This window comes from Mangifera indica, chromosome 13 (genome assembly GCF_011075055.1).
Source record: "Mangifera indica cultivar Alphonso chromosome 13, CATAS_Mindica_2.1, whole genome shotgun sequence".
Classification (NCBI taxonomy): Eukaryota; Viridiplantae; Streptophyta; class Magnoliopsida; order Sapindales; family Anacardiaceae; genus Mangifera; species Mangifera indica.
The window spans coordinates 7,717,690-7,785,942 of NC_058149.1; the positions used below are offsets into that span (position 1 = coordinate 7,717,690).

Genomic DNA, 68,253 nt, shown 5'->3' on the forward strand with positions numbered 1-68,253 from the left:
TATAAGGGCAATTTAGTTATTTCCCAAATTAAGAGCATTTTTGCTTAATCCTTAGAGTGTTGAGCAATTTCGCTTAACACCTTTTAGTTTTAGGCATTTATTATAATTTCCCTAAAAAATAATAACACATGCAAGTATTTTAAGAGATAGGAGTAGCATTCCAACAAAAATAATAAAAGTGGTTACAAGCAACATTAACTTGATCGCGGAATTGAACTCCTGACTCCATCTCATGGTTGTTAAATTTATAATGGGAATGAGAGCCCATTATGATGTAAAGAGTCGACATCAATGTTGAATAAGACTTTCTTTCTATAACAAACTAATGATATATCCACTAGATATAAAAGCATGTAAGCTTATGGTAGAATGATTTGATCCATCTTAGTGATTTCATTATTATGGATAGTGTCTCACTTTTTATTGCTTTAAAGTCAATGCTTAAGGGCTACAGGGCTCTTCATGTTGTGACTTGAAGACCTGAAATCTCATATTGTTCACTTACCTAAATACGGTGCAATTTAAATGGGTAAAGATAATTTCTTTGGTTTAAATGGGTCATAGACAGTTAGCATGTGTGTTTTAGGTCAAGAATAAAACCATGAGACCTTGAAGTGCCAAAACAATCATATCTATCTTGTTACCTATTGATATCGCCTTATCAACACAATGCTGGTGTGTCATGTTATCATCTCGATATCAACACGATCGTGATGCAAGGATTCACATTTCTTTTGGCAATGTTTCCTCTACAATTATTGGAATGCTTCATGATGCAAGCAAAACTTGTCTAGATGTTCAAATCCATATTGTGACTTGCATTCTTGAAGTTCATCCCCATGACAATGAATGCAATAATGGTGAAATTTTATTATATAAAAATGGAAGTTGTTAAGTTCGATTTATGCCAATGCCTTTTGTTACAACTGTAGCAACACAATGTTGATGATGATATAGGTAGATCTAAATATTTCGGACTTAACTATGATGGAATATGTGACATTGACAGTTGAGGCCATAATACTAACGAAAGGGTATGGTTTTGGTTGATTGATAGCTCTCACTTTTGTAGGAACTATTTGTATATATCTAATAATGCAATCTTTGGTGACTTATACTTTTTTTACAACAACTTTCTTTGACAATGGTAGAAAAAATTAAAAAGAATTGTGTATTATTCCGACTTAGGGTCATCCTTTATTTAAAGAAGTAGATGATGCCAATAAGATCGTTAGTAAATATTTATGTTTTTGTTGGTGCTCTAATTTTTTATTTACAATATTTTCGTGATCATCTTTTTTTTTTAGTGTTGATAATCACTTCATATATTTATTTTAGAATCTGTTGAAGAGATGCTAACGAGCCCATATCATTATAAAAACAAATTTGATTGATGTATGCTTCTGAGACTTACAAAAGCTTAGTAAATTATTGGTGATTTGCCACTTACTGTATATGTTTTGATAGTTTGGACAAAGTTATAACTTTGTTTGCTTACATCTACCAAACTGTAGTATTTTAGCTTAAAGCTTGCAAATATAGAAGTATCTTTGAAGGTCTTCTTACAGAGGGTTTAAATATCTATGCAACTATAACAACTAATGCAGAAGAAAGTAGTTGGGAATAGCCAAGGGAAGAATCCTAGCCTTATCTCGACTATGAAATCTGTTTGGGTGACTTGTACGATATTGCTTGGACGGACAGGTTTGGCAACAATTTTAATTTAATTTATTTCATCCTAGTATTGAAGTTTGCAATTTAGTCATAAAAGTATCAAAAGTAATCAATTATTTGATTTGTTTAGACATAGACACACAATTGTTAACCATTTTTTTTCTTTATATTACTTTGATTAATTTTTTGCAACTTTGATTGATCTTAGTAACTATAGCAATAAAGTGAATTAAATTTTCAAATTCACTCATTTCAATGAAGGAAAAGGTTGGTTGATCCTTGAAATAGAGGTAAAATATGCAAGTAAAATTAATTAGTATTCAATTGGTTGTAGGTAACAATGTTGAGTTTACTTATTATGTTTGACATTTTTAACTTTGTTCATATTAATTGATATTCACTTTGCATTGCATTAAAATCAATATCCTTTCATGTGATGACCTGAAGTCTTAAAAGTCCCAAATTGCTCACTTGCCTTATTGTGGTGCAATTTAAATGGGTAAATGTTGTATCTATGTCTCTTTGTGTGGTTTAAATGGTTGATAGAAATTTAATTAACTTATGTGTTTTAGGCCAGTAACAAAACCATGAGGTCTTGAAGTGCCAAAACAAAGAATAAAACTATTATGTGTATAAACAAATCATCATGTGATCAAATATTGTTTTATCTCAAATTTAAAATTATTTAATCACATAATGATATATAATTATTTATATATAAAATTATGCATATAAAACTATATCAAAACAAATAATATCTACTTCTATGAGGTTCCACATTGCATTTTTGCTTTGCACTTGGGCAGTCTTCACATGACTAAATTGAGATTTTATCAACATGATTATGATGTGAGGTCATGTTACGTCTTAAAGTCCCATATCAAACCTTTACTCTACCTTTTTGTTACAAACTAGTCATAAACGATTATTTAGATACTTTTTTGTTAATAATTGACGTTGTTGAGTTCAATTAATTAAAGTTTTATCTCAAATAATAGAAGTTTTTGTTAATAAAGTTGGTGAAACTTTATTCTATGAAAAATAGAAGTTTTTAAGTTCAATGCATGCCTCTACCTGGTACATATTCATCCAAACATTCAACAAGAAACCAAAAAATCAAAAACTTTTTCACTATTCATGTAATATGTGCAGTTTTTTTGTTCTTGTAGTTTAACCAACCAAATCAATTTCAAACCCAACCGAATTTATTTTATCATAATCACAATATAATGAACTTTCTTTCAAGCTATGGACGTACACAATTGGTGTAGAATAAGACAATCAAATTACAAGTAGAATGCAGTGGTAGAAATGGTAATTATGCTGCAACTCTCTGCCATATGATTGAAAACCTTTCACATGCATGCAATTTGGATTCTAAGGAACGCACTAATAAAAACCAAGGCATAAAGAAAAGAGATCCACCAACCTTCGGCTCTTCCACCACCAATCTTCCACCAAAATGATTGGATAAAGGAAAATGAGAAAAAAAACTTCAATGCTTTAATTTGAGTTTCATTCAAATGTCAACCAAAAATTACAAATGAAGGCTCACTCCTTTATATAGAACACATGGGTGGCAATTGTATACTTTGGTCAACAAAATTAATATAAAATCAACTAAAGTCCCTAATATATGTCAAGTCATCCATCATAAACTAAACTCATACCCAAATTAATGAATACAAGACAAAATAGTACACATTTTCCTTAAATGTAAAAAACTTGTTTCCTAACTAATGCAACCATCTTCTCTTTTAGTTCAAAACCAACTAAAGGCATACTTTGAGGTCTTTTGACTTCAAAGAGGAGTCTTGGATGTTTCGACGAATAGTGGGCTTCAAAAGTTACACTTTTGGATCAATTGGAGTAAACTATTAACTTAGACCTTGGGTGGATGTAATGAGATTATACCTAAAAGTGGTTTTACGCCAAAAATAAAGAAGGTTGACATCCTTAGGCTAGTGCATTGCTGGAAATTCATGCTCCTTAGCTTTTTGTGTGGTAAGTAGGCTTGAGGTAGGTTTGGAGGCCAAAAGTGAAGAGATAGTTGAATATGCATCACTACCTTTTTGTTATCGTTGAAGCACTACATACATATACATATGGATAAACATATACAAATATATATATGTATGCATATATATATGTATATCTACATGTGTACATATTTGTGTACAGATATATATATTTGTGTGTGTATATATATATATATATATATATATATATATATATATATATATATATATATATATATATAAAGGAAAAAGAGTATATAAATATTGTGGATGATGTCATATGTGACATTGACAGTTCACATAGATAATATATAGAAACGAAATAGTATGGTTTTGGTTGGGCTAACCATTTGTATATATCGAAAAATACAATCTTTGATGACTCGTATGTTTTTACCATAATTTTATTGTATGGTAGTTGAAAATATTAAAAAGAATTTCAAGTGGGTTTGGCTTAGAACCATCATTTATTTAAAGAATTAAACGATATCAATTAGATCCTCTATAGATGTTTATGTTTTTGTTGGTGCTTTTACTTTGACTTACTACGTTGTTATGATCATCCTTTATTTTAGTTTTGACATTGACTTCACATTATTCATTTCATGATGGGATGTTAGCAAACCCATATCATCATGCAAATGATTTGATTGATGTCTTAAAGAGAAAGCATGCTTGTGGGACATCCAAAAGTTTAGTAAATTATTAGTGATCTGCCAATTATTATATGTGTTCTGATAGTTTGGCCAAAGTTATATCTTTGTTGACATACATCTATAAAGTTATAGGTATTTTGTCGTGAAACCTACAAATATGGAAGTATCCTTAGTCAATTAATAGTAGTAACAATTTGACATTAGTTAATTTTTCTAATTAATATTTTGAAAATTAATTATTTCAACCATTTTTTAATTTGCCTATACATAATTTTTTTTATTATACAATTTTAGTAAGAAATGATTAATATATGTTGAAAAGAGGTTTCCAGTGGATTATTTGAGTTATTGGTTGGTTGAAATGGCAAAATCTTTAGTCTTTGGGTTGGTGCTATTAGCAGTGATGTAGACTAACCATGTTTGGGACTCAACCAACCACTGTTTATGTGTAAAAATGGTAGGGTATGTGTGTCTGGGACCCACCTTACCACTGTAGTGTGAACTTGGTAGGTCAGATGCGCTTGAGACTTGATCTACCATTGCTTTTGTGTGAAATTGATAGGTCTAGTACACCTGGGATCTAGTCTACCATTGTTAAGTGTCAAATTGGTAAACTAGACATGCCTAAAACCTAATCTACTACTGTTTAAGGGTGAAAGTGGTAGGTCGAGCACACCAAGACTTGACCAACCCCTTGATAATGCCATTACCATTACCATTATTTAACGTCATTAACAGTTTCTATCAATGAAAGTTTTTATTTAAAATACTATTCATGACACTGTTCACAAGTATAAATTCCAAAAGGCCCACCAATTTCGGGTCCAATTGACTGTTAGAAAGCACAAGAACAAAATTCTAAACATTTGTTTAAAACTAAATATGACACAAAGGGAATTATTCAAGATAACATGTTTTGGGTATTTTTTGGACCTATATGAACATCGGTTTAACATTATACTTATGCACTTGATACTATTTCGTTTAGTAAATCGTGGGGACCCAACAACAGAGTTTTAGTTTAGAATAAATGGTGTTAATGTCTGTTTTAGCCCTATGGAGTTCATGATATTTATAAAGCTAATTTTTAGCAATGATACAAATGCCTCATGTTAAGTAAAATGTCAGGGGCCCCTGATTAAGGTGACGATACTTCTTGATGGCTTCAACAGTAAATTATATCGATCTCAATAGTTACTACATGTTTTAAAAAAGATACTTATTCCAACCTAAATTCATATTTACTAAACTTGACATACAATTGTTTCTCTCTCAATTATTGTAGGACCGGTCTCAAATGTTCTTCATACTCCTCAAGTATACCAAGATGTCATTGAAAAAGACCATGATGAACTTATCTAGACAATCTTAAAACACTTGATTTATTAGATCCATGAAAATGGCTAGAGCATTTGTCAATCTAAAAGACATCACCATGAACTCGTAATGTCTATATATAATCTTAAAGGTTGTTTTGGGTATATCTTTCTTAACAACTTTTATTTGGTGGTAATTAAACCTCAAATCTATCTTAGAGAACACTAGAGCTCCCTTCAATTGATCAAGCAAATAATCAATCCTGAGCAATGGATACTTATTCTTGATAGTCACTTTATTCAACTCTCAATAGTCTATGCACATCCTTAGAAACCTATCTTTCTTCTTGACAAAGAGTATTGGGACTTCTTAGGGAGAATAACCTTGTTAAATGAATCCACTATCCAACAATTCTTGGAGTTGCTTCTTCAATTTTTATAGCTTGATTGGGGTCATTTTGTGCTTAGTTTTCAAAATTGGTGTTGTACTTAGTACAAGTTTTCTGTTGGATTCTATCTCTCTCAAGTGTTTACCTTGACAACTTGTCAAGAAATACATTTGGAACATCTTGGACTACTAACATATCTCTTAATCCAGGGCTCTTGATCTCAGTATTACCCACCCTATAAGCTAGAAATCTTGTACATCCTTTCATCAACATTTTTTTTGAGTTGACGCAGCTTACAATCATGCTAAACAGGTGCCCCTCACCAAAGCTAAACTCACACCCATCTTTAAGGGTGAATATGACTTTCTTCTTTAATAGTTCGTCTCAATTCCATGTCTTTTAAGGAAATCCATTCTTAATATCATGTCAAAATTGGGCATGTAAAAAAACTATAAAATCAACTATTAGTTTTCTACCTTTAATCACTACTATCTACCTATTAATTATCTTATCACTCCTCATAACATCTCTATCAGGTAACTCTACCTTAAATCTTTGAGTTACCCTAATGGTATTAGTCTTAATTTATCTAGTATTCCTTTAACAAGAATTTAATACTCTTAGATACGCTTTAAAGGAATTATTGCCTTTCCCTAGCCTTAGAATTGAATTCAGATCAAATTAGACTGAAATAAAAAATGGGATACTCATTTTGGTCTAATGTACAAACATGCACTCGAAGAGTGCATGCTCGTACATCATGTGAAGGGATGTACGCCTGTATATCCAATGATGTACAACCATACATCGTTAAATAATAAGAATCTCAATTGAGTTAGGATTCCTAACTCAATTGAGGGATTCTTGAAAAGTATATAAAATCCACCAACTTGTGGGAAGGAACCCTAATATCGCCCTCTTTGATCACGAATGAGAAAGAGTGAATCTGGGAAGAGAAGAGATATCTAGCCGCCACTAAACTAAGAAAACCTAACGAGAGTGAAAAATTCTAGTAGCTAGGAAAAGAAGAAAGAATGAATCTAAATTCCTTAAGCTTGGAGTCCAATTAAGCGGGGATATTTTTTCCATCATTTGTGATAATTTTCTTATTGAAAGATACCTTGAATATGCTTGAGTAGATTGAATGTTGATAATTGCATGTTAGAATCAAGAATTGATAGGGATTAGATATACTAGGGGTGAATTGATGCCTTTTGGATGTTGTATCGATGCATATGATTATGAATTGATTTTTAAGATGTTAGAACCATGAATTCAGAAGAGAATCCAACCAAGAATGGCTAGAATTCAACTTTTAGGATGCCATGTATGGTCGAGGCTCATAGATCATGGGTATACATGGGGTGGAATAACAAGATTCTTCAAAGATGTACACCCATGCATGCAAACATGCACACTTGTATGTCCCTTACTAAACTTTTAATTTCATCAGTGGACAAACATGTGGTAAAACATGCACAACCGTTCGTACCTTAGATGAGTTTTCTAGTGTCATGTATGCTTATAAATTGATCATGTACGACTGTGCTTGACCATAAAATTGAATAGAATAGAAAAACCTTTAGGTTGATAAGGATGAATAAGGATTGGGAAACGCACAACATTGCACTCAATAAACACATGCTCATATGTCCCTCTTTAGATGCATGTACACTTGAGAGATCAACTAAGAGTGATCGTAAGTGTTATTTGATAGAGGTATGCCAGTACGCATTAGTGATGTATGCTTATGCCTCAATGGCATTTGAGGAGGTACGCCTAAGATAGCCTTGGGAGTGTTAGTGTTTGTGTGTCCTAAATAACACTACATATGACCATGCAAGGTCAAGCATATGCTTGTACATGAAAGAAAAAGTACGATTGTGACTTGGTTACGTATAAGTCGTATATAGGAAAAATGATAACGGATTTTGATTATCATTTAGGTCCTATTGAGGTTTCAAGATGTGTTCAAGGGACAAATACTTGAGTGGATACCTATATATGATTGAGAATACCCAGGTAAAGATAGATTAGATTAGAGATAAGTCCTAAAGTGTTTTGAGTGATTAGATATCAATAGAGATTCAAGTATTCTGATGAGACATGAGATAAGATAATACTCGTAGGACCTAAATAATGAGATTATAGGTTGACTAAGGGAGTACATGTGACCAAAGCACACCCCGTAGATAATGTGTAGTTCGTTAATTTGTGTCCTTAGATAAAGAGATGATTGTCAATATTGTGTGTCTGTCGATTGACTAAAACTTATTAGAATATAGAGAGTCTGACAATTAAAGTCCATAGATTGATTAGTTAGGATCGTAAGTCTATTAATTGAAAACAAAGTATGACAACTACGACTAGAAAACAGTAGAGATTGGTCATTAAGATGAGTACGTTAATTCCATTAGACACGGTTAAAGCCTATTGGCTTGTGTAATGTATTTTAATAATATCATTTATATGATTAGATGATATTTCATTTATAATTTAAAATCAATCAATTATATCATAATTTATTATTATTTATTTATTCTTAAATTGAAATTTATTATAATTTACAAATAGCTATACGAAAGGTTAATACTATGTGTATTATAGTTTCGTGAATTTTTAATTTAAAATTACACACCCTGAAGTCACCTTTATTTTGAAAAGTATAAACAAAATTTAATTCAATCCTTTCTTGCTTAAAATTATCCAAGCTGGGATAACTTCAAAACGCTGCAATTCCACCTTTTAGTACAGTCCAATGCTGTTTCAACTAAACACAGCCCAGCTCTTCTTATTTAATCTTTCCAAACCGGCAAAAGATTATATCACCCAAAATATATCAGTGTCAGATATTTGATATAAGCGCTTGAATCAAACAAAAGATGATGATTTTTGTCTCTTTGTAGTGCCCTTGTGGTGTACATTTCTGCCGGAAGAGGTTGTGCATCCTCCTTCTTAGGTTGTCCATTTCATTTCTTTTTTCCAGTAATTAAGCAAGAGGGTCCTTAAAATTATTTCTTCTAGTCCATAAATGTTACTCTTTCAACTATTATTTTTGGCTGATTTTGTACGAGGATTAGATTATATATAATCAATTTCATTTTACCGAAAATGGAGTGTGCTTTGGCGGGCAAGTTTTGTAATATATTGTTGGTGAACTCAAGGAGTCTTAGGATTGAGAGAAGAATGGAAATGAGAAGTCACATCACGTTTCACCCCTCCAAGTTCAAGATTACATCAGCGCTTTCTCAAGCAAATCATAATCCTTCTCTGCAGGTCTTATTGTCATATTCTGTTACTTTGCTAAAAGTTTATATTTTCACTTTGTCTCTTGAATTTCTGAACTTCTAGTTTGAACGGAATTTGGTCAATTGAATTGAGAATTTTGGAACAGTTCGATCATATTGTTTGAATTTATAACATGTCTGAGCAAACTTCGATCCTTTGTTGAGTTTTTTGTCTCAGGCAAACCATGAATTGAATGAACTGAGTACACTTTTTTATTTATTTTATTGCAGAAGCAATTTGTATTTATGTTAGTTACTGTGTGAAAAGAACAAATGAAAATTGTGGATGGTACAAAGTTCGTTTTTTTCTCAGTGAGGGTTATACTTTGGCATTCATCCTAGTCTGGGATGAAACAATTCCGATACTGAAATATTGATGGCTCTTAGAAGAACTGACATTGAATTTTTTGTTTTGAACAAGAATTTATCTTAAATTAATTTTGTTGATGTATTTTGTGGTGCTTTGTGATTTATATTACTCTGGTTTGGTTTACGGCAGAATGATCGGTGATATTCGGTTGTGAAACTTTCTCTATGCTATGTCGTTCTTGTGACCATATGTACCACCACCTCAATATTGCAGGTAGCTACTGAAAAGCAGGGAAGTCCTTCTGGTTTTGATCTTGGAAAATTGGTTTGGCCTTCTCATGGGGATGAAATGCCATTTTGGATGAATAAATTTCCCTCTGCAGATGTGAGCCCAGAAGTTCCTGCTGACATAGAGAAGGACTTCAATCTCTTGCATATTATTCATGTTACAGCTGAAATGGCGCCTATAGCAAAAGTTGGTGGTCTTGGTGATGTTGTAACTGGACTGGCCCGTGCATGTTTATCACGCGGGCATACAGTAGATGTAATGCTTCCTTTCTATGAGTGCATTCCAAGACAGGAGATCAATGATTTGGAGTTGATCACAACATATAACTCTTATCATGATGGTGATTGGGTCCCAATAAAAGCCTATCGCGGGTTAGTTTCAGGAATCTCAGTGATATTCATTGAGTCATCAAATCAGTTCTTCAAGGGGCAACATATCTATGGGGGTTCATACAATGAGCTGGAGGCATATTTACTTTTTAGTCGTGCTTGTCTAGAATGGATGAAGGTTTGTGAATCATGGGGTATCATTTTTAGTTCTGTAAATTATTATCTAGACTAAACAATTTTGAATTAGATCAATCTGGTCACTGAATTATGAAACAATGGAAGATCATGTATTAAAGATTTAAGTTTAGTGTGTGTGTGTGTGTGTGTAGACTACGAAAACTGTGAAACAAACTACTTCTTGCTTACTTCTTTTCAAAGTTTATTTGGAGCTTGGTATCATTGGTTAAGGCATTGTGTTCCTCTAATGTCTAACCAGATAATGCTACATTGCAGGTGACTGGGGTTCACCCTGACATCATTCATGTCCACGAGTGGCAGACAGGTGCTTTGCCTCTGATGTACTGGGATATGTATCAGCATCTTTCACTCAAGGTATTTACTTGCTCTCTGTTATTGCTATCTTTACAGAGTTCATTTCTTTAATTTTCTTAATATAAGAATTTTTTTTAAAAGCAATAATTTTTTAGTGTAATATTTATTTTATTTACGTGCTTTGCAGAAACCAAGAATAGTGTTGACAATCCACAACATGGAGCATTATGGGGAATGCAGGTAACTTATTGCAAAAACTGATTACACTGTATAATAACACGGATCCAGTTGTCAAAAGCATGTAAATCTTGCGTGTAAAATATTGTTTGAAAGCCCAAAAAGTGATAAAACAAGTTATTAAAACTTAGAATTGCATAGAAATTTGCAACAAAATCCTTTTCTTATTTCAGATGGCTTAAATTCTTACTTTAATGTTCCATGCAAAGTTACGAGCTTGTTAATGTTGGAGATTGGTGTTGTTGTCTCTTTGTGTATCTTTGGCATTTGATAATATAAATAAAGATGTGTTTTTTCTTATGCTTGTAGAAAAGAGCAACTTAGTAAATGTGGTCTTGATGGATCTGTATATGGAACTGAGGACAAGGTGAGCTTTTTATGTGGATATCATAAACATATTTTTAAATTTCAATATGTCACTGAAATGTATTTTTGTATAATATACATTGAAGTATCAGATTTTGCTAAATAACCAATACTTGTTTGTTATTGTAGCATTTTGTTCTGTTGCTAGTGTGTGGATTGATTTATTGTCATGCTAATGAATTTTTGGAAAGGAATAAAGATTTCTGTATTATCTTATCTATTACTTTCATTTCCTGATGAAAAGATGCATGTGCTTCATTCCGCCATAAGTTTGTTTATTTTAAAAGTTTTAATGCACTACATCTTTGATAACTCAGATTATGATTTGAATTTTCTTTTTTCCACTAAGCTTCACTTACCTATTCCTCCGGTTAAACTCCAATATACTTAATGCAAACAACTAAGGCTTTTATTTTTATTTTTAATCTGTTGCCTTGGCAGGCAGTTGATGATCGAACAATTGGCCACAATCCTGAGAGATTGAGCCTATTGAAGGGTGGAGTTGTGTATAGCAATGCTGTAGTGTGAGTGTTCTTCTGATTTGTGGCTTGTGGATATGTATTTTTACTTAAATTTGCATCTTTCTTTTGTAGCATATTTTATTTTCTCACTACTCACATCACTCTCTTCTTTATCTCTTAACACCCATTGACTGCATCTTGCCTATGTGCATATCTCCTTCTTGTTTTCATTTTTTGATACTTTTGTTTACTGTTTTCTATTGCTAGTACATGTATTCAAATACTTCACAAAACCTTTGCATCTTGCTGAATGAATAAATGAAATTTTGGGTACAAAGCTACTAGAGATTTAACATATTTTGAATTAGCATAAGTCATTTTCATCTTTATTGAGAGCAAAGCTTACAACTTTGAATTTGAATATATAATTTTTGAAAGCTCCGTCAGATCTTGTTGAGTGATTTGTAATTTTTGTATCATTCAAGCTTTGGTTTAGCCTTTCTCAAAAAAATGTTTTTCGCATATTGTTTGGTACTGGATCTTGAGTTAACAGTTGTGTAACTTACTTCCAGTTATATGAAATTTTGGCCACATTTCTAGAAAATCGTTCTAGAACTAATTTTGGATCTTGTAGAAATGCTCTAATTTGTGCAAATTGAAATCTTATTTCAAGTGTATTTATGCCTTATTAAATACTAAACCAGCAAATGAAACCCAAAAACAAAAATTAAACTTGTTGAAGAAAATGAAAGAAACTATTACTTTTGAATTGATGTTTCTTATTTTATTATTTTTTCTCTATCTTAATTTTCCTAAGAACTTATGTCAATTTAAACTAGTGTGATGGGGTAAAACACACTAGTGACCAAATAAAGCTATATGTTATATATAACTTACGTATTCTAGTCATCATTGCCCAATCCCACTGGACTATTTCTCCCTTGTTCTCTATCTAATTCATGATGGAACAAGAGGAAGGCAACATTCATCTCAGTTAAAAGCCTTGAACTGGATAAGATAAAGATACATGGAAATTGGGCAATGTAAAAAGGTGATCATTGCTTTCAATGTTCCTTTTATGCATCATAAGCCATTAAAGGGATAAACTAGGTTTAGGATTTGTTATCATTAATGTTGATCTTTTTGTGAGCCTAAGACTAAGCCATGATTTGGACCTTTCTAGGAACTGATGCTTAAACATATCATTTTATAGTGTCAAATACTTGGACTTCTTGGTCATCAAGTAGTTTGTTGGAATAAGACTTATTTGACAAACTTCTTGGCTTCTTAGCGATTTAAACTTCATGATCTTCCTATATTGTTATTGTCATATCCAAAACCTACATTACATGCATAGTTACATACTCTAATGGAATTTAAGTTGAATTTTAATGTTTGGATTTCCACTATGTATGCAAACTAACCCATGGACATTCTCTATCAATCTTTTTGCCTAATTGAGTATTTAATTCTTCTTCTTCAGTACAGTCTCTCCAACGTATCTTAAAGAGACACTTTGCTCTGGATGGCTTGCTAGCACATTGATAAGAAATCGTGACAAGTGAGTTTCTCTCTCCATTTTTGCTTATATGTAGATATTCTTTTCAGGAGTTAGATGTAAGATCTTAATATTCTTTCCAAGAAGTCATTTTGGCAACATAATACAGTTGTAGCTACTAGAGCCATTAGTCAGAGGATTTCCTTATAGTTAATGGTTGTTATACCTTTGATATTGGTGCTCTTTCCTAGCACATTGAAAGTTATGAAATTGCCTTTTACACCATTTTACTGTCTATGTAATCTATTTTAGACATTTCCTCATTAGGATTGTGAAAATATTAACTTGTTTGTACATAATATTTATGATTGTTTTAAGTGTCTTTGGTAATTTCTACTATTAAATTGGATACTTTTGAGTTACTGGATATTTATCAAATGTTGTCATTACAGTTGGGATATGTTGCTATCTTTGAAAAATCAAAACAGGATTCATGTATAAAGCTAGGGTCAATAATAGGCCTAATAATGAACTAATATATGCATGACTAGATTAGTAGTAGTTTTTGTAAAAGAATATAATTTGCTTCTATTTCAGTAGTTAACCAAATGCCATGGATTCAGTCTTTTGTTCATGCCTTCAGTTAATTTCAACCAAACAGTGGAAGTTATTTCCCTCTTTAGTTTATTCTATTCACAATTTCTTTGTTTGAAGTCCATTATCACTACCAAACTCAACTTTTTTATTGGAAGGTCAAATCTTTCCAGTGGGATGACTTATTAAGAGGTGTCAAAATGGGTCAAATTAGTTGACATGGCATGAGATAATGTGGCTTAATTTGACATGTGTCAAATAGTTTAGTTTTCATAACAACAAAATATTAATACTAAATATGCACAAATTGTGCTCAACATAATTTAATGCTTCCATTAATATTAAATAGGTGACAAAAATAACCCATTTGACATATCCCAAGTACTACACTTCTCAAGCAACTACTCAAGCAATATTGCTCACAGATTGTCATACTATTTGCAAACTAGAAAGGAAAAAGTGCAGGACTAAGTTTTTAGTGCTAAACTGATTCCTATAATTGGATATAGTATATCTCATTATCCAAGCACTTTTCTCCATTACTTTGGATTGTATTCACAAATTAGAAACTATGTGACCGTACAAATCACAATTAGTGCTTTTTACCTTATCAGTCTATATTATATTAGGAATTGATCTAAGCATAAACTTTATTGGAATGTTTAATACATGTCTCAAGTTGTGTTTTGTATTAAAATGAGTAGTCAAACTTCCTTTTCTTGCTCTTTTGCTGATTGCTATATCTAAGTTGTAATATTTTTCATTTTTCTTCTTATATTTGACATTGTAGGTATTTCGGTATTCTAAATGGGATAGACACTGCGATCTGGAACCCTGCTACTGATGTTTTCTTGCCTGCAAAGTTTCATGGTAACAACATTTTTACTATCTTCAGCATTTGCTTGTCTATCTTAACTGAAAGTCATAGCAGATACATCCTCCAAGAAAGTGAAACTATTTTATAGTAGAAGAGTTTGTTTTATGTTTCATCTTCCATAAAGTCTCTTTCTGGTGGACCTGAGTAAAGAGACTTAAAGAGCGTTTAGTTTGGGTAATGTTTTATTATCAAAATAGAAAGATTACCTTGAAGATAGATTACTTAGAAGATTACTGGGTATAAATGATTACTATGTTTGATAAAATTTGGTAGGTATAAATAATTATTGTGTTTGGTTAAAGGTAATAAAAGATTACTAGTAAATTATTTTACTTAAATACCCTTGAATATAATTATTTTTTATATTATTTGTCATATTAATTAAAAATAAATTTATTTTTGTCTCAAAAAATTAATAAATAACAATATAATTATTGAAGAAACTGAAATTCAGAGTATATTTTATTCATCTTCTTACTATTACAGAGATATGTTTATATATACATATTAGGTATTCTAGAGTAGGAAACAAAATATTTGATTCCTATAATTGAGATCCTAAAATCTGCGTCTACCATAATTAATTCCTATAATTAACCTCTATATCTACTAATGCACATATTTACAGATTCTGTAACACTCCCCCTCAAGTTGGAGCATAAATGTTAATCATGCCCAACTTGTTACAAATATAATCAATCCGAACCCCATTTACAGCCTTAGTGAAAATATCCCCTAACTGTTCTCCAGTCTTCACATATCTTGTAGAAATAAAGTTCTGCTGAATCTTCTCTCGAACGAAATGACAATCAATCTCAATATGTTTAGTTCGTTCATGAAACACAGGATTAGAGGCAATATGAAGAGCAGCTTGATTATCACACCATAATTGCGCTGGTAAGGACATCTGAAAACCTACTTCAGTCAAGAGTTGATATACCCATATTATCTCACACACGAACTGAGCCATAGCTCTATATTCTGATTCTGCACTAGATCGGGACACAACACTCTGCTTCTTGCTCTTCCATGATACCAAATTTCCTCCAACAAAAACACAATAACCAGTGGTGGATCTTCTATCTACCTTGGAACCTGCCCAATCTGCATCTGAAAAACATTCAATACCAGTGTGACCATGATTTTCATACAATATACCACGTCTAGGAGCACCTTTCAAGTAACACAAAATTTGCTCCAACGCTGCCCAATGATCGACTGTTGGAGATGACATGAATTGACTTACAACACTGACAGAATATGCAATGTCAGGACGAGTCACTGTAAGATAATTCAACTTTCCCACTAATCTTCTATACTTCTCGGGTTCTTCAAACAAGTCACCATCTTTTGTAAGCTGTAGATTAGGAACCATCGGAGTGCTACATGGTCTGGCTCCCAATTTTCCTGTCTCAGTCAATAAGTCAAGCACATATTTCCTCTGAGATAGGAAGATACCTTTCTTGCTTCTTGTTACTTCAATGCCCAAGAAATACTTCAACCCCCCTAAATCTTTTGTTTGAAACTGCGTGTGAAGAAATGATTTAAGAGAAGAAATTCCCACATTATCGCTTCCAGTAATAATAATATCATCAACATATACAACCAAAAGAATACTACCAGCTTCAGACTGTTTATAGAAAACTGAATGATCACATTTGCTCTTTATCATGCCGAACTTTTGAATTGCCTGACTAAATTTTCCAAACCAAGCACGAGGACTTTGTTTCAAACCATACAAAGATTTGCGAAGCCAACACACCTTTCCATACTCCCCCTGAGCAACAAAACCAGGTGGTTGCTCCATGTAAACTTCCTCTTGAAGGTCACCATGTAAAAATGCATTCTTGATATCCAGCTGGTGTAAAGGCCAATTATAGGTAGCTGCCATAGAAATAAATAAACGAACAGAGGTCAACTTAGCAACAGGAGAGAAAGTGTCAGAATAATCCACCCCATAAGTCTGTGCATATCCTTTAGCAACCAACCGAGCTTTAAGGCGAGCCACTGATCCATCCGGATTAACTTTAACTGTGAACACCCATTTACATCCAATGGCTTTCTTTCCTGCAGGTAGATTGACCAAGTCCCAAGTACCATTATCAGCTAAGGCATTCATTTCCTCTATCATAGCCTCACGCCAACCAGGATGAGATAGAGCTTCATGAGTGGTGTTAGGAATAGAAATAGAATCAAGTGATGCAATAAAGGAACAAGAAATAGGGGATAAGTGACCATAAGAAACAAAAGAAGAGATAGGATAAGTACACTGCCTTTTACCTTTTCGAAGAGCAATTGGTAGATCAATATCATTAGGAACTGGATCAGACGACGAAGAGAATGGTTCAGGACATGTATCCGGAGGTTGTTGTCGTCTAGAATACACTTGCGTAATAGGTGGTCTGGTAGGAGTAGACTCTTCAGATAGAGAAATTTCTGAAGAACTAACAGATGTAGCAGCATCCTCTAAAGGGTGAGATGAGGTAACGGTGTACACCAACAAATCATCATCCTCCCCCTGAATGTTGTAAGTGGGAGAAGCAGAAAAGAAAGGAATGTTTTCCAAAAATGTAACATCAGATGACCCCAGATATTTGTTTAGGGTGACACAAAAACACCTATATCCTTTTTGAAGACGAGAGTAGCCAAGAAACACACATTTCAAAGACTTAGGGTCTAACTTTGTGACACTAGGACGAATATCACGAACAAAACATGTACTACCAAATATTTTGGGTTTAATAGGAAATAAAGGTTTATCTGGAAAAAGAACAGTGTAAGGGATCTGACCTTGGAGAATTGATGATGGCATGCGGTTAATTAAAAAACAGGATGTGGAAACTGCATCAGCCCAAAAATGTTTGGGAACTTGCGTTTGAAATAAGAGTGCTCGAGCTGTTTCAAGCAAGTGTCTATTTTTTCGCTCAGCTACTCCATTTTGAGATGGTGTGGCAGCACAAGAGGACTGATGAAGAATGCCATTTTGAATCAAATATGACTGAAAAGATTCAGAGAAATATTCTTTGGCATTATCACTACGTAAGGTACGAATAGAAACATGGAATTGTGTTTTTATTTCAGCATGAAAGACACAGAAATGAGAAAATACTTCAGAACGATTTTTCATTAAATAAAGCCAAGTCATACGAGAATAATCATCAACGAAAGTAACAAAATATTTAAACCCAGTTTTGGACACACTAGGACAAGGACCCCAAACATCTGAATGAACTAACTCAAAAGGAGAGTTAGCTCGTTTATTGACTCTAAAACCTGAAGACAGACGATGATGTTTGGCAAATTGACATGACTCACAATCTAACGAAGATACATGACGAAATTGTGGACATAGGGTCTTCAACACAGGTAGAGAAGGATGCCCCAACTGACAGTGAGCTTCAAATGGAGTTAAGGCACTGGAACAAGCAATGGACCTTGGCATTTGCATATCTAGTACATAGAGACCCCCAGATTCATGTCCTTTACCAATAATCTGCTTCGTCATAAGATCCTGAAATAAACAATGATCAGGAAAGAATGAGACACAACAGTTAAGCGCACGAGTGAGTTTGCTTACTGAAATTAAATTAAAGGAAAACTGTGGTAAACTCAAAACAGATGACAATGAAATTGATGGGGTTAGATTAACAGTTCCAGAACCAAGAACAGATGATGTTGATCCATCTGCTAACGTAACATTAGAAGGGGATGCAAATGACTGAAAGGTTGAAAAAAGGTTAGGATTACCTGTCATATGATCTGTAGCACCAGAATCAATGACCCACTTGGATGAGGAGGAAATAAGACATGTATTTGGATTACCTGACTCAACACTGGCAGTGATAGGAGTTGATGAAGACTTTAGCGATTCTTGGTACTGGGAGAACTTGGCATACTCATCTGCAGAAATCATAATAGTCTCTTCAGATAATGAATTGGTAGCAATATTGGTCGCTGCAACATGTGCTGATTGGGATTTTGAAGCCCGATTCTGCAACTTCCTACAAGTACGCTTTGTATGGCCTGGCTCGTGACAGTAATAGCACACAATCCCTCCTGACTCATGATTACGATCAATAACTTTGTCACGGTTGCTGCTGCTCCCTCCTCTATTTTTATTATATGAGCGTCCAGTTTCAAATGCACCACTTCGACTAATAAGAGCACTGTTACTCTGAAATGATGGGGTGCTTTCTGTACGAAGTACCCTAGTAAATGTGTCATGCAGAGATGAAATTTCAGGACTAGCAAGTATCTGAGATTTGGCAGTTTCAAACTCAGATGGAAGACCGGCTAGAAAGCTCATGATGGCCATTTGTTCTCGTTGAGTTTGCTGAACCTTCACATCAGGACTAAAAGGTAACAACATATTAAGTTCTTCATAAGTTCTTTTGAAATCCATAAAATAAGATGTGATGGTTCTGTCCTGTTTTTCTGCACGATAAAAAGCTTTGCACACCTCATATATGCGAGAAAGATTACCTCTTCCAGAATACAAAAAATCTAAATATTCCATTAGCTCCTTAACAAATTCACAGTGATTAATTAAACTGACTACCTCACTTTCAATAGAATTTCGGATCTGCAAAAATAATCGAGCATCATCTCGCAGCCATGCTTGTCTAGTACCATCCGTAGGAGGAGCTTGTGTAAGGTGATCATCTTTCTCCAGACTCAACAAGTACAATCGAACCGTTTTACTCCAATCCAGATAATTAGAACCATTAAGCTTGTGTTCAGTGATTTTTGACATTACAGGAACCATCTCAGCCATGGTTATCGGTTTAATATCAGTCATAATAGTACTCAAAATAGCCGAATAAAATAAATGGCCAAACGACTATTTCCCACCCAAGGTATGCTGTAATGACAAGTTTTCCCCCTTTAACTATGGAAATACCAAACACCCACCCATGACCAGTTAAATTTAACAGAACCCTAACGCCTGAAAATTTTATCTCCTTTTGCCCCCCTAAAGTTTGAAAACAAAAATTTCCCCCCAGCCTAAGTTTAAGAAAATGGCAGTTTCACCCTAGGGTTTGGTTTTGAAATCTCCGGCGACCTCTCCGGCTCCGTTGCCGACGGCTTCTCCCTCCCGAAGAATCCTCTCCTTCCGGTGATCGGTTTCCTCCCATTTGGAGGCCCGATCGTCGCCGGAAAAGCGGTGGGAGACGAAGAACTTCGTTGGGGAAGACGAAGTTCTTCGTCTCCCACCGCTTTTCCGGCGACGATCGGGCCTCCAAATGGGAGGAAACCGATCACCGGAAGGAGAGGATTCTTCGGGAGGGAGAAGCCGTCGGCAACGGAGCCGGAGAGGTCGCCGGAGATTTCAAAACCAAACCCTAGGGTGAAACTGCCATTTTCTTAAACTTAGGCTGGGGGGAAATTTTTGTTTTCAAACTTTAGGGGGGCAAAAGGAAATTATATTTTAGTTTATTTTTTAATATTATAGAGAAAATGACAATTTTACCCTTAACCCCGTTACTTTTAACTGGCCATGGGTGGGTGTTTGGTATTTCCATAGTTAAAGGGGGGAAACTTGTCATTACAGCATACCTTGGGTGGGAAATAGTCGTTTGGCCTAAAATAAATAGCGAAAATACCCTGGTCAGAAAGAGGAATTCGTCGACAGCGACTGTTCCGGCGACGGCAACGGCGCGTGCGACGGCGAAATGCGACGGAAGATTGGGGATCTGAACGATCGGCGTCTTCTGAGTCTGACTATGCCGGCGGTGAGAATCAACGCGCCACAGAAAAGGAGATCTGAGTGTTCGTTTTCAGAAGGAACAGGCGGCGCGTGTGGATCACGCGCTGAGCTTCCGGTGGCCGGATTCTGGGAACCTGACGATCGGCGAAGCACACTTCTTTCTAGTGTGGCGGTGAGAACTAATGGCCACTCTACACCGGTGAACTACGAAATTGCTCTTTAGGGCTAGGAAATTTCTGAATTTGCACACTTGGGCAAACCAGGCTCTGATACCATGAAGAAACTGAAATTCAGAGTATATTTTATTCATCTTCTTACTATTACAGAGATATGTTTATATATACATATTAGGTATTCTAGAGTAGGAAACAAAATATTTGATTCCTATAATTGAGATCCTAAAATCTGCGTCTACCATAATTAATTCCTATAATTAACCTCTATATCTACTAATGCACATATTTACAGATTCTGTAATAATAAAATCAAGATTATCTTGGTAATCTTTAAATACCTTAGGTAAAGGTGGTAATCAGATTACCACTTATATTACTTACCACGTCAGCATTGGTAATAGAAGATTACTGTAATATTTTATTACTGACAAACCAAACAAGGGAATAAAAGATAGATTACCAAGGTAATTTTAAAAAGCCTAAACCAAACGCCCCCTTAAGGTTATTTCTAGCCTCCAGTGGCTCTTTCAATGCTAGCTATCACGTGTAATTAGAGCCATTAAGCTTTGTGGTGGCAGTTGCATGCCAGCAAATAAACATGAGGAACAAGAATGTCAGACAATAACAAGGATGTAACTTCTATTAATAAGTTGAAAGTTTATATAGTTAAATTATATCAGTTTCTTATTGAAAGAATATGAACCAATGAATGTAACAAAAATGTATCATTTAACTTTATTGTGAAATGAATATGCGTAAATGACCAGACAAAATAACAATTTTGTCTGATCATTTGCTATTTCAAAATGGGAGATCTTTGAAAGTCTAAGCTCATCAAAATACAATAATACATATAAAACAGTGCCATTTGAAGGGATTACCTGTCTAAAATAATATAAAATTCTGGGTTCAGACTTTAGCCCAATGTAAAATGTAAGAAACCACTATAATTTATAAGTAACCATCTAAACCTGGCCCTGAATATGTGACAATGGTATAAGTAGCACCTGTTCAAAGAAATTTGGGCATATTTCATCATGGTCCTCGTCTAATTGGGAAGTTATGATTTCTTAAGAATTTTTTTTTTATAGACACTTTGGCTCCTAGGGTACATTTGGTATACCATAGATCACTGATTTACATCATCCTAATTTGAAATTTTCATTTTATTTGTAATTTTTTTGTTTCATTTGAGTATGTTTTGCATTGTGTGTGGTTGTTGTGTATCTTCTTGTTTTTGGATGGAAAGGACTGTGCGCTTTGTTGGACAGCGATTATTTCGCAAAATTCTTATGAATTCAATTAATTTCGGCCTGTATATGTATAATAACTAGTCCAGAATAATGTACAATTCATAATTCTAACAATATTATTTTAGACATGTTTCACAATGCTAGTCTCTTGCTTTATCCTATAATTGTGCCATTAATTCTCTATTAGCAGATAGCCATGTGAGAGAAATATTATAATTAAGTCATAAAATCATAAACTTTATCATCTTAAGATGCTTTAGTTTTCTATTCTAACTTCTGTCTGTTCTTTCTGCAGCGCAGAAACCTGAGGGAAAGAATATTTGCAAACATTATGTCCAAAGGGGGCTAGGTTTAGAATGCTCTCTAGCTGATAACCATGTGCTAGAAACAACACGCAGTGGGCCCTTGATTGTTTGTATTACTCGACTAGTTGCTCAAAAAGGTCTTCATTTGATTACTCATGCAATTAAGCGTATCAAAGAACTTGTAAGTATATCAATTTCAAATTATGTATTCCTGTTTTAACAAGAAAGATTTAGCACCACACGCTTCCCTAGTGTCTTGGCCTTTATTCCTTATCCAAAACAAAAGTATTCTTTTACTCAAACAGAACCTGGAATGGCCTTCTTTCCAAACAATAGTAGGATTTTGATGATGTAAGAAGGAAAAATAAGTAATGTGTAGTGGGAGAAAGACCAAATTACATTCCTTTGGGCTTAGGTTTCAAGAGAGTTTCTAGACACATCTTTCTTCATATTTCACTCATTTAAAATAGGGTTTTGGGCTAATATTTTTACTAGTTTTTAGTGCTAAGTTTTTAAGATTTCAAGACTATATAGATCCATGTAAAATGGCTTCTGTTAAGCCAATATTTGTGAACTCATGCACAGTTTTTGCCTTCTGCCCAGAGTGAGGCTTTGTCACTCTGTTAGATACTTGGCCTAGACTTTTATCACATTTATTTCACATTAGTACAATGTTTTCTATTGCCTGGAAATGCACACAAACACACACACACACACACACACACACATATACATACATACAAACACATACTAATTGTCCTTGATTGTGACTAGCCACCTTTAGTTAACCACATTGTTGCAAACCTTAATACCTAAACAAGTTTTTCCTTCATGCACAAAAACGTTTTGATATGAAACGATAATATACATATTATTAGCTGGATTCAAGCCGAGCCAAGCTAAGTCAAGCTTGAACATGGGCTGGCTTGAGTTCGGCTCAAATCCATTATGACCAGCTTGAACCAAATTCGAGTTCATTGTAAATGTTGAAATGTCACTAGTGGGATGAATAGTGCTATTGGCTAAATGAATAGTGTTACTAATAGGACATGTGGTGTTAGCAATTGAATGAATAGTATCACTAGCTGGACGATCGGTATTGCTCGAAGAGGACTTGAGTCAAACTTGACTTGAGCTATTGAACTAAAACTTAAACTTGAATTCGGCTCGAATTGAACCGAACTCAAATTCGAGCCACGTTGGCTTGGCTTGGCTTGAGTCCACTCTTATGTATTGTCTAATTCGTATAAAATGCAAGTTGGCAAAAACTTGCATATTCCATTGATGCTTCTTTTGCAAATGGGTGACATGATTATATTAATTCCATGTTCTCTAACTTTGATTCGCTTACAGGGTGGACAAATGGTTGTGCTTGGAAAAGCTTCCGATGGTCGTGTTCAGCGAGAATTTGAGGATCTAGCAAATTTGGTAATAGACTTGAGGTTCAAGTCTTTGGGATTACAATATAATTCAAGGATTAAATGAAACATGCACCAATTGGCATGAAAGCTAGTTAGTATTTTCATTTGCTTGCTATGTATTATTGTTTATCTATCTTGTCACTAGTCCTTTTGTTGACTTTGGATTAAACAAGGATATTCCTTGAAAATAAATGTAGGATTGTAGAGTATCTTAATGGTGTTAGGCTCCCCTAGTAATTTAGGAATTATCTAGGAATTTATTAAAATTATGAATATTATATTAGGTGTCCAATAAGGATTTAAATTAATTAATAATATACCAATTGGGATTAGAAGTCCAATTTGGGTTAGATTTTTAATTCAATAAATAATAGGGTTTTGGGAGGATGAGTATTTTGAGATTTTAATTTCTGTGTAGCGTTGTATTTCTGGAGGTGCAACAGCACCAGCAATATCTTGGCGGAGCACCAAAGATATTAGATTTTTCTGTTATCATCTTTATTCTTTCCATCGATAAATGTCATTATATTCAATACAAAATTCATGATTGTTCCTTTACATTCAATAAGCGCCAATTGTACAATCTGGGTTTGCAACAGTGTGCAGATCAATGATTCGCTTTTGAAAACTTTGATTGTCATTAGATTGTCATTAGCTTCAGGTCATAGGGAATTAGCACTGGATGGTCGAAACAGTTGACTAGTAAGCAAATTGATGTGGCTTGCTCTTTTGTTTCAACTAGATCATGCTGCACTTTCCCTGTCTGCATATATTAATTTTACTGCAGTTGTCTCTTGTAGCTTTATGCTGGTTTAAGCATTTAAAGTTCAAAAAAATGACAAATAATTAAAATTAAAACTCATCAATGACGTGAGAAATGCATTGAGAAAGAGGCTACTGAGGAAGTTTATCATTGTGGTAAACTTTTATTGATTACATTCAGATTTGGAGAAGTTGCCCACTGCTTATGTTTTTTTATCTGAAAATCAAATAAGGAACTTTTTGTTTCTTCTTTTTGTGTAAAACTTGTCAAACTGATATGACATCTAATATGTCACAAACTAATACTTGACTGCAGTTCTTAAGTTTCTCATGTTGTCACTGAATTTGATACTTCTATGTATGTCATTTATCAAACTTTAATTATTCTTATGAATGCACTGTTCCCTGAGAAAAAAGTCAGTATTCTCTTATATAATTTTCAGGAACCTTTAGGTAAATGAGGGTTTTGCATATCTCCTGCTTTTGGAAAGTAAATCTCATTCTAAAGAGCTAAAACATAATGTCCTTCCCATGTTTTCTTGTTTTGAATTACTTTTAATTTGATAGCCATCTAAATTTTAGAATTTGTATGGCTTGATATGACTATAGTGAATTCATTTATTTCAGTGTTTGCTAAAAACCTTTCACTTGTAGGTCTTTTACTCTGGCAAAACCATGTGTAGTTATTGTTTGGGTTTCTTGCTGTTACTATACTTTTGGATGGTTAAAAAAATGTTTTTGAAAATGCTTGTATTAAGCTGAAGAAGACTCATATGAAACCAAAAGAAAAAAATATATTTGATGATTCATGAAATAAGATATCGCCTTCTACATAACATTTTCTTCTTTTTTGAAACCATTTTTAGTAGGAATCAAATAAAATTAAAGACTGACCAACTTCTGTTTATTGATCTTTTGTAGCATAATCAAGGTTCAAGTATCCGGATCTTACTGATGTATAGGTGATTCTCCTTGTTATCAAATACTATTTGTTACTGTTCCTAAACATGCTCATATTGTTGTTGCAATTACTTCTGTATCCTCAGAGTTTTGAGTTTACTTATCTCTGGGCAGCTTGTAATCCTTATTGGAGCTCTGGTGTCTCAGTTAAAATACCCTTATTTTGTTATTGACGGAGTATCATTTTCCTTGTCTGTGGTTGACTTTTTTATTCAGTGAGGAGCTATCCCACATGCTCTATGCTGCAGCAGACATGGTGTTAATTCCATCCATATATGAACCATGTGGCCTTGCCCAAATGATTGGAATGCGTTATGGAGCGGTATGCAGTGATATGAATGATTAGATTGCACCCCCCCCAAAAAAAAAAGCACAATTTATTTTTAAATATGAACACAACATAATGTACAGTTGCAATTAGCAATTCTATTATGTAGCTTCTTTTCTATGTATTTCAGTTCTTTCTTTTTTTTACTTGTCTTTTCTTGTCACTAAGCCATTTTACAATGCTTGATTTGCTATTTGTATTGAAATTTAGATACAACCTTAATCTCTAAACGAAGCTTTTTGATAAGGGTAGCACTTACCAAAAAAAAAAAAAAAACAAGGGTATACCACTAGTCCTTAACCCTAAATCCAAATATTTTTAAGCTCTAGCAATCTGCATTTCATCAAAACAATATTAAATCTAGAAAAGGTAAATAAATATGTTATCAAGTAATACTATCAATGTGCAGATGGCCTCAGTTTGAATAAAATCATTATTTCAGGTTCCAGTTGTTAGAAAGACTGGTGGTCTTGCAGACACTGTCTTTGACATGGATGACTCATCAAACTATGAAATGGCCAATGGGTATGCTTTCTAATTCTTGTTTAGTTTTCTCTTGATACTGTGGAATTCTTCCTTACAAATGAATTCAACCCTGTGAGTAGTTCTATAAATGTAAACTACTTTGATGCATTGCCAAAAATTAAACTGAGGCTTCAATTTGTTTTCCTTAACACAAAGTGATGGGTGTGTGGATGTCTTTGTGTTTGTTTTAAAAAAAATGCTCAAGGAAAACGATAAAAGACAGTTCTATTTTTTCTGAAATCATTAAGCTGGGCTATATAATAGATTTGTTGCTGGGATGCTTTAAATGAGGCTTATTATAATATAATATTAATGTAATGCATCAATTTATTGTTTATATATACTGTTAATTCAAAAGCAAGGTGATTAATTGCTCACATGTTATGAAATTTTTATAATACAGAGACAATAGAAAATGAGGACCTTTTCTTTTTGGCTTATTCAATTTCTTCTAAAATGAAGAGCAGAAATTGTGAGTAAAATTATTTGTTTCTCTTATTTCAAGAAATGTTGAATGAGAATGTTTTATCATGTAATCGTGGATGCATTTCAAATTAAGTGATCACACAAGCTATATACAAATTAAACTCACATAAAAACTGAAAATCTGCATGGAAAAGGAAAATAAAATATGCGAAACACTTACAATAGGGGAGAACCCCAAACATATTTTTAAGCAACCGAGTTACTGATTTGAATGATGTTAAATCTCTATCTATGAAAGTAAATGTGGGATGATGATTAGGGGCTAGCCAATAGCCCACACATGGAAAAGATTCAAGGCAAGAAGAGTGCATGAGTCCAAACAACTGAAAAAAAAGGCACAGGGTGATGTCAATCAGAAGAAAAAATAATAAATCCTTATTTTGTTAGAATTATTTTCTTTGTTTGGATTACAACTGATTTTGTTTTGAAAGCATACATTATAGAATCCTAGTGCAAGTTAGGTTAGTTTTATCTTAAATAGTATCCTAGTCCTAGTTAGATTAGCTTTCTTTTAAAATTAGGTTAACATTAGTTTTCCTAAAATCTAGTAAAATTATTTTCCTTAGAGATTAAGTTTTCTTAGAGTCCGAGTTCTAGTCAAATTTGAGTTTTCTATCTCTTGTAGATTTAGTTTTCCTTAATAGTTATCCTTGTGGGTTTTAGGAATTAGCTTTCTATTTTAATTAGGTCAATTATCAACCAATAAAAAAGGCTTTGAGTCTTTGAAATATTCTTTATCTATTGATCAATAAAATTCAATCTTTTGAGTTCATTAAAGAATTTCTTTGCCTTCAAATAGTTATGTATTCTTTATTATTGCTTTCATCTTGTTGAAACACCCTGTGTCCTTGTGAACGATATCACAACCCGTTTGGCACTTGTCTTGTATTATGTGGTATTAGAGTCTTGTCTTGAGATGATTGGATAAGGAGAAAATCAAGAAGATAGGTATACTTTGTTCGAAGTGACAAGTGGAACCACTAACCAAAGTTGTGGCTAATTTGAGCAAACTAATAAAGAGAATACAAGTTAACATTCCAGCCGGATACGTGTCGTTGTTGAACAACTCTGTAAAATTCAATAAGCACCATATTCTGACCATTTTGGGAGCATCGAAAACCTCTCCCAAGGCTGGGTTATAGAGTCAACTCTCTCCCTAGAGTTTTCACAACTGATAATGATTTCTATTCTTGTTATACTTTCTAAGCCTTCCTTTTTTATTATTTTCTCCACCAATCCAACAAGGACACATGGACATCTAGATTCTTCTTGGATCTTAGACCCTTTGGTTGCATGATATACATTCTTTGGTGTAGTGATGAGAGTTCTATCAATACCCTGCCTATGCAATTTCCCCTTGTTCTCATGGTGAAAATTGGAGAACCCTCATCAACCATTCGCAATCATTCCATAAACAAGGTAAGTTGACCCTTTCTAATTTCAAGAAAACCCTTATCAATAGTAGGATATCTTTTTTTTTTTTTGGATAACCATTGCTTTTGTCTGTATTTATTGGATGAGTAAACCCGAAATACAATAACTGAACCTATAACTATTGTTCCAAGTAAGTTAATGTTTCATAAGCATGACAGAGGCTCAAATCTAGGTCTTCACCATGGAAGTTCTAATGCTCTACTAATTTTGCTAACCCTTGAGGTCTATATTAGGATATCTTACTCAACCAAAATTATGAACATTGAACTTAAGAAAATTAATGCATTGTGGGTAAGGCTAAATTCAAGTCGAACCGAGCCCGAACAGGGTGAAGCTTGTTTTTAAGAGGGGCTCAACTCAGCTTGTGTTCAGTTTGTTTCATGAATCAAGAGTTTGTGTTTGGTTTGGGTTCGTGTAGACAAGTTGAGCTTAGCTTGGGCTTGCCAAACTTGTTTGCTCGAATTTGGTTCCCTTGTGGTTTGTGTAACATCGTTTAATTTTTTTTAAATATATTTAAGCTTGGGCTCGTATATGTCAAGCTCAGGTTCGAGTTTGTGATGGGATTTTAAAACATATTAATTCAAGTTCGAGCTCGAGTTCGTATATGTCAAAATCGGGTTTAGGTTTGTTTGAGCAAAGCTCTTGTTGAGCTTGAGCAAGCTCACTCTGAATCTACCTTGTGGGCATGTACATTATGGGTATCAATTGGTATCTGAGGCCGTGACAATTATGTCGAGATGGTTATGTATGACTCTTTAAGGCATGAGCCCTTTTGTCATTGTGGGTTGGTTTGTTGAGACTGTCATTTGTGTTTATAGTGACATTTTGGGAACTATTTTGATTGTGGTCAATGAGAAAAAAGTAGATGTTTGTTTGAGTTTGTGGGATGGAAGAGGGGTGATCAATATATGGGATTTTGAGAATTTGAGTGTGAAGTTGATTAAAGTGGTAAAGTGATGTGAGGGGTTGTCTGGGAGATGCAGAGAAAGATTGTTGAGTTGGGGAAGAAGAGAACGAGTTGTATAAAGGAAAATTTGATTTAGAGAGATTTGAAGTGTTGGATTGGTCGGGTTGGAATTATTGGATGATCCTGGGGGTTTGGGTAGGAATTAATTGAGTTGAATGTGAAATATATTTGTAATTGGGTTGGATGTGATTCAAGGAGTAGGTTGGATTTGTTTATGGAATGGGTTTGGGCAGGTTTGTGTGTAAGTTGGGTTGAGTGTGCCTTGTTTAATTGAATTTAGGTTACGCTGCTTCGGTTAGGTGGTTGGGGTTAATTGTAAAATTGGCTAGGTTTGGTTAGGGATAAAAAGGGATGGATTAATATGAGCTTGGGTAGGGTGTATTTGATATATGGGTTAACGTGAGCCAATTGGGTTTTGGTTTAAGCCTTGGGCTTGTATCATTATTGTATGGGTTGGATTGGATTGAATGTGGGTGTTATTGGGTTTAGCTGAATTTGGGTTGGATTGGATATTCGAGAAGGAGTGTGTTGGTGGGTGTTTAGGTGGGTTATAATATCCGGGGTATTGTATTTGGGGTTGGGTTTAATTGCAATGGATTTAGGTTTGAGTCGAATAAATGGTATGTTGGGTTGAGTTAGGTTATAAATTTTTTTTTCCTCCTTCCAAGCATCTTCCATTTTCCATTTTTCATAGTTTCAACATAAACTCAAATGATGGATTGCATCTCCATTGATTTCTCTAGTTCTTGTTCTTTTTGTTTTTCATTTTCTTCAACTTGCATTGCTCATTCTCTCCCCTTCTTTAGTTGAAGTCGATCTCTAGATGAATCAATGAATTCCAACAATGGAAACTCAACAAAATCTGCTATTTCTTCCTTCCAATATTTGTCTTTTACCAATTGTTCCTCAGAAATTGTCGAATCTTCATCTAAAACACTGACATCAACCAACTCAATTTTGTTCCTCTTTGTTTCTTCATTGAATACGATTATGATGTCCTTACCATCCAAATCATCTTCCTCAGACAAAAGGATAACCCATGACTTGTTTTTACAATCATAACTCAAGTCATCCTTGCTTTCACAACAGAGACAAATTTCGTTCTCTTGCAGTTCTTAGATTTTCCATTGTATTAGTCGTCAAACAAGCTTCAATCATCCATTGTTGTCTTTAATGATATTGAGTCTCTCCATCCACAGAATCGAGAGTTTTGATACCAATTTGATGCATACTTTTGCCAACAACTCAATATAACTCAGTAAAATTCAATAAATGCAATATTTTGGTTGTTTCGATAACACTGAAAACCTTTGCCAAGGCTGGATTCGAGAGCTAGCTCTTTCCTAAGAGTTTTTGCAACCAGTGATGATTTTCTACTCCTCCCATACTTTCTACATCTTTTTTTATTATTTTCTCCACTAATCTAAAAAGGACACGTGTACTTTAAATTCTTCTTGGATCACACACCTACTAGTTTCATGATGTACATGCATTTGTGTGGTGATAGGAGTTCTATCACAACCCCTCAAACAACAAAGGTTGTCTTTAATCTACAATGGGCAATCCCTATACTCCCTAGGAATGTGCAAAATCAAAGGGAAAACGGTGCTTCACAACTCTTTCCTAAGTTTGATGAAGAATCTAATAAAAAATATGAGTCAACACCATGACCAAGAGGTAGGAAAACGTACCAACCCCCAATAATCATGCAAGAGAAAGGTGTTTCACAACTCTTTCCTAAGTTTGATGAAAAATCTAATGAAAAATACGAGTTAACACCACAACCAAGAGGTAAGAGAACGTACCAACCTCAATAATCATATAATAGAAAGGCTGACCTTCCTACTTTCAGCAGAGTTGTCAATATTGAGCAATTCTTTGATTAGATTTGTGAGGTAGAGTGTTTTTTTCAAAAATCATGTAAATTGAACATGAATAAAAGGTGAATCTAGTGGCCTACAAATTGAAGAGAGTTGCTAGTGCATGGTGGCAACGTCATCAAGAGCAATGACATTTGATAGGTCAACCAATTGTGAGGGATTAGGCACCCATGAAAGCACTTTTGAAGGCACATTTTTTACCCTTTGACTATGAGCAAACATTGTTCCAACAATTTTAGAATTGTTGTCAAAGTAATAGATTTTTTTTCGTATATATTGAAGAGTTCTTGCGTTTACAAGCACGATGCAACTTTAATAGGTCCGAAGACCAACAAGTAGCTCGTTATGTGAATGGTTTGAATTATAATCTTCAAGGCCAATTAGCTATGCAAAGTATTTGGTCTATAGATCAAACATAGACTTTTTCTTAGAGTGATAGAATTCTCATCACCACACCAAAGCATGGACATAATGCAACCATAGGTGTGTGATCTAAGAAGATCTAAATGTCCATGTGTCTTTTTTGGATTGGTGGGGAAAATTAAAAAAATGGGAAGGTGTGAGAGTGAAAACAAGCATCTCAATCATCTCAAGCAAGTCATTTTAGCTTTAAGGGATATCAAGTTGTTCACGAACCTAAAGAAGTGTGTTCCTAACAAATAAATTGGTGTCTTGGGGCTTTTTTTTTTTTTAAAGTAATGATGGGTTTCCTTGAACTATCTACTTTCTGTAAAAGGTTCGTATAATGGCCCCAATCACCAATTGTTTGAAGAAAGGCCAAATTCAATGGGAAGAAAAGATGGATCAAAGTTATGAGTTGATAAAAGAGAAGTTAACCACAACCCCTGTCTTATCTTTGTCGGATTTCACCAAAGTCTTTGAGTTAGAATGTAATGCTAGTGGAATTTGCATTGGAGTTCTTTCCCAATAAAGGATGTCTATTGCATTCTTTAGTGACAAGTTGATTGAGGCAAGAAAAAGTAGTCCACATATCAACAAGAGCTCTATGTGGTGTCGAAGACATGGGAGGCCTATTTACTTCCCAAGGCGTTCATCATTTTTTCTGATCATCAAACTCTACAACATTTTAGAGCACAAAAGCATGTAGACCGTATGTTAGCAAGGTGGGCGTCATATTTAAAACATTTCAATTTTGTATTGTGCATAAATTAGGTGCAACTAATAAGGTGGCAAATACCTTGAGCCGACATGTTGCATTATTGGTGAAGATTGCTCACGAGGTTCCCAGTTTTGACCAACTCAAAGAGTTGTATGAAAAAGATGAACACCTGCTAGATTTGAGGACAAATCTTTGCCAACAATGGGAGACTGATGCATTCTCGAATTTGGAACAAGTCCAAGATGAGTATTTACTCAAGGGAAGAAGATTATGCATTCAAAGGAGTTCTTAACACGGCAAGTTTATTAGAGAGTAGCATTCTAGTAATTTGAGTGGACTTGTAGGAATGGATAAAACCATTGCAAAATATGGGCATATCCAAGATGTTCAATATGGTGAATTTTTCCTTCTTCTATCCCAAGGTCGATTTGTATGAAGAGACTCTTAAGCAAGTTTTTTTTTTGAAAGAGAATGGAGGACCAAGCCAACAACCCATGCATGGAAAGGAACCAAGGCAAGAAGAGTGCACAACAAAGTCCAAATGGCTGAAAAAAGGCATAGAGTGACGTCAATTAGAAGAAAAAATAGTAAATCCATATTTTGTTTTGAAAGCATATCTCATAAAATTTTAGTCCTAGCTAGATTACTTTTCTTTTAGAATGGAATCCTAGTCATAGTTAGATTAGTTTTCTTTTAACATTCGGTTTAGATTAGTTTTTTAAGTAGTTATCTTATTTCTAGTAAAATTAGTCTCCTTAATGATTAAATTTTCCTGAAGTCGTAGTTCTAGTCAAAGTAGAGTTTTCTATTTCTTGCAGAGTTAGATTTCTTAATAGTTATTCTTGTGTGTTTAGGAATTAGTTTTTTATTTTAATTAGGTCAGTTATCAGCCTATAAAAATGATTTTGTGTCTGTGATTTTCATTCCATTTTATTGATCAATAAAACTCAGTCTTTTGAGTTTATTAAAGAATTGTTTTGCCTTTAAATTGCTTTGCATTCTTTTTTATCCTTTTCATCTTGTCGAGCAATATCAACATTATGTCCTCATGAACAATATCACGATCCACTCAGTACTTGTCCTCCGTCAAATGAGATTGATTGATTGAAATTCGTCTTGATGGAATTTATCATCTTCCGTAATTATTTGTCTAAAACATGTTGATCCTCTAAATTAACATTAGCAGCATGTTTATCTATTTTTATTCATTTATTTTTTTTCAGGTTTGTTTTTGAAGGAATAGATGAAGGATCCTTGGATTCAGCTCTAGACAGAGCATTTAGATACTACAGAGACGGTAAGTTCACTTTCCATAGGACTCAAATTTATTCACATCATGCATCTAACAGATTCTTTATATCAAAATAAATCTGAGCATACCAAATGACACCGCTGTTGATTTTTTATTATTTGCATGTTATTGCTGAGTAATGAGGTAGATGAGCCTAGTGGAATTTGCTTAGTCAAATATAATGGGGTGGATGTAAATATTACTATCTCATGGATCCTGAGAACATTTCCCTTTGTTAACAGATTAATTTAGATGTTTTTATAATCTTGCTTAAGATTTTCTTGAAGTAATAACTGGTTCCGCCTTACTTGCAGTTAGAGCTGGTGCTTCAAAACTGTAAAAAAGGGGTCATTTCTTCGGTCATTCAAGTATTTGTACATTTCTGATTTCTACATATTTTTTCATAGGAAAATGCAAAGATTTTAATCACAAACCAATTTCAGTTTTTAAATACCAACTGAGAGCAACTGGAGAAAGCATTTGTAAACTGGGACTCAGGAGTAGGAATTACATTGTTAAGTTATTTTGCATGTGTTTGTTTTCCTTTTAGTACAAAAATGTTTTCCATTACTATTGAACACATTTTTTTTTCGTTTTTATTTCAAATACTGTTTTCAGAAAATGATAATTAAATTTTTAAAACTCAAAACCATTTGTTTTTCAAATAAAATGCTAAAATGATATTGAACATAATTTAAATTGTTGGTGAAGTAAAAGCAGTTTATGTATCTCATGTGGGGGAGCAAAATATTTTGCTTTGTAAGTTTTAGTAACTTTGTTTTGATGCAGAACCAGATGAATGGAAGAGTCTTGTGCAGAAGGTTATGGAGATAGACAATAGCTGGAACAACACAGCCGGCAAATATGTCAAGATATACAACTCTGTTAGAGCGGTATGCTAATATAAATCTGAAGCGGATATACTATGATCGCTGAGAGACAGGCATCAAACTTTCTAGCTGATGCAAAGTGTAATTTCAACTAAAAGCATCTGATATGCTACCGTCAAGGAAACCTTCATATGAAGCCCTGGTCCAAGTTTGCTGCCCTGGAAATGAAAAAGTTTATCTTTCAGGTATAAAGCAGAATCACATTTCAAAAATGGTGGGAACTTCACCAATATTAGTAACTTTGTGTTATTCCAGGTGTGTATATGTTACTGCACTTTAAATACATGAACATATTATTTATTTTAATATGTATAAACATGCTTTGCTTGACCAAATAAGTTCCTGGATCTTCCAATAAACTAGTGGTGTTGCAATTCTATAAGGCTATTTCTAAAGGAATCATTTGAGGGCATCAGTGGAACCTGCCTAGGCGTGGCAATGGTTGCTTTACATCTCTCTCTCTATCTCTCTCTCTCTCTCTCTCTCTCTCTCTCTATATATATATATATATATATATATATATATATATATATATATATATATATTTATATGTATGTATTATATTATCCAATATCTGCCCACAACCCTATCCCATGTCCAGGTATGGAAGCTTGGCAGGAAAGTGAAAGGCACAATAAGTAGTGTTTATTTCATTTTTCCCTCTGATGCAATGGCTTAGAGTTGAGTTAATCCACTTCCTATTAGTGGCCTTTTCATAATTCAATGAGACTAATATTTTAAGAGTAATATTATGTGTATATATTTTTAATAAATAATTGGGTACACATGAATGTCAACATATAATTTAATCATATAATAACATATTATTTATACACTTAATTGTGTACTTGAAAATGTGTACAGGTAGTTTTATTATTAAATAATATGACAGTTCTATAATGGGTATCATTTAAACTAAAGGGTGAAGAACCTTATTTATAGTCAATGAAATCTCAGTCTACTTAAAGCAGCCGCATAAATTATATTCTTAGAGACTGTTGGAATGAAATAATGGTCTTCAAAGTTCTAAAACACGTCTTGTGGCTAAATTTAAATAACTAAAACCTACTGCTAATGTAGCAATTCTTGTTATACCCTTAACACATAGGTGTACCCTTCCTCAGGCAAATAGTCTATTCTAAGGCTGGATTCGAGCTTGAGTTTGGCTCGAAATGAGCCAGCCCTAAGCCAGCATGAGCCGAGCTCGAGCTTGCTCGTCAAAGTTTGTAAATTAAAATTTTTGATACAAAATGACGTTGTTCTGCCCAATTTGTATTAAAATAACGTCGTTTTAATAACGAATTAATTAAAATTTTGAATTCGAAACAAGTCGAATTGAACTCGAATCGAGTTCGAGCTCAAGCTTAACGAGCTTGAGCTTAAGCTTGAGCTCGAGCTCTATTACTATTAAATCAAGTCGAGTTAAAGTTTGGTTCAGTTCGAATCTTGCCCTAGTCTTAGATTTTACACATTAATATAAATGTGAGACTCATATCTTATGTCTATGACCCAAGATGTTACAGGAGATAAATTAACTTCAATCATAAATATACATAAAGCACAAACATCTGAATTCTTCTTTTCTACCAAGATGGTCATATAGTTTCTCTTCCAATGTTGAAGTTGTCACATTAGAAGTAGACTACCTTCCCATCCGTTTTCCCAGTGCCACCAGTGGGTTACACCAAGCTAGATTTGTGCATAAGGCTTTGATTTAGGCTTGGACTTACACTTGGCTTTAACCTTGCCCTTACCCATTCTAGTGTCAATTAGAACTACATGCACAGACCTCTTAATATCATACTCCGTAGTCTTCAATATTTTTAGAAGCTCAGCTTAAGATTTCTTGTAACACCGTGTAATACCCTCAGGTGCATTTTAGGGGTATTTATATCTTTTAACCCTATTTCGAGATATTTTCAGTTTTAAATATATATATTCACATGCATGTGTGTGTGTTTTTATATATATATCTATATAAATATATAGATATACATAAAGAAATTAAAAAAAAAAGAAAAGAAAAAGAAAATGAGATAAGGATTATATAAAGAGAGAAAAGCAAAAAAATGCAACTTTTACCCTTTTTCCATCATCTTCTCCGCCTCATCCAACAACCAGCCCTCTTCATGTCATTTTCTCTTCATGTCAATTTCTTTTGTTTTGTGAAGATAAAGAAAGGAATTGAAGGAGTTTTGGAAGACAAATAAGAAAAGAAAACAAAGAAGCATGTGTGTGTGTGTTCACATGCATGTGTGTGTGTGTTCACATGCATGTGTGTCTCTGCCTCATCTAGTAGTCAGCCCTCTTTATGCCATTTTTTGTTTGTTTTGTGAGGATAAAGAAAGGAATTGAAGGAGTTTTGAAAGACAAATAAGAAAAGAAAACAAAGAAGCATGTGTGTGTGTTTATATATATATATATATATATATGGCCAAACGACTATTTCCCACCCAAGGTATGCTGTAATGACAAGTTTCCACCATTTAACTATAGAAACACCAAACACCCACCCATGGTTGGTTAAATTTAACAAAACTCTAACGGTGGTAAATTTAATCTCATTTTCCTCCCTTAAAAGTTTAAAAACTAACATTTTTTCCCTAAGCTAAGTTTGAAAAGATTGCATTTCCCCTCCTAGGGTTTATTTCCAAACCCTTCCAATTTCCAAACCCTTCTCTGTCGCTTTCTCCGGCGTCATCACCGGCTGTTTTCCCCTCCCAACGGCTTCTCTTCCACCGACGACCCCTCTCAACTCGACCTCAACGCATCCGATGCATTTTTGAAGCCGTCTGGGAAGAGAAATTGTCTTCCCAAACGACGAAGATGAGATCGATCAATCTTGTCTTCATCGTCTGGGAAGACGATTGTCTTCCCAGATGAAGACGACTCGTCTTCCCAGAGGACGACGAGTTGTCTCGTCGTCTCGTCTTAGTCTGGGAAGACGTCGTCTTCCCAGACGACGACGACGACTGGGAAGACAAAGAACTTCATCTTTCCCGACGAAGTTCTTTGTCTTCCACAGCTTCTCCAACTCCGATTGAAAGTCCAAATGGGATGAAAGAGATCTCCAGAAGGTAAGGATGCTTCGGGAGGGAGAGATCGTCGGCAATGGAGCCGGAGACCGTCGGCAATGCTTCGGGAGGGTGAAACTGCGATTTTTTAAAACTTAGGCTGAGGGGAATTTTAGTTTTTAAAGTTTAGGGGGGCAAACTATATTCTATTTTAGTTTATTTTTAATATTCTAGAGAAAATGATGATTTTACCCTTACCACTGTTAGGGTTTTGTTAAATCTAACCGGCTATGGATGGGTGTTTGGTGTTTCCATAGTTAAAGAGTGGAAACTTGTTATTACAGCATACCTTGGGTGGGAGATAGTCGTTTGGCCTATATATATATATATATATATATATATATATATAAATGAAAAGAAAAAGAAAAAGAGATAAGGATTATATAAAGAGAGAAAAGTCAAAAAGGCAACTTTTACCCTTTTTCCATCATCTTCTCTGCCTCATCCAATAGTCAGCGCTCTTCATGCCATTTTCTTTTGTTTTGTGAAGATAAAGAAAGGAATTGAAAGAGTTTTGGAAGACAAATAAGAAAAGAAAACAAAGAAGCACTTTGGAAGCCTTGGTAACTAAAAGATCTTCTTCCTTTCCCTTTATCTATGTTTATATGCATGTTATGTGAATATGTTAGTATGTTTTGATATTGAATTAAAGTGGTTTTGGTGATAAAAGAAGCAAAACAAAGATAAGAGAGCCAACTTGTAAAGATTTAGCTTGGAACAAAGTAAAGGATATCATCCTTGATATGTTGTATGTTTTAGACTTTTGGTTCTTTTGATCTATATTATAAATGATAATTTTGAAGTTGAGAAATGTTATTTTGCCATTTGGGGTATCTATGTGTGTGGTTTTGTTCATGGCAAAAAGTTATATAATATTTACAGTTTTGCCATTGATTTTATCCTACGTTTTGGCTGTCTTATCTGATGAATCATGAGTGCTATTATAGCTTTTTGAAAAGATATTTGAATCCTCTTTCCAATGATATATAGCTTGTATGAATTAGAAATCATTTGGACTGATAAATATTGTATGAACCACAAGGACAATTTTACTAAATAAACAGAGGAGACAGTTTTTGCCACTGATTTCATCTCACGTTTTGACTGTCTTATCTAATGAGTTATGAGTGCTATTATATCTTGTTGGAAAACTCTTTGACTTATATTTTCAGGGATATATAGCTTGTATGAATTGAGAATCATTTGTACTATTAAATATTGTATGAACCACAAGAACTGTTTTACCAAATAAACAGAGGAGATAGTTTTTGCCACTGATTTCATCTCACGTTTTGACTATCTTATCTAATGAATTATGAGTGTTATTATAGTTTGTTGGAAAGCTCTTTGAATCCTATTTTCAGTAATATATAGCTTGTATGAATTAGAAATTGTTTGGACTATAAAATTGTATGAAAAAGAAGGTTGCCCTGTCAAATTAACAGGGTTGTGAACAGTATTTCACAGTTTTAGAAAGGAAAAGAAAGAAAAGAAAGGAAAGGAAACGAAAGGAAATGAGAGAAAGGAGAGAAAAAGAAAAGAAGAAAAGTAAGAAAAGGAATTTGGGGCTCAAGATTTAGGGGTCGTCCTAAGAGTATAATCTGGTGAGTTATGAATAGATTTAGATGGAAGCAAAATTAGTAAGATATAAGGCCCGCATGCATGTTATGAACTATGAGAGGGCACTTTACGCTACACCGCCTGCAGTAGGGCATGTCCATAGTAGGACATATCTGTAGTAGGACATAGAACCCTAGTAAGGTCTACTCGCAGTAGAGCATGCTCGTAGTAAAGCTTAATTCATATTAAAAAATGGTGTAGTGAGAGAAAGAAAGAGAGCTCGAGCTTGAAAGGTGTCAAATCCCTATAGTCAGCTTTTAGAAAGTATCAAATAGACACCAGATGGGATAAAGTATGACTCAAATAGTAAAGAATGAACCAGATTATCCCATCGATTTCCTATGGAGGTTATAAATGAGGCCGAGTCTCGAAAGTGAGTTAGAACAGGAAAAGAGATAGTTTACTTAATTTTTTCCCCTTACTCAGTGTTCTTATCTCTCACTTCCTTTTCTTTTATGATTGTAGGTACAGGTGATCGAAGTAGCTGCGAGGTAGGGTCAAGTCAGCGAAGATAGATTCGGTTAGAGCAGGTTATCTTTGGTTTATATTACATGCATACAGTCGCATGTTCTTGTGAATTTTTGACCTTTTTGAGATGATTGTACAGTTGTATATGATTACTCAATGTTTTCAGATAAGTTTTCATATAAGTATATACATCTTTTGTTTGCTTCCAGATTTTCACTTTTTTCAGAATAATTTCTAGACACTTTAAGTAATGAGTTGAATTCAAAGTAGTTTTAAAAGTATTTTAAAAAAATAAAAAAAATAGATACTCTAGATATTAATTCGTAATATTTCTTCTTCTGTGGGTAGTACTTTTTAGGAGGGATGTTACACACCCTCTCTAGAAATACTACTTTCTAAAGGCAAGCATTATTAACATTAATCATAAAACCAATAATTTAAATAAAAATAAAAAGAATTACATAATCTTAATGATAAAAGACCGAAATATATTTTATTAAAACCAAGTATGGAAAACCTGCAAAAAAATAGTTTTTAAAACATGCAAAAAGTGTCTAGAATAATTTCTAAACACTTTAAGTAATGAGTTGAGTTCAAAGTAGTTTTTAAAGTATTTTAAAAAAATAAAAAAAATAGACACTCTGGATATTAATTCGTAATATTTCTTCTTCTGTGGGTAGTACTTTTTAGGAGGGATGTTACACACCCCCTCTAGAAATACTACTTTCTAAAGGCAAGCATTATTAACATTAATCATAAACCAATAATTTAAATAAAAATAAAAAGAATTACATAATCTTAATGATAAAAGACCGAAATATATTTTATTAAAACCAAGTATGGAAAACATGCAAAAGATGCCCTTAATACAAATAAATAAAAATACTCATGGTTCATTGTAATTTATTAACTACATTGTAATTTGAAATGACAATAAAGCCCTTCAAACCTCACACCTCAGCCATCATTGGATCATGTCTCCTATAAAACAGACAAAATAGAAAAACGTAAACAGTAAACACTTAGTAAGTAGGAATATAAAATATACTTTGCTTAATTATTATTTTGCCCTTTGATTTGGTTTATCCTAACTAGTCATCGAGAATAAGCAGTCTGCTTAACCTTGATGACATGAACTCATATTCAACTATCCAAAACTCCCAATCTACAGATTTCTTCAAGATAGCCTCATACCTTTATCTTTATTGTTAGGCCTTTATCAACCCTTTAAGGCCTTAACTAAACTAACTCTTTATCGGTAAAAGCTTCCTTAACTTATAACTAAACTATAAATAACTCATTAATTAGATTAAGTCAAAACAAAGATTCGACACCTTGGCTATGTGAGCATCTTAACTATGTAGTCCACTCCTTACACTATTATCAAACTATGGTTGAAGTCAAGCTTACTATGGGTAATCGTAATCTTCTACGAACTAATTGTCCTACTATGAACAATATCTTACTATAGGCAATGTAACAAGTATCTCATATGTGTCATCTCATAACTACCCTAAACTCGTATCGATAACTATAGTGCAGTCATACAATGCATGCATGCTAACTCAAGCTACCTACTTATAAGCTCGTAATGCTTTCACCTTTACTCGAACTATATGATAGACTATTGAGATAGTATCCCGTATAGTAGGTCTAAATTGTTCCTCTAAAGTTCTCAAAATTCATGACTTAACACTTATTTTATAGATTGCATTAGACATAGTCCTTCATATTTGATGAACGGTTATTCACTTCTAATACGTGATAAATAGGTGTCCATGATTTGATGAATGGGTGTTCATCACCTTTTGATATACGACCATCCTTCTTCATCATGGTCATTCCTAAACCCTAAGGGTACTTTTATCTTTCTTCTTATGCAAAGTCATTCATTAGGGTGAACAGTCATTCGTGACATTTTTCTATCAATGATGATGACAAGCAATGTGCATACACATTCATCCAACATTGATTGAAAAATTTACAAGTCATGAACAAGCATTCATTATCAAACAAACAAGTGTTCATGGCTTATAAAAATCTCATTCCAAACATAGGGTGCTTGTTCACGATTGGTGAATAGACATCCATGACATTTGGAACACCTAAAATTCATTGTTTTCTAAGTCTAGTTGCTACCAAACAATTCTACAACACTTCAACATATAATTTAACGATATTCTCGTATCAAAACATGTCAAAATATATTATCAAACAACATATTATCTTCAAGAGTGTAAAAAAGAATAAATTTCAAGCCTTAATCATGCTTCTAAACATCCAAAATACACCATATACAAATCCTCAGTTTTGTAGTTAACCTCGCATGCTCCTAAATAAGATATATACATCTCTTAACATATAGTTTGCATAATAACATATCAATAATTCTATTAACCCTAAATATGCTTCTAAATACTCAAAATTCATGGCAACATATTCCACAACAAATAATCATCAAACAATAAAAGGGTACTCATTTAATGTACCTAGAGTCTTCTAGCTGCAATGCAAGGTTATACACGTACCATAAACATACAAATAATTTTTCATGCAACCTAACCATAGCTTATCAACATATGACAATAACCAATGTAATAACCAACAAAGACATTCTAGTCAACACAAATCATCTTCAATACAAACACACAATCTTATTAGAGAGTCAAAGAAAACATTTCCTACTTACTTTTTGCAAAATTCAACATTGGCCTAGTTGTTGGACAAGCCTTCTCTCATTACAATTTCCTTCCCTCAAACCTCGTCAGAAGCTACCACCTAAAGCAAAAAATTCTAGTGTTAGAATCCTTTTCTCTAAAGCACCCAAATGTTGGATCAAGACATTTTCATAGGTTTTGAAAAAGTATCCCCAAAATCACGATAATGTGCCCTTTAAAAAATACAATTTTTATAACCGCATTAACAAGTGTTTGGCCTACAGGTGAACAAGTTGTTCATTATGTTTAAAATTGCATACATGACTTCTATCCAGCTTGCTAATGTGGAAGGCTATGAATAGTCATCCATGGACTTATAAATGGTTGTTCATAGGTTGAAATTAATTATTACTATTTATTTTCAACTCATTTCGGTTCATAATCAACTGTATTCAAGGCTCAAGGGTGTTGAGTTAAGATGAGTGGGCATAAAAGGATGTTGAAAAATATCCAAAAGTACCCATATAGTGAGATATTGATGGGACACAATAGATTATAAGATATTGTGTAAAGTGTTGAGAGTTTACCTACTTATTGAGTGATTTTTGCTTATGCATTCCTTTATATGGTTTTGCAAGTAGACAAGATAAGTAATGGGGCATGCAAGGTGCCAATAGTCTAGCTCAAAAGGATGCATAAAGCAAAGGGGCAATTTAGTTATTTGTCATTCATGTTTGAGTTTATGTATTTATTTGATACAGTTTGAGACTTTGGTTGTATTTATGCATTGACTTTTTGATTGCAGGATTTCAGACACTTATGATGTTTGAACGGTGTTTATTAATTAATTGTTGAGGTTATTCAATTTATATAAGCTACACCTTTTTACAAGTATTTATGATTAAGTGTTTATTATCATGGTTGTAATCCATTGTAAGATGTTAGAAGTTCAAGTCGGGCACATCTCTTCGGATTCATATTTCATCAAAGATATATATATCTAGAGAGGGGTGTTACATAGTCAAATCAAGACTATTTATATGGTTAGAATTAGATAGGAAGAACTATTAATTTGGTTTCTATAGTTAATTTGGTTGCTTAGTCAAAGCATAATTATTAAAGAAAAAGTAACAACAGTAGGAGTAAGCCCTACCAAATAAGAAAACTTGGAGTTGGTCAATAAATGGTGACTAAGTAAGAGGAATTCCACATTTAAATTTAGAACAAGGTGAACATTGAAGTTAAAATCATGGTCATAATGGGTATTTTTGTCATTTTCAAATTTTGGAGCCCTAAAATAGAACGATGTAGTTGAAAAAACTCAATCATATCTTTAAAGATACAATGAGAAATGAGTAAAATAAAAATGTTTGAGTACCTATTGGGTAAAACAAACTAGATGACATAGTATGTTCTTAAGAGAATTTTTTGTAAATTTATATTAAATATTTCATTCATGTTTTGGACAGAAAGAAAACCTAACCTTCGACATTTTTTAGTTCAAGGATGCTCTGTATAAGTAAAGATCTATTATCTTATGAGAAAATACTAAATCCAAGAATTTATACTGTCATTGGTCATATAGATCAAGCCAGATGATATATAATATTCATTATCCTAATTGAGTTGCTAAAATAATTCACTTCAATATAAAAAAGTTCTCAAAACTTGGCACTCTTTAGATTGATATCCTCTATCTACAAAACATGATGGCGTTATGGATAAATTAATAAAGAGAGGGAGTCAATAAGGTTTACAAAATCTCATGGAACTCAAGATCACTACAAATGATATTCCCACTAAAGAAATGATAATTAATCTCATAGTAGATATGTCAACTATGATTGACGTTGTAGAAACTTCAAAGAGAAAGTCTATTAGAGGATGCTGGTCTGTTATCACTAAGTATTATCATATGTGTCTAAATAAGGAAGATTACAATATTGGTTTCATTGAATGTAACGGTCTATTTTGAAGTTATTATAGGTTCTTAATCTAACAAGTAGTTTATGGTTGATAATGAGGTATAGGATCTTGTGGAACTACTTTGGCAATAAACTCATAAGGTACAAATGAGTTTACAAGACCAAAAGAGATTTTAAAGGTGTAAGGCAAATAGGCTGCAAAAGGCTCCAATCAAAGAGAATACATTGATTTCAGTAAAACAGTCTCTCCAGCTTATACCAAAGACTCAAAAATTACCTTTTCGAATCAAATAATTAGAAAAAAAATCTATGTGGTGCAATTAAATTGATTTAAATTATAGGGAAATGAGTCTTTAGTATACAAACTAAAGAAGTCTATCTATAGTTTGAAACATACTTTTTTATGGTGGTATCTCAATTTTAGTGAAGTTATAACCGACATGACTTCATGGAGAGCAAATTGGACAAGTATATGTATTTCAAAATTAATGAGAGCATATGTATCTACATGGTATGGTGTTCTATATTGTTAGTAGAGATATCGATCTATTTATTGATACCAAGATATTTTTGTCCAAGACTCTTGATATAACAAAGATTGTGGACTTATTGATTTACCTTAAATGCATATTTGAAGTGTGTGCTTATAAGGCTTAATGAGCAAAATTATAAGGCAAAAAATGTGTTTGTTGTGAAAGGAGATAAGTTTAATATCAACCATTTCTAAGGAATAAAATTAAAAGGGAATTCATGTGAAATTTTCTTTGTGCTATCGCTATTAGAAGCTTGATTGTGCAAAGGTCAGCACAAAACCATATATAGCTTTTGCATTTGAGATTCTTGGTTCATTCCTCTCAAATCCAAGTCTAGATCACTGAATTATAACTAAGGAGCTAATGAGATGTTTACAAAAGATCATAATTATGTTAGTTGAGATGATAATCTGAAATCCACTTATAGATATATTTTTATACTTGCTGAAAGGGTGATATGTTGAAAAAATATTTAGTAGTCATTAGAAATATCTTCAACCACATACATTGAATTTATAGCTTGTTATAGGATACCTTATCAGATTTTGTGCAATTTTATTTCCCGTTAAAAACAATAAAACCAATAATATATAAAGGCACATAAAATAATGTTAGTTATATCACAGTCAAAAATTATTTTATTTTGATTAAAATTAAAAAATAATTAATATTAAAATCAAATGGGAGAATGTTAGAATATCTTTTCACATGAGTTAATATTAATTATAATTATAATTTAATAAAACTATATTCTTGAATAACTTAATAACAATTTATAAATGAACTTAAATTATTAATAAAAATAAGTTCAATATACTTTAAATATTATGATATGGAATTATAATATTAGTTCAAGTATTAAATATGGGGTCAAATAAACTTATTATATATTTGCGAGGTCTCCTCTTTGAAATCTAACAATAGTTTTACCCTCTGACAATCATCATTCAAAATGATAGTAAATTCAGAAGCTTTACAAAAAACATGGTGATTCAGGTACTTGTGTAATATTAAACTAATTTAATTTAATATTTTATAATATGTGCATCCATCTTGTGGGCTAAGTGGTTTTAATCAATGTTTTTAAAACCAGATTGATGATCAAATTGATTTTCTCATTAATTCATTGTTTGACCGAGAATTGACCGATTCAGTGTATGATTAAATTATAATGAATTTTTTAAACAATATCAAATTAATCAATGGATTTTGCTTAAAATTTTGCAAAAAACATAATCAATCAAAATATTCAAGCCTATGGTGATTAGAACATATTATTTTTAAGGAATGATAATTATTCATCTGATTTCAATGAAAACAATTAGATGAAAAGAATGTCTCTATCTCATGATACAGAAAAAAAAATATAATTCTACAAATCATTGCCTATAGAAGATATTTCAATAAATATGAGATTTTTTTTTCTCCTTTTTCATTTTATTTTTGAACTTATGTTATCTTTATATACTTTTATAAATTCCTCTCATTTAATCTAAAATAATTAAATTATTCAAAAATAATTAAATTTTCTAAAAATGTCTTAAATTTTGGTTAAACCAAATTCTATTGGTTTTAACGGATTCATATGGTTTTGATTGGGTTTGACCAAATCAACAAGTAAACTACTTTTTAACGTTAATCGGACTGAACTTGGAGCTGGTTTCCAGTTCAAAAGAGTGTTTTTAATTGTTCACCACTTACCTAAATTAATCTTACAAGTTAATCTTACCATCTGTTCATGCTTAGCTTTTGCTTCTTCTGAACACGCGTCCATTAGACGTAGCAATCTTGGCAAATCAACTCAAATACATTGTTTAAAAATTCGTCAGCTTCTTTCACTTTTGCATCCTTGATGAAACCATCCAACTCCTTTACGGTACCATTAAATTGGCTACAAGTATGATGATAACTTGAGATTTGCTACTATTGCCCACCATTCAATATAGAACTCCCATTAACACTTCACTTTTGGCTTGCTTCTCCCCCTTGCCCCCAGACAGGACGATACTGACTTGGTCTTTTGCTCATGCTTTGATGTTGGTCCAGAAAAAGCTTATTGATCGAGCAAATTGCGTGTGTGCCCATGAGTCTTGGGGACTTCCATCAGAATGTGAAACAGAACACCGAAGAATCGAGGCTTTTGGCAAAACTTTGCTTCTATTCAACCATATTGAAGTGTCTGAAAGGGGATTTTTTATTAGCTCAACAGAGTGTTGATCACACCTGTTTGCGTTAAATCTGTGGTCTTTTAAGTGAATAAGGTGGAATGAGTGTGTTTGATTGTGAGAAAGTTGGGCGAATGGACGTATGAGGTAATATTCTCGGGAAAACACAAGTTTGATTCAGGATTCTCGGAAAATGGATAGTCTGATGACATCAAACTGTTGAGACATTCTGGTTGAGAATGGCCTATATCATTGAAAGGGCTGAGAAGAATTATTACACGGATTGGTGAAGAAGTGAAGATCTCAGGGGACCCTTTTGTTTTGGAATGAAAAATATTTTTTTAAAACCCTAATCTTTTATTTTTGTTCTTTTTCAAAACTAGAATTTGAAATTCTTTGTTAGGAAATTATGTTGTCATGATTGATTTTTTTTATTTCTCCAAGGGAGATAAAAGTTGAAATAATGGATATACTCAGAATCCTATCAAAAACAAAAAGGAGCAATTAAAATAAAGGAGATAAAATAGAGAATATGGAACAACAAAGACATTTAGAATTAAAAAAAATTAGAGAAGACTTACTGAAATGTGCAATACTTCATGCAATTTGAGTATTTGAATTAAATAACTATTATTAAATATTATTTTATTATAATTTAAAATTATTCAATCACGTAACAAAACATCACATAAATATTCAAACTTCCCCCTTACATATTTGGAAGATAACTGTTTCAAAAAACTTGAAGCAGATATCTGTCATCTCTACTTCAGCTGTGAGGAGATCTACAACAGAAATATTGGAATTATGATTCAAATAACAACTCGGATCAATACAAGAATAGAAGCAAGCATACTGTACATGTACACACCGCAATGGCATTTCTGTAACAAATCATTTTGTGGCATTTCTGTAACAAATCATTTTGTGGCATTTCTTTTTATTTCTGTTCCTCGGAAAATTGGGTAAGTTTACAGATCCTTTCGTTAACCAAAAGCGCTCAGAAAACTGGTAAAATAATACTCTGGAAGATTACATGGAATAAGGCATCAGGCACACAGTATACACAAGCAAATTCCACATGGATTCATCCGACTACTGGATATTGCTCAACATCATCTTCAACCTATACCATATTCAAAACAATAATGCACAAGGTCAGATATTACCACTCTTTTACTGCCTGAGCTGACCTCCATCAATTTTCAACTGCCATGTACGGTGAACCACTGACCAGTGACCAAAGATAAACAAAAACAAAAGAAAAAATTCACTGTCAGATTGAAGCTTGACTCCTCAAATGCCCAATATACCTCCTCAATGATGTCAGTAAACAAACAAAATTATAGAATCACCAACAGAACCAAGAGTTTTTTCGGTTACACCAAGTACGCCAAAGATGGATGCCAATAAAAGCTATGTATAACTGCTCCTAGCGTCAACATAATTACTCTGCCATTGATGGGCTCAATTCTGATGCTTGCCACTTGTTTCAGCAGCAGATCTTTCTTTGATACTATTTTCTGACTGTATAGCTAAAGAAAAGCTATCAGAAGTTTGGTTTAATGGATCACTAGCAAGTGAAACTGAAACATCTGATCTTGAAATAACACCTGCATGACTTAGTGTTTCTTTTTTAGGGATGTCTTCCAACTGGAGGGCTTGAGGAAAACTATCAGAAATCTGGTTTACAGAATTTTCAGCAACTGAATCTGGAGCATCTTTCATTAAGCTAGGTTGCTGTCTAGCCCTCCTTTCCTTCAAAGATCTCTCCCGCTCATCATAAAAGTCAAAATCATCTAGCATACATGTTCGCACATCATGCTCCTTGAAGATTTTCAACATCTCAATACCCTGTTCTAATTTCACCTGATATATCAACATCAAAAAGGAATTTTAGGTATATATAACCTTATTTTAATAAGAACCAGAGCTTAAAATGTCATCACAGACACTGGGAAAAAAACAATGCATAGATACCAATGAATATCATGGTTTCATTTCATAAGATTATACATCACCACTGAAAAAGAATGTAGGTATATATATCCTCAAAGTTAATACCAGTCAGATCTTAACAGGCCATCACCATAATGTGTGAAAAATAGAAAAAACATCTGTAGAGAATAGCATATTGGGACAGAGGTTTGATGTCAGATTAATGGCAATTCCAACAATCAAAAAGGTAAAAGGGGTAGAGCAAGAGTACAAAAAAGTTGGGGCATGAAAGATATTCACCTACAAGCAACCAGAGGTCAGAGAAAACAATACATTTTGGCAAAAAAAAAAAGAAAGAAAAGAAGGACAGCATCTTTTCTACCTAATCCAGTGGTTTAAAGTTGATGACCTTTGATTTTAACCATTGGCTAAATATAATGAATTAATGAAACATCAAGGCAAATATTTAAGTCAATAAATTAAGTACATAAATAAATATATACTTAATAAACAGCTACCTCCTGCGAATCTCGGCTGTGTGTCACTGGTTTATTATCATTATTTTCAAGCAGAATGTGACGAAATCGGTTGTTAGGAACATCTTTGATTATATGCCATTTGACTGGAAACTGCCCGCTCCACCTATCTTGCTGCCAGTAATCAGCATTTTTCTCAAAATCTACAGGTCCTACCATCTCAGCCACCCCACAGAACTGTCCACTTGCGTTAACCTACACAGAGATATAGTTATAGACTCAGGACTACTAAAAGGCTAAACAAATGCAATTTCCACCGGAATAAAATTCAGTGTAAAAAAAGGGGCAGGGAAAAGGCTTCCTTCAACTTAATGATTCTAAAAATCTGAGGTGAACCCTGCTTACACTAGCAATTAATGATCTTTCAGCAAAGAAAAGTAATCAACAGCAGCAACAAAAATTCTTGGGAAATTAAAGTATCAAACAATCATATTTAATATTAACCAAAAATACAATGCAGAAAACTTTGAAACCCCTTCACAGACCCATATAGAAACCACATTAGGCAACAATCAGTAACTAATTATCACCAGAAAAAAAAAAAGCAGAATCTTCCTTATAGCTATAGACTCAGACAAGGGCCTAATGTTATGAGGACATATGTACAGGATAAGAGTCAACATCCTTATTCCTCAACAAGCATCAAAAAACCCTTTATGTACAAGGATATTTAAAGCTTAATGATTAGAAAAAGAAAGGGAATCTTTAGATTAGCTTGCTTAAGCAGAAAAAAGAATGAAGGCACTTCAACATAAATGATACCTGTTTATTCCATCAGCCTCTATTATGGCAATAAAGTTAAATAAAATGTTAAAAGCAGTGACCAGCCCAATGGAACTACCAATCACCAGGAAGCCTATCATATACCATCATCAATAATCCCTTAATTATAGTATTGTTTCAATATGGTACCGCTTTCTTTTATCCCCTTTAAATTTGCTTCAGCCACCGATAGCCTAAGTTGTTCCACGATATTTGGTATATTAAATATACTAGTTGTTTTAGGTCATATTCACGTACCGAAAACAGAAGGAATATTGGAAAGCTGCCACTTGTTTTGTTTGCTTCTTGATAAGCTGCATCTAATTTTTTATTACCATGAGGAGTGCTGGCCCAAATATTATACTTGATACTTTTGTGAACATTGTCCTCACTAAAAGACTTGATGATAAAGAACTTGGCATTCTCATATTCAGTGACAAAGTCTTGCCGGTTGTATGACTCAAGATTTATTTGTGAGCCTGTTATATTGTTTTTGCCATTAAAAGATGAAGAACTCTGTTCAGAAGTGCCCTTTCCCTTCACTTTTGAAGCCCGTGGTCCTCGATTGCGATCAATACCATGTGAATAACTAGAAATGCAAATTGAATCCTGGTCCATCTCTTGTCTTCTGCCCTTGTCAAGAACAGGTCGCATCCGGTCATTACTCCCAAAATAAGAGCTCTGATAAGGGCCACCACGAGGGTAACCTCCAGGGGAGGAACTTGAAATTAATCCAAATCCATTATATGATCCTTGTTGAGAAATCTGCAACTATATGATGTCAGTGCCAAGGAGAAAATCATACGTAAAATGTCATAGAATCAGGAAAACACTACTTGATCGAACACCAAAATAAAGTATAAGAAGCATTCATCTACCCTGAGATAACCCATCAAATATTCTCAATTAAAATCAATCAGCCATGAAGAACCATAACATGCTATTGCATAACATTATCAACAGAACATGATGTCTAGTAGGCAATTTACAATCTCAGGAAATATTCTCTTGAAATATATTTAAACTAGCAGAATAGCAGAAAGTCAGCTTATAAATCCGTTCTAGCACACTTCAATTTACAAATAACTCCGGTACAAAATTGAATAGAAAGTAATTTTGTTCGTATATCATTGCTATAACAATACATGTATATATATAAATTAGGAATCTTATATTAGCAAAACAGAATATTTGATTTTCTATGATTATGATCTTATAATCAAGTTTTACTATAGTTAAATCCCTATAATCAATCCCTATTATCTATATAATCTACTACTATATAGTAATATATAGTTTAAATATTTTGTAACACTCCTCCTCAAGCTGAGGTATAGATGTTAATTATGCCCAATTTGTTATAAATATAATCAATCTAAACCCATTTACAACCGTAGTAAAATATTTTTTAGTTGTTCTTCCGCCTTCACATGTTTTATCGCGGACAAAATGATAGTCAGTTTCGATATATTTTGTTCATTCATGAAACACAAGATTAAAAGCAATGTGAAGAGTCGCTTGGTTATCACACCACAATTGTGTTGGTAATGAAATTTGGAAACCAACTATAGTCAAAAGTTGGCATATCCACATTATTTCACACACGGATTCTGCACTAAATCAGGACACAACATTTTGTTTCTTACTCTTCCAAAATACCAAATTACCTCCAACAAAGACATAATAGCCAATAGTGAATATTTTATCTATCTTGGAACCTACCCAGTCTGCACCTAAGAAACATTCAATGTGCATATGTCTGTGATTCCCATATAGTATGACACGTCCAGAGGCTCCTTTCAATTAGCATAAGATCTGTTATAAAGTTGCCCAATGATCAATTGTTGGAGAAGACATGAATTGATTTACAATACTGACAGAATATGCAATATCAGAATCTGTAAGATAATTCAACTTTCCTGCCAGTCTTCTATATTTCTTAGGGTCATCAAACAATTCACCATCTTTTGTAAGTTACAATTTAGAAATCATCAAAGCACTACATGGTTTAATTCCCAATTTTCCTATCTCAGTCAATAAATCAAGCACATATTTCCTTTTAGATAAGAAGATGTCTTTCTTGCTCCTTGTCACTTCAATACCCTAGATATATTTCAATACCCTCAAATTTTTTGTTTGAAACTGAGTGTGAAGAAACGATTTAAGAGATGAAATTCTCATAGTATCACTCCCAATAATAACAATGTCATTAACATACACAACTAGAAGAATACTATCAGTTTTAGACTGTTTATTAAGTGATCACACTTGCCCTTTACCATGGCAAATTTTTTTATTGTCTAACTAAATTTTTCAAACCAAGCATGAGGACTTTGTTTCAAACCATACAAGGATTTGTGAAACTAACAAACCTTCTCACACTCCCACTAAGCAACAAACCCAAGTGGTTGCTCCATATAAACTTATTATTAAAGGTCACCATGTAAAAAGGCATTTTTGATGTAAAGGTTAATCATATGTAATTGCCATAGAAATAAATAGGCAAACAAATATCAACTTAGCTACAGAGGAGAAATTGTCAGAGTAATCCACTCCATAAGTTTAGGCATATCTTTTAGCTATAAGATGTGCCTTAAGGCGAGCCACTAATCTATCAGATCTAATCTTAACTACAAACACCCATTTGCATCCAATAGCTTTCTTTCCTACAGGTAGTTTTACCAAGTCCCAAGTACCATTATCATCTAAAGCATTTATCTCTTCCACCATAGCATCAGGCCAAGCAAGATGAGTTAAAGCTTCCTAAATAATTTTGGGAGTAAAAATAGTGTCGAGAGAGGCAATAAAAGAACAAGTAGAAGAAGACAAGTGATCATAAGAAACAAAAGATGACATAGAATAAGTACACTAGCATTTACCTTTCTAAAGGGCAATAAGAAGATCAAGATCACTTGAGACTGGATCTACTGACAAAAAGACCAGTTCAAGACACGTATCCAAAGGTTGTTAACATCTAGAATAAACCTGGGTAATAAGTGGCCTAGCAAATGTAGAACTATCGGGTAGAGAAACCTTTGGAGAACCAACAAGTGTAGGATTAGTAGGTGAAAACATTTATGGTGAACTAGAAGATGTAACAGTGAATACCAACAAATCATCATCCTCCCGCTGAACGGAACAGGTAAGGGATGTAGAAAAGAAAGTAGTGTTCTCTAAGAAGGTAATATCAACTGACACAAGATATTGGTTAAGAGTAGGAAAAAAACACCTATAACACTTTTGAAGACGAGAGTAACCAAAAAAAACACATTTTAAAGATTTTAGATCTAACTTTGTATATAGAAACAAATATCACGAACAAAACAAGTACCACCAAATATTCTAGGTTCAATAGGAAACAAAACTTAATTTGGAAAGAGAAAAGTGTAAGGAGTTAGACCTTGAACAACAAATAAAGGCATGCGATTGATTAGAAAACAAGATATGGAGACTACATCAGCCCAAAACTGTTCAAGAACTTGCATTTGCAATAAAAGAGCTCGAGTTGTCTCAAGGAGGTGTCTATCTTTCCTCTCAGCTACACCATGTTGAGATCGTATGACAGCACAAGAAGATTGATCATGCCATTTTGAATCATATATGATTGGAAAGATTCAAAAAAATATTCCTTAGCATTATCATTTCGTAACGTATGTACAAAAACATTAAATTGTGTTTTTATTTCAAAACAAAAGACACGAAGATGAGAAAACATCTCAGAAAGATTTTTCATTAATACAACCAAGTCATACGAGAATAGTCATCATCAAAAGTAAATCTATTCTTAAACACAATAGGACATAAACCCCAAACATCTGAATGAACTAATTCAAAAGAAAAACTAGCTCGTTTATTAACTCTAGAACCTGAAGACAAACAATGATGTTTGACAAACTGACACGATTCACACTCTAATGAAGATAAATGATGACATTAAAGGCATAGCGTCTTCAACAAAGATAGAGAAGAATGTCCCAACCAACAATGTGCTTCAAATGGGGTTAAGACACCGGAACAAGAAATGGGTCTTGGTATTTGCATGTCAAGGATGTATAGATCTCCAGATTCATGTCCTATACCAATAATCTACTTCATCATAAAATCTTGAAATAGACCATGATTAGGAAAAAATGAGACACAACAATGATGTTGATCAACAATGAGTTAGATCAACAGTGCCAAAACCAAAAACATATGATGTTGATCTGTCTGCTAAAGTAACACTAGAAGGAGATGCATGTGACTAGAAAGTACAAAAGAGATTAGGATTACCTGTCACATGATCTATGACATTTGGATGATGAAGAAACAAGATGTGTTTGGTTTACCGGACTCAGCAATAGCAATGAAAGAAGTAGATGAAGACTTTAGTGATTCTTGGTATTGAGAGAATTCAACAAATTCATCTGCAGAAATCATATTGGTCTCTTCAGTTGCAATGTTGGTGGCTACAATATGTGCTAACTAAGATTTTTGAGTCCGATTATGTAATTTTCTACAAGTGTGTTTTGTATGTTTGGGCTCATGATAGTGATAGTAGAAAATCTCTCCTGAATCCTAACTCTGATTATCAATAACTCTGTCACAATTGTTGTTTCCCCCTCTTCTATTACCACTTCTGTTATATTGACATCCAGTTTCATGTGCACTACTTCAACCAACAAGAACGCTATTATTTTAAAACAATAAGGTACTTTTTGTGCAAAGTACCTTAGTAAATGTGTCATGCAACGATAAAATCTCAGTACTAACAAGTATCTAAGATTTAACAGTCTCAAACTTAAGCGGAAGACCAACTAGGAAACTCATAATAGTCATCTGCTCCCATTGGGCTTGTTGAACTTTCACATCATGATTAAATGGTAATAGCATATTAAGTTCTTTTAAAGTTCATAAAATAAGAAGTAATCATCATGTCTTGTTTTTTAAAACAATAAAAGGCTTTGCATACCTCATATATGCGAGAAATATTTCCTCTTCCAGAATACAGGAAATCTAAATACTCCATTAATTCTTTAACCAATTCACAGTGATTAATCAAACTAATTGTCTCACTTTCGATGGATTTTTGTATCTATAAGAATAATCAGGCATCATCTCTTGGTCATGCCCATCTAGTACCATCCGTAAGAGGGGTTTTCGTAAGGTAATCATCTTTCTTAAGGCTTAGCAGATAAAGTCGAATTGTCTTGCTCCATTCAAAATAATTAAGACCACTAAGGTTGTGTTCTGTGATTTTTGACATTACAGGAACCACATCAGCCATAATTATAGGTTTGTCATCAGTCATAATACTATTCAATACAACCAGAAGTCAAACATAGTAGGAAGGTGCCTGACCAAATGATTTTGCAGCAATAAAGGACCAAGATGTGTTGTACAGAGAGAGACAATATTGGAAAAAGGTGAACAAAGTTAGAACAAGGAGAAAATCTCGCGAAGACGACTATTCTAACAACTGTGACAACACATGCAACAGCTAATGGCGACAGGCTTCTGAGGTTATGATTGTCAGTGTCTTTTGAGTGCAATGATGTCGACAGTGAGACTTCACGCTTGTCGGAGAAGGAGATTGGCAACTATCGTTGTCAAGGGAAGAAGCAACGCATGCAACTCATGCGCTGGTCTTTTGATGATTGGATTCTGGGAACTGACCAATCTTCAGGAAACGCTTCTTCCTAGGCCAACGATAAGGTGAAATAGTCACTCTACATGGGTGACCCAAGAAATTTGCTCACCAAGACAGAATGAAATAGACAAGTTTGCACACTAGGGCAAACCTCGCTCTAATACCATGCACAAAATTGAATAGAAAGTAATTTTGTTCATATATCATTGCTATAACAATACATGTATATATACAAATTAGGAATCTTATTAGGAAAGTTGAACATTTGATTTCCTATGATTACAATCCTATAATCAAGTTCTACCATAGTTAAATTTCTATTATCTATATAATCTACTCCTATATGATACTATATAGTTTACATATTCTGTAACAACCCCTAAAACACTTTCAGTCAAATTTAAATGAATTTTTAGACAGATTAATTTTTATATCAGGGTATTAGCAACTAAATCCTCACCATGTGGTAAGTATGAATATACTATGACTGCAATATATACTAGAAATGCGGTTTTTAAGATAATAAAAATGCAGAGCTTAACAACACAGGGCTTCTTAATACATTGTGACACACTAAAATTTTGAATAGCTTCTAGAGCTCTATTAATTTGAATTCTAAAATATTTGTAAAGATATGAGAAACTGATCCAATGAGCTAATTTTCATTTTCAAAACCAAATGTAAATGTGAACTATATCAATCATATTAAAGTTTCACCTTTTAGGAAAACTACCTCAAACATGTTGATAATATAAATCAAATTATAAACAAACCTGCCCAACATTCTGCTCATATGACCCAAGAATGCCCATTGGTTGAGGATATGCTGCTGGCATAGTTAAAGGACTAGAAACATGATTCCCAGATACATCCCCTCCACCAAATGATCCACCAAGATGTACAAAATATCCTGATCCTGGTCCTAAAAGAAAGTTGTCAGCACTACTTTCTGATGTCATCAGCTCAGATGGTGATGCTTGAACCGCTGGCACATTTGGTGGACCAGCCTTGGGGTAATAAGTTGGAGAGAAAGGGATTTGCTGTGGTGGGTACAGCTGGCCTTCCACCATTATAGAAGGCAATGGTGAAGCAACTGGAGAGTATTGTCCAAATGCTATTTCAGGATTGAAGCCATAACCAGAATGCAACAATAGAGACGCATTGTCATTGTAGATAACCTGAATCACCTGAACATTAGAATGTATTCACAAAGAAAAATGGATCTAAAGATGCCATGAGAGAGATTCATCCTTACTGGAGATACATGTAAGCCATCAACATTAGCATATGGAGAATATCCATCCAATGTAGTAATGCTATTTCCATAACCTGAAACAGAATTTAAAAATCAATCCCCTTCATTTTCTACATAATTACAAGAAAATATAGCAGAAGAAATTGCAAGCATTATAAACCGCATCCTCGAAGTTCTAGAATTCATGATCAAAAAATTAGAATTTATGGTAATAAATCCTTATATCCTTTGATTCCCTTAATGGCTTCAATCTGCTACTGAAAGCAAACAAGTTTTTTCAAATTCCAAAATGGATAGGATTGAAAAAAGAAAGGTATTAATATCACATAAATTTCACATGGTTGTTAGTGAAGGGACAGCAACAGAGATATAAAGCTTCATAATTCTAAAACAGTTACAGCCACAAGGAACTAACCACCATATGATAGACTTTGTTCCTGGGAAGAATACGTATTTAGCGTGTGGACAGTGCCAAGCTCTCCGCTATCAGCAGATTCTGGCTTTTCTTTGACATCCTTTGGAGGCCCTATGCCAGCTGCTGCATCCGGAGAAGGATTTGCTGAAATGATCCTTTCATCTTCCATTGAAAGTAGCTGCTAATAGATTAAAAATTGAAGAGCCAATCGAAAAAATAATCTAATCCTGCCATAATATGTAAACAAATGCACTGCAAAGAAGGTTACTAAGAAATTGTTAACCAAATACCTGCTCAGTTGAATTATTTGGCTTGACAGACCTCTCTCCTGCACCCACAATTGAATGTTCAATGACTTAATGCAGCAGGAAAAAACATAGGGAATCACAAATAACTTGTCATGGAAGCTAAAGACATTTAGAGATAGAAAGAGACGAAAGAGAATGTAAAAGGAATGAAATGCACTAATTTTCCCAGGAAACGTAGAAATTACAAACTGGTGACATAAGCTCAAAACTTAATTAAGCAAACACATAGGTCAAACAATGCCCAATATGAGCATCAACCCACAAACATATTAAAGAATGTCCTGTGCAGTCAATGTCTTTCTGCACGGTACAGAAATATATATCCAGCGGAACTGTTGCCATTAAACAACAATTCTATCAAACAGCAAGCATCAAATTCTCTACTCAGCATAGAAGCATAGCATCCACTAAGCTCAGAACATTATTAGAAATATTTCTTGCATTTCTTCTTGATAAATTAACTGAAAATTTGCATACATGCTTTCTTCGACAGAAATTAAATCACAACCCCAGCTAACCCCACAAATTCCTACACCCTAGAAACAGAAAAGAAAAAAATCAACCCAAAACAATAAACAAAACCAACACAAAAAGCAAGAAATTAACCACTTCAATAATAAATTGAAAACCCAAAAAAAAAACCAAATGGCGGCCTCGGAAAGTAAAAGACCAAGTTAAAGACAATGTAGTTAAGAAAATTGTGCAAAATTAAAGAAAAGAGAAACAAAGAAGAAGAAAAAAGAAGGAATCGAAGTAGACAGGGTGGAGGGTAAAATACCAGTGGAGATGATTCGATCCTGATCGTGGAGAGGGACATCCATGAGAGAGAGAGATCTGAAAGAAGATATTGAAAGTAATGAAAACCCTAATCCTAAATGGAATTGAGAGGGAAAAGGGGTTTCCGGGGATTTGATTTGAGAATATGAAAGATTTGATTGTACAAAATATTAACAATTATTAAGAGTATTAATTAATCAATATACCTATTTTGAGTGTATAAATATATACATATTTATATATATCATCATGTGATTAGATGATTTTGAATTAAGAATCAAATAATAACTAATCATATGATAATACATATGAGTATGTATATATTTATGTACCCAAAATAGATACACATAATATTATTTTTAATTAATAGGAGAATCTTTTATTTTATTTTATGTATGGCATTATAGTACATAAAATGAGTTGGAATTTTTGGTTGTGGTTGTGATTAGTGATGCTTACTAAGAGGCTCTTGCTTTAAAATTGACCTCATTTCAATGCCCATTAAAAAGTAAGCCGCTTCCTTGGTAAGGTTGCCTCCACTTAATTAGTTTAATATAATTATTAAATTATAAAATAATTAAAATTTAAATAAGTAGTTTTACAGATAAAATGGGATAGAAAAGTTTGAAATAAAATAATTTGCCTCTCAAGTACATTAGATTTCAACAAGGTAACATTGGTTGGTGGATATATAACACAATTTCTTTTATTAATTAAAAGGGCCTCAATATAGATATAACTAATAATTTTGTCGTTATCTCATACCTTTCAACACACCTTAAATTTAACCTCAAACATATTAACAAGTCTCAATCTAAAACTTTGTGTTTACCAATTTTTGTAATGTATGCAAGGGGTTTAATGAAAGATGCTATTGTAATCTTTCACTAGGCGTACTCATATGCCAAGCATGTTAAATCCCGTGTAATAGCATGAATTAGGATAGAAAGGGTATGTGTAAGCATTTTAAGCCCAGGGAGTGTGAATTCAGGAGGTGAGTGTAAGAATTTTATGTCAAAAGGGGCTTATGTAATTTGTCACTTAACATACCTATACACGAATCAGATAAAATATCGGGTCAACTTATAATTTTGACTAACTTTTTTTTTTATATTTTAATATAAATAATCTTATATACTATACCATTACTATTACAAGATTAATTAAAAAAATAACAGTTGTTTAATGATATAGGACAATTCAATGAATTATGTTGAATAAAAATAAAAAATGGTTAAAATTCACTATAATATAGCGTATAGTGGGAAACTTGAGTTGTTGAGTAACTTGAGTAATTTTATTTGTATTGACCATAGACAAAATTTTATCCATATACTCATGAAACCTGAAAATGCAATCAATGAAATGTCTTACGACACTGAAGATGACATTGATACTCCTTTTCACATGTCTTTTCTCAATAGATATATGAATTTGTTCATCTGTTTGTGACAATTAGTCCAAGTTTTAGAAAATAATCTCTAGTTTTTTATTTCAAAGCAAATAAATCTAACAAGTGATCATAACCTATATAACAAGTCAATACATATATCAGTGAACCTTCCAATCTTGCTCATGGGGAATGGTATCAATTTCCCTTAAGGACCAACATTAAAGAGGATACTGAACCCCAACAAGATGAGCAAGAAGAGAGTAATATTAATGTTGATGTTTGCAATCCAAATCTCTGGGATGAGCTTAGTTTAGACTTATTAGTTTATGGACTCTAACTAGCCTTTTTTTTTTTTTTTTTCTATTATTTCAACATATTAGGGCTCAGTATTTCTTTTGCATAAGGTCAAATTTATTAGTAGAAACCTTTGGTAAAATATTTTTAAGAAAGAATTTGCATTAATCATATTATTTAAATCATATTTTATAAATCTTGACTTTTATATAATGCATGTTTATGCTGCATACATGAATGTTAGTGCATTTCTTCTTACATGCATGGTTAAAATGATCTATAAAACAAATCAAGATATTAGAATTTATTTTTACATGTTTTCCAAAAGTCACTGTTATGAAACATGCATGTTATTTTTCAAAATTGTTAGTAATTTTTATACATGCATGTTGTTTCCCATGATTATTAGTGGTTATTCACTTAAAAGCTTTAATTAATATTTATATATATATATATATATATATATATATATATATATATATATATATTTATGTATGTATGTATGTATGTATGTAAGTATGTATTACTAAAGTTATATGGTTGCTTAAAAATTTTAAAGTTTTAATCAGATAATAGGTATTTTTATAATAATATTCTACGTATCTATTTTGAATACATAAATAAATATACATATTTATATGTATCATTATGTAATTAGATGTTAACATTGACTTATGATGATTTGGGTATAAATATTTCAAGACAAGTTGTATATCCATTGGCTGAATTTACAAAGAATCACTATTTCTTATTCTGGAAAATCTTACAAGTTGTGATTCCTTTTGTGGGTTTAGGAACTTTGGCGTGGTTAAATGGAATTTTCACGCGACGTCGTCTTGAATCGGGTCTTGGAATAGTGATAGTTTTTCAGTGAAATTTACTTTTTATTAAGAATTTTGATGGCTTTCTAGAAGACGTTATGCATATTGCAAAATTTCAGAAGTCCAAATTTTTACATAACTCAATTCTTGTCTTGAGAAGATATATAAAATATAAGTTTTATTTCATAATTGTTACGAGAGTCAATAAACGGTATTATATGTACATATTTTTAATATATAATTAGATATATAAATAATTTATTATTATATGATTAAGTGTTATAATATTTTTAATTTAAAATTATCTAATCATATAATAATATATTATTTATATATCTAATTATTTATTAAAAATATATATATATATATATATATATATATATATATATATATATATATATATATATATATATATATATATAGTTTTATTGTAATTTATATGGATAGTGATGAAGGAACAATTTGTATGCATAAAATGTGATTTGTGTGCAGGTTAATAAATGGTGCAAATTAAAGATATTATACGGTCAAAAGTTCTTCCTTAAGTCAACTTGTTGGTATGATCCTATAAGCAGTTAGTAAAATAGCAACTAATTAATACCTCAATTTGTAAATTGTAGGAGTAAGTCTCAAGAAGAACAATTTATTTTCTAGAAGCCTCAAAGCAAGATTCAAAGAGTACCTTCACCATGATCCCAGCAACAACTCAATAATTAATTGGATTTATATATTATGTCTTTTCATATTCTTTTATCTGAATCTTTGTGATTTGATGTATTTCTCATTGGTAGATATTTCCAACCAATAATTTGGTATTAAAAGGAGGGCTCCCAAGTTTTCTAGTGCAATCTTTCTTATCTTTCGCTAGTATAATCCTTATTTCATTGGCATATCAAGGAAGAATGATCACTTGATACTCATCACACCCCTATAAACAAGTTCAAATAACTGGTTTGACAAGCGTAATCTAGGTGTAAGTGTAAGGTTTTCTCGTGCTATTAGCAACAAAATAATAATCAAAACATGAAAAAAAATCCAAACCCACAAAGGTTAATTGTATATGCAATATGAGAAGGTTCAAATTTTGTATACTGGTGTTTAAAGGCTCATTCTCTTTGAATTCAACCTGAATCTATCCTAGATTGATAATGTTTCCTTCGTAAAATTTATGAGGCCCTCCTCATCTAGATAAGGGCTCTAGAGGGGACTCACAAGTGCTACCTCATGATAATTGAATAAGTATACAATAGGATCGATGAAAAACTTTTGAGAAATGATTTCATCGTAGGGAAAGAAAGAGTGGAAGCTAAAGAGGGAGAGAGACTCTTAAACTTTCGCTACTTAGGATTATGAGAATAACATGAATTTATAATATAACCATAATAATTCCTTTATATACTCCACCAAAGTCTTATTAGTATTTGCACAATTGGCCCAATCCCATTAATTATATTAATTGAGCCTCATTACATATTAAATATTTATTTCTAAATATTCTTAAATATAATTATCAAAGTTTAAAATTACCAACCCAGTTAATTCACTCTTTTGTGCTTGATACCACATTAATCCAAGTCATAACAAAAAACCCCTTATAGATGTGACCAATAGATTCCCAAAAATATTGACAGTGAATAATATATGTGATTAATTCACAATTAATCAGCTTATGAGTTATACCATAAGTGGTCTCTAACAAGACATCATAGGCACTCAATGTACAAAAAATCTGTATTAACTAATATAACTTTTCAATCGTACGACATTGTTGTAACACCCACAAATAAGTTCAATGACATTTTAGTCTTTTTTCTTGTTTTAATTGAGTTTATTAATGTTTTTCAAAGAGATGCATGCCCTTGCATAGGGGTATATAAGGTAATGCATTGTCAGCAAAATTTGAATTTTGATATAGGATCATAATTACAACAAAATAAGATGATTTCCATAGTTAGGCAAAACAACACATGTCTATGTGTTGCGTCCAAGAGGCAAAATAAAAAGAGATGTTTTAATCTAATTTCTCATTATACCCTCACTCAAGCCGAAGGAGATGAGAGAAATGAGAGATTCTTGATCACTAGAGAGGACCTCAAATTGTCGAAAATCAATGTAGTCACGTGAAGAATTGCTTGTATGCTAGAAAACAAGTAAAAAGGATGGCTTTTTGGTTGATTATAATAAGAACCATGTTATTTGATGATTAATTGAGATGTTGAATCTGTTGTGATGCTTATGAATGGGATATATATATATATATATATATATGTTTTAATGTATGTCTTATGAACCATTCATGTTGTTGGTTCAAGGGCATTTTATCTCATATGTACACTTAGTTATAACTATTCAATAAAAGAAGTAGTCTTTTTGTTACATGCATAAGTTGTCTCTTTTATTTGTAATAATATAAAGTATGTATGTGAATTGTCGGGATGACTTACTTAATATACAAACTGAGTCATCGAATTATTCCCTATGGACGTGACATAACTTGGGTAATTATATCACATAGTAGACATATTGAATATCTCTGTTAAATGTCATAAGATAACATTAGTATGAGTGACAATGATGGTCATGTCATTAGAGTATTGGCATGGATCAACGTTAGAAAACCATTTTTTGAGCATGACCTATAACAATAAGTCACATGGTCATTAAATCGTAGTCAATAACTTATAGTAAGATTGTACTAGTGTATGAAATAATTCATTGACCTGAGACATTATGGTTGGATCCAATATGAATATATGTGATTCATATGGTATATAAATATGTGGTTAACCATATCCTGTATGACAAACCACATTAGTCATATGTTATTTGTATATGGAGATGAATGATAATCAAGATGGGATTATTGACTTAAAAAGTAGTAGGTTGTAAATATTCATTGATTCAATCTAGATCTGAGTTCCGAAGTCAACATCGTTAAATATTAGAAATCGAATCTTTGGTCAAAATATAATGTAAGTCATTCAAAAGATGTTCATAATGACACATTCCAAATATTTAAATTGATCATTCATAAAGAATTGAAATTAGGGTTTTGACGATCTATGAGTCTAAAATTGATCTTGGTTGGACAATGAAAGAATATTAGCTATATGAAATATACAATCGAAGATATTAGGTTCAATGGAGTATTTTTTTCATCACACATTACTAGATGTTTACCATAATTATTGAGTTTTTGGATGCTTTTTAGATTATCCAAAAGTAAACTCACGACTACTTCATGATAAACTTAAAGGGTCACACAAAAAAACCAAGTTTTTGAGAATGAGGATTAATTATCCAAGGTTGGCTAGCACATTTCGAAGGATAATAAAAATCATATAAATGTTATATGAGTGCAAAGATAATATTTTAAAAGTTAAAGTATTAATGAGAGAGATTTTGGGTGGCTAAAGTAGATAATTGATATACATGCATGACAGAATTCCAGATTAAGATTTTGATGGGCAAAAAGAGAACTTTAAAATTACAATTCAGCCGCCATTATAAAAGCATGCCTTTTAGTTCATTTTGAACTAAGTTCATAATATACAAAATCTCTCTCACTAAGAAAACAAAATCCTCTCTCTTTCTCTCTCTCTTTGTGTCTTTTGGCCAAGGTGAAGGAAAGGCCTTGGGTGGACTTTCTTTGGAGGTTAGCTCACTTGAGAGGCTCATCCATTATCCTATATCCTTAGAAGAAGCAAATGAGTAAGTACAAATTTCTAACTTTTCTTATTCTTTGTATGCATGTTTGATTCTTTTTCTCTTGACATGCATATGCTTTTTGCATCTTTTTCCTTTTTATATTTCTTTCAATATATATATATATATATATATATATATATATATAAACAAAAGGATTGAATAAAAGGTATTGATGAATGGATATGAGTGTATGGTCTATTATCTTAAGTGATTTTATGCTTTTGAATGTTTTATTGATTCTGTATCTTTGTTATGTGTGGTGGATTCTTGAGTAGATTTTGAAAAGTCTGAAAATTTAAATGAACACAATAGGTTGATAGTGATGATACCTAGAATGGTTGTGCATATTAATATGGTTATGGGTATTATAAATTGAGTTAGGTAGACTAGAAATATGTTCTTAAGCTTGTTTATGTGTTATTAACTGAAAGTTAGCTGGAGAAAATATAGAACTCATAAACTTTGCAATCTTTAGATTATGGCATATGACCTTGTATAGCCTCATACACGCTTATGTGTTCTTGATGTAAAATAAGGAAAATCCATTTCTCATGCACTCGTTCTGAGGAAGGGTACACATAATTGTATGGTATGAAATACATGCCCATGTATGACTCTTTAAGAGTGGACATTATTAAATAGATGAACACAAGGGTGCACCTTAGGCACACACCTATGTAGTTAGTTAAAAGACCATTTTACCCATACGTTAGGCTAAAGAAAGCAAAGAAGGGAAAAAAAAAAAAGACCGTAGCAAGAAAGATGAGGTAGTTAGAGATAAAAGAATTGTTCGACTAATTGAAAGATGGCACAAGACCCTCATTAAGTTGGATTTGGGTCGATACTAAAAAAAATTAAGAAAAGTGATACTTATCTAGATAACCATCAATTATGTGCATAAGTGACAAGATATGTGAAAACAATAGGGCTTGAAACCTATAAGATGCATCATACACTTGAAATTGAGGTATATTAGCCACTCAGTTTAGGTGTGCATGGCAAGGGATTATGACTTTTCAAATAGTTCTTCATATGGTTAGCAGGTTGCATTATATATGTATATATAGTAAGGGTCATCCTATGATGGTTAGATAGCAGTTCTGTAGCTAACATATATGGTAAGGGAAGGATAATGATAAGATTTTTTCATTTAATTAAGGTATCATAATTAGCTAAGCCAATACGCTGTATAACATGTATGCAAGACACGACAAACAGTAAACACGCAAGGTGTCATATGCTTTCACCAAGGGATCAGATATGTCAAGTTCAACTTCGACCTTAGTAACCTTTGTGGATGTCCTATGTTAGGGAATGAAGGTGTTAAGTTATGACCACAATGAGATTCACAAATGGAACACCAAGTTTATCAACTTTATGTATTATTCAGGGTGTCAAAAGGTCACTAACTTAATTGAGTTTTTTTCATTCATGCATTCATTTTTGTTATTTTACAGCAAAAGTGAGTAATGAGGTATGCTTGGGGGGAAGAGGGGAAGCTAGCAGTTCAACCAAGTAACTACATAAATGTGAGAGCCAAAATCGTCTTTTGATAGATTTCTTTATAGATTTGTATTTTTGACATCTAGTTATTGTTTTATAATTGTTTATGCATAATAACTATTTAAATTGAGTCTTCAGACATTTCTTTTATTTATAAAGTTTAATAAATGAGATATTTCAATTAATTTTTCGAGTTTCACCTTTTTGCATGCTTGGGTAATTATTATCATGCATTAAATTTTGTTATTTTTATTAAAAAGCCAAGTCATAGATGTCTCTTCAAGTTATTGAGGAGGGGCATTACAATTGTGTAATCAAATCTATCATCATACTAATATCTCATCAAAATTGAGACAGAGAAGTAGTGTCCACCTCAATTATCTTAACTTTTTAACTTATCTTTCTAGAAAATGACCTAGATTAATTGGATTTGGGTTTTAACCTTAATTTACACTATGACCATAGATTTCATTGGTTGTAATTGTAAGTGAAATAATGTCATGAGATATCTTTCTCTCATACCTTTGAATGATGATTTTTTATTGATCCATTATAGCCTTGCTACATTTCTTGACATAACTAATCACCATGTTCTGATAGCCTTTCAAAGAAGGTTACATTAGGCTATTGTCAAACTAAACAACTTGGTGTGTGAGACGTTTCAATGATCTCAAGTCTAAGAATCACATATATTATAATCCATTAGAGGATTTATTCCACAAAAATTAGGGTTACCATCTATGTGGAAATCCTTTTGTCTAGTCTTTCTAATGGATATGCTTTCAGCATGCACCCATATATTGCAATAGGTAATATTTATAACATTGACACATGAGATCTGTTGCTACCTTTAAGTAAGATTGTTTAATATTATGATCGTCTTATTGTATTATTTGTGCCCTCAGTCAGGATAATACTGAGGTTACAAATATTTCTAGATAGGCTAACTATTGTGATCATAGCGTTTCACGATCAAACACCTTATTGATCTCCTTATCACGGTTCTACCAATTTAAAGACATTCATCAAACATATATATACACAACTATTATTAACATATGAACCATGCCTTTTATTAATAATAAAATAACATCATGAGATGATAGTTACATAAATGTTCTATATAGATTAGCTCTAGAGAATTGTAGCATACACGTGTTATTAGGGATAAAATAATCTTTTCATTGTGTGCTTTGACCTTTTTTGATTATGGATTTGAAAATGAATTGAAATTAGAAGAGAATAGGTAATTCCAGTCTATGCATAAGCATACATGAGTCCATGTATGCCTATGCATGATATTCCACATTAATAGAATGGATAAGGGCCACATAGGTGAATTTAAAAATGATGCACGATCGTGCACCTGTAAGATGTATGCTTGTGCATGTAGTTATGAAATTTTCCTTAAATTAGGAGTAATCATGCATTGTGGGATCATTATCCCATATTCTCAACTATGTACCTCAAAAGAGAAAATGAAATAAACTTTGGCCTTAATTTTTGTCTTTTGACCAACCTAGGAGATGATTATAGAGAAGGGAAATAAAATAGATGAGAGGAAAGAAGGAAAAAAGGATTTTGGCAACAAATCGTCTTATAATTGACGACCAAGTAGGAAATTGTTTGTCCTCTTTTGAATATGTCTTTAGTTGTTGTTTGATAGATATAATTATATATGATTATGAGTCTTACGATGATAATTTTGTGATATGATGCTAGCCAAGAGTTTCCAGGTATGTTAGAGATTATTTTTGTGAATGAAAATATGATGATTCATATGTGTATGTTATGTTGATCATAAATTGGATAAGTGTTTGTATATTAGAAGCATGGCTTAGGCATTGAGAGATTTCTTATGATTTAAGGTACAATAGTGTTAGGTTTGTTGTATTTGATGTATTTTGACATATTTGATGTTATAATTATGATATGTAGGTGTTATTTGATATATAATGTTTGTGTTGTATTCAAATAAGAAAAACATCATGTTTTAGGTTTTTCAAACGTTTTGTACAATCATGCATTAGCCACACATGACTATGACATGCCTAGAATTATGTCGTATACTATACACACTTGTGCAAACAAGAGTGCATGCTTGTGCATGGTCTATAAAAATTCTTCAACAACAATAGATAAACATCCATATGTGTTGGTCATTATGCATCCTTG

The 68,253-nt window shown here is 32.9% G+C and overlaps 2 protein-coding genes across 3 annotated transcripts; one reads left to right on the plus strand and one right to left on the minus strand.

The window, feature by feature from the left end:
* The first annotated feature begins 8,776 nt into the window (after positions 1–8,776).
* On the plus strand, positions 8,777–34,747 carry LOC123194610 (glycogen synthase-like). Its single transcript, XM_044607897.1, has 15 exons — positions 8,777–9,329; positions 9,924–10,445; positions 10,721–10,819; positions 10,947–10,999; positions 11,306–11,363; positions 11,804–11,886; positions 13,307–13,384; positions 14,706–14,785; positions 22,224–22,414; positions 23,587–23,661; positions 25,338–25,378; positions 25,593–25,698; positions 26,147–26,229; positions 33,340–33,413; positions 34,197–34,747. The coding sequence occupies exons 1-15, from the start codon at positions 9,165–9,167 to the stop codon at positions 34,307–34,309; spliced, it is 1,821 nt and encodes a 606-aa protein (XP_044463832.1). The 5' UTR covers positions 8,777–9,164; the 3' UTR covers positions 34,310–34,747.
* A 12,899-nt stretch (positions 34,748–47,646) lies between these two features.
* On the minus strand, positions 47,647–58,531 carry LOC123194879 (YTH domain-containing protein ECT4-like). 2 transcript variants are annotated; one of them, XM_044608362.1, is made up of 8 exons: positions 58,361–58,531; positions 57,565–57,602; positions 57,275–57,455; positions 56,860–56,933; positions 56,378–56,782; positions 50,234–50,740; positions 49,196–49,408; positions 47,647–48,608 (listed from the first exon to the last, which is right to left on the minus strand). In XM_044608362.1, exons 1-8 carry the CDS (start codon positions 58,401–58,403, stop codon positions 48,207–48,209), a joined length of 1,863 nt encoding a protein of 620 aa, XP_044464297.1. In that variant the 5' UTR covers positions 58,404–58,531; the 3' UTR covers positions 47,647–48,206. The 2 variants fall into 2 exon arrangements, with proteins under 2 accessions (XP_044464297.1, XP_044464298.1); XM_044608363.1 differs by having other exon boundaries at positions 57,275–57,452; positions 58,361–58,530.
* Positions 58,532–68,253: the final 9,722 nt, after the last annotated feature.

Coding starts and splice junctions, on each gene's coding strand:
- LOC123194610 (XM_044607897.1), top strand. CDS start 9,165: ATGGAGTGTGCTTTGGCGGGCAAGTTTTGTAATATATTGTTGGTGAAC. Junction 10,446..10,720: donor CTTGTCTAGAATGGATGAAG/GTTTGTGAATCA, acceptor GCTACATTGCAG/GTGACTGGGGTTCACCCTGA. Junction 25,699..26,146: donor TTGGAATGCGTTATGGAGCG/GTATGCAGTGAT, acceptor TCATTATTTCAG/GTTCCAGTTGTTAGAAAGAC.
- LOC123194879 (XM_044608362.1), bottom strand. CDS start 58,403: ATGGATGTCCCTCTCCACGATCAGGATCGAATCATCTCCACTG. Junction 57,456..57,564: donor CAAATAATTCAACTGAGCAG/GTATTTGGTTAA, acceptor TTAATCTATTAG/CAGCTACTTTCAATGGAAGA. Junction 50,741..56,377: donor ATGAGCAGAATGTTGGGCAG/GTTTGTTTATAA, acceptor ATATAGTTGCAG/ATTTCTCAACAAGGATCATA.